Source organism: Malania oleifera, chromosome 6, assembly GCF_029873635.1.
Source record: "Malania oleifera isolate guangnan ecotype guangnan chromosome 6, ASM2987363v1, whole genome shotgun sequence".
Taxonomy (NCBI): domain Eukaryota; kingdom Viridiplantae; phylum Streptophyta; class Magnoliopsida; order Santalales; family Ximeniaceae; genus Malania; species Malania oleifera.
In genome coordinates, this window is record NC_080422.1 from 47349130 (window position 1) to 47421218 (window position 72089).

At 36.0% G+C, this 72089-nt stretch overlaps 2 protein-coding genes across 7 annotated transcripts in view; one reads left to right on the forward strand and one right to left on the reverse strand.

Moving 5' to 3' along the window:
• LOC131158077 (upstream activation factor subunit spp27-like) overlaps positions 1 to 7742 on the forward strand; it is a 23418-nt gene extending 15676 nt beyond the window's left edge. The window contains exon 2 of the mRNA XM_058112644.1: positions 7206 to 7742. Coding sequence (XP_057968627.1) covers positions 7206 to 7328 — 123 coding nt within the window. The 3' untranslated portion in view covers positions 7329 to 7742. The remainder of the gene's footprint in view (positions 1 to 7205) is intronic.
• A 7262-nt stretch (positions 7743 to 15004) lies between these two features.
• LOC131158078 (glycine-rich protein A3) lies at positions 15005 to 24411 on the reverse strand. Of its 6 annotated transcripts, none has more exons than XM_058112647.1 (3): positions 24285 to 24411; positions 16278 to 16641; positions 15005 to 15494 (listed from the first exon to the last, which is right to left on the reverse strand). In XM_058112647.1, the coding sequence occupies exons 2-3, from the start codon at positions 16609 to 16611 to the stop codon at positions 15274 to 15276; spliced, it is 555 nt and encodes a 184-aa protein (XP_057968630.1). In that variant the 5' UTR covers positions 16612 to 16641; positions 24285 to 24411; the 3' UTR covers positions 15005 to 15273. The 6 variants fall into 6 exon arrangements, with proteins under 6 accessions (XP_057968630.1, XP_057968629.1, XP_057968628.1 ...); XM_058112646.1 differs by having other exon boundaries at positions 16278 to 16644; XM_058112645.1 differs by having other exon boundaries at positions 16278 to 16644; positions 24209 to 24371.
• Positions 24412 to 72089: the final 47678 nt, after the last annotated feature.

Genomic DNA, 72089 nt, shown 5'->3' on the forward strand with positions numbered 1-72089 from the left:
CACTTATTTATGTTGCTAGTTTTCTGTTTCTGTTGTGGTAAAGAAAATAATATTTTTTCATATTCAGTTGTTGTGGCCATAGTATTAACAATGGCCCATTAGCATTACATAACGTGATGGACAACTTTAGAAGTTTATATTGTGGCTAGGATTTTTATTTTAATTTGGGAAAAATTGTAGTTATTTTAGAAGTTTTGTTAATTTATGGTTATCTTGTGCATTTTAAGTATTTTGGAATTATTTTGTAATTTCTGTTTTTACTTGGGGTTATTTTGTAATTTCATGTTTTACTTGTAATGTTAGATGTACAAGTACTTTGTAATGTATGAAACAGTCAGTTATCATTTTGAATCCAGATTTCCTGAACTGTTCCCCCCCCTCTCCCTATCTCTCTCATCCTGGATTCTCCCTTCCTTTCTCCTCCCTTCTTCCTCTTCCTCTCTTTTTCTTGCTTCTCTGGTCTGTTTCTCTTGTCTACTCTTTTATTCTCAGTGCTTTTCTGCTGGTCTCTTTCCTTCTCCCTTATTCTTCCTTACCATCTTCTTTTCTCCCTGTTTCCTCCCTTAATTCTCGCTTATTCTGATTTTCTGTTCCTGTCCTACGTCAATTTGGTATCAGAGCAGGTTCACCCACAATCTTCCTCTGTCCTACGCCTGTAACTGTCTTATATCATCTTCCTGGAAGAATCTTCAAAAATTTGATCCCCATCCATCAAAATAACTGCAATTCCAAAACCAGAGAATGATCCAAGTTCTAATTTCTTCCCACTTAGCTTCAAACTAGATAAATCCAAGCAATTTGAAGCACTGTTTATTTGCAAATTTTTCAAAAATTTCAGTCATGCCCCTCGAATCAAACCTTAAGGTCCAGCCAACATTTCACAACACCACCCACACCATCGAAGATAGGACCCCAAAACACCACCTCTTGAAGTTTCATCACCGTCTGTTACTGAAAAAGCCACACACACCTGCCAAACTTCTTCTGGATCCCCTTTCAAGATCTCATATTTCTGAATTTTCTCAATACTCCAACACCATTTTACTGAAACAACCACCCCTCGATGTACAACCAGCCAGAAGTACATAGCTGGAGGAGCCTTGCTGGTGATGCATGTGTGAAACAGAATCAGGACTCTGCAACCTCCAGACTCATGAGAAATTGCTTCCAGCTGTGGTATTTTGATATTTATCACAAATAAGTTACTTTTCGTTTGTGGTATTTTGATTTTGATATGAAGAAATCCAACTTTGATTATGTGATACATATTTCTGGAGGATAAATTCAGTGTGCTAGCATCAATTTTTAACTTCATTAGTGGAGTCTCATTGGAATATCAACGAGAAATTCAGAAATACTGCAGAACTTGAAATTTGAATTGAGGCCATTTGGAGGAAAATTCAGCACTGTCAGGAACTAAAGTCAGGTTTAATTTTTGAATTCCTTTTTGGAATTTATGCAAAATACTCAGAATTATTGTTGAGAAATAGGACAACCTAGAATTAGCAGACCAGCAAATTCTTGACCACATTTGAATTCGGGAAATGTTACATGGGCTTCTATGCTTGTCCTGAGGATATTGCTTGTTTCAATGGAAACTCTTCCAAGAGAGAATTCATAGATGGCTGTTTTATTTTGATATTTATTTTAATAGACCCCAGAAACAAGAAGGATGGGACTTGCACCTTATAAGATTGTGGATATTTGGCTGAGTGGTGGAATAAAATACAAGACTACCGGAGACAACGAGGTAGAACTCAAAGCTTCCTTTGGTTTATCATGAAAAGTTTGTTAATATCATAAGTCTTCCCCAACTGTGATGATGAGACATCTTCCATGTCAAGAGGAGAGAGTTTTATTTTGGACAACACGAGCTTGCAATCTCAAAACAACATATCAAGGATGAAACATAAGTTGTTATGGACTACACATATGGTCATAGAAGAGAGAAAATTGCAAGTGAACTAGAAATCTCTAAACAGCCTATCAACGATGCAATAGAATTTTTGTTGTTATGGACTAGACATGATTAGAAAGAGGAGGAAGTTTCAAGTGACCTTGAAGTTATGGTTGTTATGGATTATCAATGTGGAAATGAAAGCTCCATTGATTGTGTAGATGGTGGACCTCATGATGCTATCATTAAAGGGCAAGTAAATGCAATGGAGCAAAATATTGAAGTTATAGAGAGTCCAAGGAGTGGGTAGCAAAATTGGATGTTAAAATTGAGAATTCAATTCAATATGAGAGCTTTTTTAGATGATAAAACTATTGAATCTTGTGATAAGTGTGACAGATAGGCCTTAAGCATAGAATCATTGTCCAAAGCAATGTTTTGAAAGGTGAAGGCGTAAGGTGAGGTGTTTTAACCCTTAAAAGGCGAGGCGTAAGCCTTGAGGCGTTGGGGCATTAGCCTTTATTAGATTTTATTTTTAAGATTAAAAAAATGTAAATAAATTATATATATTTTAAAAATAAAGAAAAATTAAGAAAATTACAAATATAATGTAAGAAAGAAAAATTATATATACTTTGCGAGCTACTTGTTGGCCATTCAAAAATTGCTAACTTGAATACATGACATAAATCGTGATAAGAGATAGCTATACTATTACGAAGTTCAAACTATTTTCATGATTTAAGATACAACTCTTTGTTATTTTGGAAAGTTTAAGGTTCAAAAGTTCTAGAAATGAATTCATATTATGAGATTCCTTCTATACAAACATGTAGTTAAAATTTTTTAATAAATTTTTACATGAGAATCACACACCCAAAATGCGTAAGCCTCAACTAAAAAGGCGCAAAAGGCGTGCCTTTTTATAAAAATGTGTTAGCCTCAGCATATAATGCGTTAGCCTTTTTGGAATTTGGTATTTTAGATTGAGCCTCGAGGCATTTTATGCATGTTGTGCCTTGAGGCGAGTCTCGATTAAGCTTTTTAAAACACTGGTCCATAGTGTGATAATTCTCCACCTATTGACTTTATTGGGACTGAGAACCTTGAGGAGAATTACAATAATTTGTTGTTGATATTTGCATTTTAGTTGAAAATAGAAAATGTGAAATTACAAGATGAACGGCTCCTGTATACATATGCTGCACTCTTGTTGGGGCATTGCAAAACTCGAGGTTGAGTTTTCTCTAACAAGGGGAGTTTGATGTAGAACCACCAATAGAGAAATTTAAATGTTTTTGGTTTTTTATTTTGTTCTGGAAAAAATTCTGGTTATTTTAGAAATTTGGTTAATTTAGGTTATTTTGTGTATTTTAAGTACTCTGCAATGTATGTCATTTTGAATCCAGATTTCCTGAACTGTTTTCCTTCTCTCCCTTGTCCAGGATTCCCTCTTCTCCTCTCCTTCTTCACCCTCTTCTTCTTTCTTCTCCTCCTGCTCTTCTCTGTTCTGCTGTCTTCTAATTGCTTTCTAATCTGTTGCTGCCTCTCTTTACTTTTCCCATGTTCTTTTTTTCTTCTTTTTCTTCTCATCTCCTCTCTCATTCTCTATCTTCTTTTTCTCTCTATTTCTGATCTTCTGTGCTTGTCTAATGTCATAACGGCTATCTAACGGCTATCTAACAATATCAGTGCCTTCTGAACCCCTGATCTGTGTCACCTGATACAGTTTTACTAGATTGTTATTACAACATTGTGGTATGTTAGTTGTTATTCTCCACCACTGGCTGTTATGTGCCTTCAAACCAGTTGTGAATTGCCCTAACAATTTTTTTACACTAATTTTGTGCTTCTTAAAAACAATTGAAGCTTTTAAAGCTTGAAAATTTATCAACTATATTCATCATATTTACTATCAATCAGTGAATAAAAACCATATTTTAGAAATTCTTTATCATACAGGTTAGAAATAACATGCTGCATCTTCATCTTTAATTGCTAAAAGAATTCAGATCAGAACTTAAATTTGAAGCTATAGGTAGTCTTTAGTCTCTGTTGCAAACTGCTTATTTTTTGATTAAATGTTTATGCTTTTATGCTTATACTACGAAATATGAAATATAAATACGTTCCATTGTTAATGTTTCATTGTTTTATGATTTTTCAGTTTACATCTGAAATGACCATTACCATAACTGTAATGTGGATGGCCTCCATTTTTAAAAGCTATGGTTGTGGCAACTTTATGCCACCATACTTTAATATCTAGATTGAGCTGTGTAGATTAAATCATTTTATATACAATTTTAAACAAATTGACTTGTGAATTTAGAATATTATTAATTTAAGTTAAAAATATTCATAATATTTCAAAATTTTGAAAAAAAACATCTACCAAAAAAAATTTTATTACCATTTTTTCAACTTCGAAATATTATAGGATTGATTTTTGAGCACTTAAAATGAGTTTAAAAATATTATAATAAGTAAAAAGGTATAATCCAGCCACACCCCTTAAGTTCTCTAAATATGATGCTCCACACCCTTTGTTTTCAAAAACTACCAAAGAACCCCCTGAAGTTTTGTTTTATTGAACCTTCCATTAGTTGACTGTAATCAACCATTAAGTATATGTGAACAAAAAAATTTTAGTTATAATAAAATGATATTTTAAAATGACACTAGTTTAATAAATTAAATGTAAAAATTTGGTTAGCATAATATTTTAAAAACTAAGCGATTCGAAGACCTAATTGATTTTCAAATTAATGGGTCTATCTGGTCAAATCACTTTGAATCAATCAATTGACATCAGCATAACAAAAAAAATTCTATTTTTATTTCAAAAATTTTGAAAGAAATATATGAAAAAAATAAAATTTACTAATAAATCGTAAAAAATACCTAATACTTATAATGTTGCAAAATATTTGTTTGGTGTAATTTTCATAAAAAAATGAATATCTAAACACATAATAAAGCAAATAAAATATAATTCAATATTTTTAAATTCAAGTAACTTATCAAACATAGTGTTAAAAAAAGATAAATTTAAATTTTAACATTTATTCTTTATAAATTAAAACAGATAAATTAAGGAATGAATATATTCGTGGTAAGTTAGGCGTAACTCCTATAGAAGATAAGATAAGGGAGGGACGACTCAGATGGTATGGACACTTGCAACGTAGGCCACATAATGCACCTGTGAGGAAGAGTGACTTAGTTATTGTGGGGGACAGTAAAAGGGGTAGGGGTAGACCTAAAATAATTTGGGAGGAGATAATGAGAAAAGACTTAATATCTTTGAATCTATCAAAAGAAATGATCCATGATCACATAAATTGGCGGAAAAGGATTCATATGACCGGCCCCACTTAGTGAGACTAAGACTTGATTTTGTTGTTGTTGTTTTGTTGTATTCTTTATAAATTAAAACATAAAATTGGATGTTAGTTCTTAATTGCGTAAAATATGAATGTTAAATGGATAAAGAAAACTCTTTATATTAATTGGTTAACCTTTGTTCTAGATAACTCACTGAAATTTTTTGATTTTATTCAAATTTCTATGTTATTAAATATGGTATTCAACCATACCTAGAAGGCAAGTCACAATTAGACAGGGTGATTTTTTAAAACTATATTTTACTTGTTAAAGATATATTTTGCCATTTATTTTCATAAAATGCATATTGCAAATGTTTTGCAAAAATATAATTATTTAAGTATTTTTGTGAATGATTCTTATTATTTAATTTTCATAATTTTTTTAAAATAGTAATTTAATTATTGTCATGCTTATGTCAACTAATTGACCTAATATGGTCGTTGGGTATTCGATTCATTTATAAGTTTAATTTTCAAAACATATTGCAATCAATTGATCAATTTTTTCAACTTAATTTATTAAATTAATGTAGTTTTCTGAATTTTTCTTACCAAAATTGAATAAAAGGGTAAAATTGTCATTTCATTAAGAATAAATTTTAATTTTTTTTCACTAAACTTAACGGTTGACTAAGGTCAGCTAACGAAAGGTTCGTTTTGTTAATAGAATGAAATTTTAGGGGGTTTTGTGGTATTCAAAAAACTCCCCGGGGGGGGGGGGGTGTAATATTATGAAAAGTCAAGGGGTGTTGCTGGATTTTACCTAAAGTAAAATAATTATAACTAATTTATTTATTTTTATTATGATAACTTCTAATTTGTATTCTTTTGCCTTTTCATTATTTTAATCATATTCTTCAATTGTGTTTCAAGGACAGAAATGAACATGCATTTAGTTAGGTTTTTAATTTGTTTCAGTTTTGGCAATGTTTACCAATAGGTTGCTAGTTTTAAGTTTCTTGTTTTTTAATTTTTTGTTTCTGGTCTTTGTTTCCACAAATTTTTACAGTGATACCAAACAGTCCCTAAGCTGATCTTTTGACAATAAATGATAAATGTGAATAGTTCGGAGTAGTTATTGAAGTCTGGCCCTTTATGTTGTCACTTTGTGATAAGTTTATATTTGCATCAAGTACAATGCTATGATTATCGATATTTACTGTTTTTATTTATTATATATCAATCATTTACCCTACATGTGGGAGCTTGGAGTTTGGATAAAATGCAATACAACAAAATTGTACCGAGTTTCGTTTAAATTCACACAAATCCAAATTCAAAGCTTGAAATCCATGCTCCTCGCCACAACCTTACAGTTACTTGAGGATATGGATAGAAGTATTGGTATATGGGGGTTGAAGCAAAATTTGTGGCCTTTGTGGTTATGGCCATTCTGAGTTTTTATTTTTTAAAATGACTGCATTTTGAACACAGACCGACCTTCTGAGCCATGTGAAACATGAATTTAGGTAGTTGCATGAGAACCGCAAAAGAATGTATGTTGACATATGTTATTATAGTGCACAAACTAAATAGGTAGTAAGCTCAACTTGGGTATGTATCTAGAATCATGTGGGCACCTGAACAAGGCTTGATCAATTGTGGAAGTTTGTGTTGTGTGTGTGTGTGTGTGTGTGAGAGAGAGAGAGAGAGAGAGAGAGAGAGAGATTGTTTCTCTGCCACTACTCAGCTACTAAAGAAATTACCATGCAGCTATTTCTATGTTCAATTTTGTGGTTTTTGTGACTTGATCATTTTATTGAATTATGTATTCTGCTGAGCATACACCTGAGCTCATCAATGTTACATATGATCTAGTTTACTGTCCTGACTCGAATGCAATGATTGAGGAAACTATTGTTAGAATGATATGGGTTGATGTGTGTATATAATTTCATATTTTTCTTTGGTGCCGGCAGAGCCCCACAAATAAGAGGGTGATTCATTGTGATGAGAAACTGAAGACCATATTTGCTGGGAAAGAAGAAGTTAGCTTCCTGGAGATTGGGAAATTGCTGTCTGCCCATTTTGTAAAGACTTGACCGCCGATTAGATATCAACTTCCGGTCTTGAATCCTTTGGAATCTGTTATTTTGCTAGAATGTTTTTTTTGTTTTTGTTTTAGATTACTCTTTGGGTTGTGGTTGCAACTGAAGGAACCTATTTGGGCATCTTTGTAAAGGAGTAGGTAGTGGGGTAAACTGAGTTTATAGAAGTCTTGTTCTGATTTCAGTCTCAACTTTAAAAGTTGTGCTGGTGACCATTGGCAGATGATGGGATGGATTCACAATGTTGCACCACCTCTCTCCTTGACAGATTCTGTGACATTTTAAATTGTCTTAACACAGGTTGCGCGTAATATTTATGAAGGTGTCCTTGCATGGAAGGTTGCATGCAAGCCAATGCTGGATTTATTGTTATTATCACTGGAAAAATTATATAAGGTTTTTATGTTTTATTTTTGTGGTTGGACTACAAATTAAGGATGTCCCTTGAGATTTTACTTTGAAACTAGTATTTTTCAAATTTATTTTAAGTCACAGTGCGCGAGAAATGACTTGATAAAGTAGGGTCTATTTTAAGGTGATGAGACGTGCTAGGGTGTAGATAGAGAGTAATTAAGCTTTGAAGTTTGTGCTCATTAATTTAATCATTAATATTTGTAAATATTTTGGCCTTTCTTAAAGCCACTTATGAATACATTTTTGTCAAGGTAGTGGGTGGGGGGTTGGCGCTCAAGTTGCTATCAGTAGCCTGCATGGCCCTGCGCGGCCATGTGTCATGGGCTGACTATTTTCACACCTTTGTGAAGGTCCATGTGACGCTAACTAAAGCTCTCTTGTTTAACTAGTCAACCTATCGTTTACTAACATTCATCCAAGAAACATTTTCATTAACATTCATTCAAATAGCAGTAGAAGTAGTAATCAATTCATGAAAGCCGTGGTAAGCAAACAGTAAACATTGAAGCAAACGTAATTCATTAACATCTAGGCTAAACATGTTGACAATAGTTAATGAATTTTACAATGATTGATGGACACTCACTCTCCCTTAAAGAGGTTTTTATATAATTATCATCTTACCACTAGGAAACATCAAAGTGACTAAGAAGTCATATTGCCTTATTTGATATACAAAGACATTACTAGCAGAAAATAATCCAACACCAGTATTGACATGATGGAAACCCATCCCAAGCATACGAGACAAGAGGTCATAGGCAAGCATAATGCCTTGAACAAGCTTAGCTCGTGACACTCCCCCACTTATGCGGTTGACGTCTTCTTAGACTTAGGCGATAGGTATACTTCAAGTTTGTCCACAAACAGTTGAATATCTTTCACATAAATCCAGTTGATTTCTTTATCATCAAGGCATTTCCACTTCACTAGGAACATCTGTCGCTTCTTCCTTGAGAATATAAACTTTTTGTCTACAAGGATCTCTTTAACTTCAAATCTGTCAGGTTGCACCATCTTTAACTCTACTCTATTGGATTGACTTCTGCTCAGGTCATCGGTGTCGGCGTTGAACGACTTAAGGCAGCTAACATGAAATTGCAATCGTCTCCTTTGATTTGCCCACTTCTTCATCTGCTCATAAGCTTTTTCCATATAGGTTCGGCCAAACTCTGCATTCTGTCTCCATTCTTTGGTGAAGATGTACGCCCTAGGACTCTTTCGTCTGTACGACTCGCCCACTGTGTGAGGTAACAGCGGCCGCTGGCCTATAACAACCTCAAAAGGGCTCTTGTTGGTTATTGAACTCCTTTGGACATTGCCACAAAACAGGGACATTGTCACAAAACGGAGCCACATCAAGTAGTTGCACCCAATTCTGGTTGTCGTTAACAAAATGGCACAAGCACTCTTCTAGTAGCTCTCTAAATCACTTCATCTGTCCATCTTTTTATCGGTGAGAACTCTAAGAGATGTCAAGATGTGACCTGAATATCCTGAAAAATTCTGTAAAGAAGTTGTCAGTGAACATTAAGTCTGGGTCACAAATAATAACTTGAGGAACATCCTAATATTTCACAACAGTCACAAGGAACAATTGTGCCGTCTCCTTTGCCGAACAATACTTTGGTGTGGCTATGAACGTACCACACTTCCTTGGCTCCCCCTTGTCTTGTTGGCATTTGAGACAAATTTGGGTATAATCAACCACATCATCACGCATGTGTGGCCAATAATACATCTCCAGTAGTCCCGTCATTGGAGTCATTCTCCATGAATACCCCTCAACGAATATCCTGCAATATCTAGTAAGGCCAAGAAAGGAACGCAACTCCTTCACTGTTGTTGGGATCTTCCGTTCTTGAATCATCCTTACCTTTTCCATACCCCTTTGGATAATACCTTTTTCAACCACATGACCAAAGAATTTGTTACTCCATTGAGCGAATGAGCACTTCTCTTTTTTCACATCTAGACTATTTTTGTAATGCCTCAGAAAAAAAAAACTGTTGATATAATAAAAATATTCATAATAATACACCATCGTGACCTCTCTGATACCATACTTTTACTTTCCCATTTTTTTTTTATTTTCTTTCATTTTAATCATAACACATACGTACATGATAATATAAATATTACATCTACCCATTCACTGTCCGCGGAAGCAAAAATAGACCTACCCATAACTGTACATGCCAGAGTACTACCTCTCAGCCATTACTATACCGTCTCCTCATACATAACTATAATCCAAAACTCTAAACATTTATATACATAGATCCAGACTAACACTTACTCTGTCTGTAATATCTACACCTCGTCCCTGAGCTCCTAGGCATGGTTACCTAGCGATCCTGAAATGTTGAAATATTAACGGGGTGAGAGACCTCTCAGTAAAACAGAATAAATTAGTGTCAATGTGTGGCAATGAGTTTATATATATATACGTATAAATAATCTATTAATTAACTTAAATGAAATAGCAATTTAAGTTATACTTATACCTATACGATTTCATAGCATATATTCTTTTTCAGTTCATAACTCTACTCAAAAGCCCTATTCATATAAATTGAGAGTTACATGATCTGTACACATATAAATCATTTGCTGAGATTGAGACATTTCATACCGCCGTCCCTCAATCCAGGCATTCATACTCAGTTCACAAATCGACTTAATAGCCCTATAAATATAAAACAACAAGTTACATGATATATACACATATAATTTATTAGCTAAGATTGAGGTGTTTTGTACCGCCGTCCTCCAATCCAGCCATTCATAATCGGTTCACAATTCGGCTCATAAGCCCTATGCATAAATCCACAAGTTGCATAATCTACACACATAATATTCACTACATGATTAAGGCGTTTCGTGCCACCGTCCCTCAACCAGTTATTCATACATTCATTTATCATGATTGAGATGTTTCGACCGCCGTTCCTCAGTCAACTAATCATACATTCATTTATTATGATTGAGGCGTTTCGTACCGCCGCCCCTCCATCAGCTAATCATACATTCATTTATTATGATTGAGGTGTTTCGTACCGCCATCCCTTAATAAACTAATCATACATTCATTTATCATGATTAAGGCGTTTTGTACCGTCGTCCCTCAAACCAGCCATTCATACCTATACCTTAACAAACATCAATATGTTTAAAGCGTTTTTGTCGTGTGGTTTTATTCGCAAGTTTCGGTTATCCTAAGCGTAATTTGTGTATTATCATTATTAATAAATGTATGTTTCATGGTTTAAAATTATACGTTTCATATTTTATATTCTGTGTGATTTTACGTTTTACAATTTGCGTATAAGGTGAGGGTTTCTAAATGTATTCGTAAGTGGTAGTGGTACAGTGTCCAAACATTCACATGAATACAATATACTATCATACTCTAGTTTTGTATAAACTACTGCCAATCAATAGTTTTGTATAGAATAATATCATGATGTATCTCTGTCTTACAACTGCTCTGTGTTAAACACTATCAAATCATTATTCTATATCCAATCCTGTCATATCATTATGCTGTATTAAACAACTGTCAAAACATTATTCTATATTAAACATTATCATTCTATATATCTGTATAAAAAAACGGTCATATCATTATTCTGCCTTAAACACTGTCATATCATATCAAGCTACCATATCTACCACACTCCCTATGTTCCCTGAGTTCGATATAACACATACTTGCCCTGTATCATCATAAAAGGTCCTAACAGGCTTACTCATGTAGTAATACAATTATTCTCATGCCACAAAAAATAGATGATTATTTACATTACAACTTATGCACCATCATATTGTTATTATTTTGTATCAATCTCATGCCACACAATTTGAGTATTACTCCATCATACAAAAATTTTCCTGGGATAATTATATTTTTCTATTGAAAATAATGATTTAACAAACTCTAGGGTTTTACTCAATTTTAGAATACCTGTTTTCCAAAATTATACCTATAATAATATTAATCCAAAATTCCCGTATGCCTAACCATTTATAAAATCACGTATAACATTTCTGTACTTAAAATCTTTGTTTTAAATGGTTTAATCTCAGAAAATAAGCTAACTTAATTTATTCCCCTTACCTGTTTACTGAAGAAATGCCTGCAGGGATCCTAAAAGAGTGTCTGCTGCATTCACACAAAACCCTGTATCCAAATATCCTAACTCTAGAATAATAACCATTTAACATTTTCTAGGTTCGCACATTCCCAATAATTGATTAAACTTTAAAAACATCTTCCTTACCCTAATTTTGGAGTGGTGCCTAGGATCCCCAAACAGCAAATCTGTTCCAATTAAACTGTAGAGAAACGTCGCCAGGATCCTGAAATGGGGTTTGTTAGTCGATTCGCGCTGAATTTGGGGTAGAAATTGAAGAGAGAGAGAGAGAGAGAGAGAGAGAGAGAGAGAGAGAGAGAGAGAGAGAGAGAGTTTTATTGTTTTACAAATGAAATGAACTTATGGCTATTTATAGGTAGCTGTTCCTGGACAAAACCGTCGACGATTTGATAGTGCTGCAGTGCATACACTGACTTGTGCTTGGTAAATCAATTGATTGAATATTTGTATGGTTGTGGATTAAATAAAGGATTAAGTTTTTGTGTGATTGCTCAATCAACAAAAAGTAAGAATTCATTAAAAGAATTTAAAGTGGTTAAAAATTCATAAAAAGAATTAATTAAAAATTTTAATAACCCAATTCACCCCCTCTTGGAACTACACCTTGGTTTTCAAATTTCTTACAAGAATAATATTAATTTGTGAAACTGTGAGTCGTACTTGTGATTTATAAAATTTAATTTTCATATTAAAGTGGTATATAAGAAGACATATTAACATAATTGGATAATTATATACATAATTTTTATTTGAAACATTTTATAAAATAAGATAAGATGATTAAATTGTAAAATATGTAAACTAAATCAAAATTACTAAAATATAATTTATAAACACTTTTTTTAGTTCCGCCCAAACACTTTTCTAATAAGATGATTAATTGAATAAGTTATAAAAATCACTTCTTTTTAAAGTATGAGAAATGGGGGACAAGATTAAGAAAAACTTAAATGTACACAAATATATATATATATATATATATATATGTATATATTGAGAGAGAGAGAGAGAGAGAGAGAGAGAGAGAGAGAGAGAGAGAGAGAGAGAGAGAGGGACAAATGTTATGTTTGGGAGTATAGATTTCGGATTTTGGATTTGGATTTGGATGGATTTGAACAATTTTTAATACAATTTAAAATTACATTTTATCCAAATCTAATACAACTTCAAATCCAATGGTTTTCCAAACATAGGGAAGGTTAAGAGAAGAAAAATAAATGTGCAAAAAAAAAAAGAAAAGAAAAAGAAAACAAAAATGAAATTTGTTGATGTTAGTTTTGATGATTGACAAAAAGTGGTATTCAGCTAAACTCACACACAGACTGTCATACAGACTCACTTACAGACTTTGTAAAAAATGCACTCACAGACACATAAGCAAACTTTATTACAAACATGCATTGTAATTTTTGTTGTATACATCAGTATGCTGTTCGACCATATTGTTGTATTAATATGGTTTATAACTTTATATTATCTCATATATTACTTGAATCCTCCACATCAAGCTCAAATGTTTGAAATTAAAACTTGGAGAATCAAGTAAAGATAATCTAACAACTATAAGTTTATTTTTTTGACTAGGTATTCATAATTAGCTGCATCTTTAAAAATCTTCGAACTCAATCAAGTATTAACTATAAAACCTAAATAAAGCTCGTTGGATTCTAACCACTTGCCTATACATATTTGCTGAAGACTGACTGAATGCAAGATACAATATATGAGAGCATGGAACTCACGCACCTACTTTAAGCACTGCTATTTGATCAATTTGGTTGTTTTGTCACTATTGTAACTTTGATCATATGTTCTACCTAATAGGTTGAGTCCTTCAACAATGTTCTCTAGACTCATGGTTTTAAGTCTTATAACTTGTTTGAATTAGGTTTTTTTAAAAAAAAACCTTAGATGTTTACCATCTTCTTGTTACTTTCCTTTGGGTGTTATCCCAAATTAGGAGGTGCGTCCTAGAGTGCTTTGACACTAGATATTGGGTGTAATCCCAAATTGAGACTCTGTTTTCGAAGTGCAAAGGCACCATATATTGGCCAAGGGTAGTGTTGGAGCTGAGTTGGCTATATCGTTTTGTTGTCCCTAGTGCTACAATACAGTTGTTGATAGGAGTTGAACAATATAAGACTATTATCTTGGTTTTGTAATACTGCGAGTATTAGTAAAAAATTCAAACATATTTGTTTAGAGAGTGGACATAGGCTAAGGAGCGAACCACTATAAATTCTATGCGTTACTCCTCTCTCTTCTCAACTTCATATTTTGATTGTGCACTACATTCTAAATATCTTTAATCAATGAAATAAATGGCTGGATTGTGGGTCTATATTGCACTCATCATTGATCAATCAACTTAATGACTGAATCAAGATTGCAATCTTCATATTGTGCATTTCCATCTATCATATTATTCATTGAGTAGTATCTACATTGGTTTTGTTTTTAGTATTTGACTTATTTAATCAGCTTGATATTTTGACAACTCTAATTGTTGTTGTATTTAATTTATTGTTAATTAACTCAGTGATTCTAAAAGTATAATTATTTATTGAATATGGTATGTGATTCATTTATCAAGTAAGATTGGATATTGAACTTTCACTCTAAAAATTTTAGGTAATTAATATAACTAATTTCTTGAAAATTCATTATACCTGCAAAATATTTTCATCAAATTCTCATGAAAATGGGAATAACAGTGATGCTAAAACGCTACCCAGGTCATGAGTCCGATGCAACCTGTCTCCTCATACCAAAGCCTTAGTTGTGAAAAAGAAAATTCTATTTGTTAATGAAACATATTATAAATAAATCACAAGTGAAAAAAGTAACTCAGTTGTGACATATTTCTGTGATGATTTTCTTGTGAACAATGGCAAAAATCAAATTTATAACTGCAGCGAACCCATGCAGCAATGAATGTAAATTTAAAAAATTGTTCCCTCACTCTCCATTGAGCCTATTCATGAAACTACCTCAGAGCAGTCACGATCAGGCTGTTTCCAACAAGAACAACGCATTTCACTGGTGCATTGAAATGCGGCAGCTATGATCACATACGAGAAAGACTTGCAAAACCAGAAGTGCATAAAAGGATAAATGAATTTATATTTAACATCTTTTTGAACATGGTCAATACATTCATGCACACGATAACATCCCACTGCTATTATCCTATAAGATTGCCAGAGTTGTAACACGGAAATTGCATAAAAGATTAGCTAAATTGCCATAGTAACACTGAAATTGCATAAAAGATTATCTGAGAAAAGAAGACATTATAGTCCTCTCGACTGTCAGTATTGCGTGAAACTCGGTTCTAATCCATAAGAAATCAAGAAGCACAGATGGGATCACTTCCATTTCTTGAACCTCATGAACTTCCCACCATGCTTCCAGCGCTTGCCAAACTTCCCATGCTTAAACTTGCCATGCTTGAACTTCCCATGACCATGGCCATAGAATCCCCCAGGTGTAAGATGATGGGCGCCATGTGACAAGTGGTGAGCACCATAAGCCGCAGCTGCAGCAGCAGCACCCCCAGCTAAAATTGCTCCCATGTTAGGCCGATGCCCTATATATCATCAAAGAGAAGGAATCGGTATTAAGCATCAAAAAGAACAAAACAGAATATGTAACTCCACAAATGGCGTCATCAGTATCTTGCAGGGGCATAAATTCTACAGTTTTTTTTCTTTATTGATGTTGCGTACAAATGGTTGTGGCATCATAGACAGGTGCATGAGAACCAAACATCTTACAGGATCTTGCAGATAATTCACTTTTAGTAACTATTTATAATTTAAGGAAAAAGTGTAACAGTGATGTTAGGAAGAACCCAGCTCAGATGCCAAGAGAACCACTCCAATGGAATGTCCTCATCACAATAGGTCCCAGGTCTTGGGCATGACGACAGTAGACAAACACAAAAACCTTATCTTGGGCATTGTTGATATTTTCCTGCTAATTAGTATTTCTCAAGCATTTCTTACAATTAGCATCAACCACAATCCATTAAATATGAGAAAAATATTCAATGGAATTAGTAAGTTCCTGGGACATCCAAAAGGAATACAAGGTAAGTTACCTGCACAGGTCCCATTTGGCTTTTACTTTCATCAAATCTGGCTCTCATAATTATGACCATCAATTTGTTTAAAAAAATTGTTAAACAATATACCAAACAAAGAACATGAAGGCCAAAAGGCTAGGATTCCATAAAGAAAGAACATGAGGGCCAAAAGGCTAGGATTCCATTAAGATACTTTCCTGGGGTTATGAAATTGAAACTACATTCTAATTGCCCAAAAAAGAGAGTGAAGAGGAAAGGAAAAAAGCAAAATGATCACCAATATACCTGAACTATATGGAGGAGCTGATGGAGTAGGATAACTGGTTGGTGGATATCCACCAGGGGGAGGATACCCAGCTGGTGGATATCCCCCTGCAGGAGGATACCCAGCTGGTGGATATCCACCTGTGGGAGGATATCCACCAGGTGGATAACCCCCTGGCGGACCTGCTGGTGAGTAGCCCTGTGGAGGATAACCCTGTGGAGGATATCCTGATGGAGGGTATGCCCCAGGGGCTGGTGGATAGTGTCCATAGTGTCCAGCAGCATATCCAGCAAGATTTGAAAACAGACCTCTGTCGCTAGACTCTTCGTTATAGTTGTCCTTTCCTCCTCCCATTTTCCTCAGCTCAAATTGATGTTACAGGAACTACTGCAGGGGGAAACTCAATTCAACATTCTTCTATGAGGAAGGAATATGCAGTATCCAGGACAACAATAATTAAAACAAAATTAAAAAAAGAATTAATTTAAAAAGCAATGCAAGCATCATGTCTTTTTAATGTTCTATCTGCTTTCTTAAGAAAATGAGAGGAACAAATGACAAATGCATCTTCATTTTTTTTCCATCAACCATTTTTTCCTCTCCTCTAATTCCTCCTGGAAACTAAAATGCAAAAGAAACAATGCTTTAGTCATCAATGATTGCAGTACTTATGAAAAAAAATAATAACATTTTTGAACATAAATAAGTTTCTATTTTGGAAACACCACCATAGTATGGAATTAAACATACCAAGCTCTTTAAATATTTAAATAGGTTAAGATTTTTGATTCCCAATAATGGCAGAACTTCCCTGCCATGAATGGGGTCACAAGGGAAAATGGATTTAAATAATTGGTATGGAACATCGTCATTTTGACAAAAGTCGAGTTTTGGTTTCAGTATAATAACAGATCAGTTGAAGTTTGTTAGAGACAGTTTTGTTGCTGTTGGGAGTTGGGTGGTTATGATCTTCATCTTGCACCCAGAAATTGAGGAAGAACAATGTCAATAGGCAAAAAAAGTATAAATTGAATCTCACCTTATTCTCCCTCATGTCTAATGCTTCTTCTGCTTCTTTCACCTCTCTCTTTCCGCCCCTCCACCCCCCCCCCCCCCCCGGCCCCCCAATTATAAGCTTCAAGGCCTACTCAAATTACGATCTGCACTATTGCTATAGAATTGGGTTCTAACAATTTGGTATCAGAACAGTTCAGTCCGTCGGAAATTACATTCATCTGAGATGATTGAATTACAGTCATAGCTGAAGGCACATATTCAAAGTGTTGGAGGAACAGCTAAAGAAGCATGAATCACGCTTTCCAGTTACAAACAACAAAGCAGACCTTAAAATGTTTCAGGAGGAGACCAATAGACCGCTTGATGAGTAGGTAGAAATGGTCAGATGTGTTTAAATAGGGGCAATTGAATTCAGGGAAAAACAAAGCATGGGTGATTTAAAGCAGTGCAACAAGAATGGAAAAAGGAATGCTACCATATCCCAATGAACCTGATCTTGGAAAAGCGAGTAATCAATGGCGGATTGGATGAACAGGAAGGGCTTTTAAGCTTTTGAAAGCGGATTTTCCTTTAGCTGATGGAAATAACCAAGATGTTGGATTAAAAGATAAAGGTACTTTTTGATGATTCAAATATCTGATGAACAGAAAGTAGAATCAGCTTAATTCCCTGCATTTATTAGGGAAAGCTGAAGTTTGGTTTGATCGGTTTGAAGAGTGGTTAAGAATTCAACAAGCTGCAGCAAGAGTATCATGAGATATTTAAGGAACTGAAGTCTCTCCTGGCTTTTTATCTCAAAGATTGTTGAAAGGATATTATATCTCAAGTTTTTTGAGTGGCTTGAAATAAAAAATTAGATCTATGGTCAAAATGTTTAATCCCGCATCACTAACTAAAGCATTTGAGTTGGCCAGGCTTTGGGAATCAACTTTGGAGGTACTATCAGAAAAGAAAAATAAGTCCAGTTTCAAAGTTCCGGTTCATCCATTAGCCATCAAACTCTTACTTCTTTGCATGGAGACTTTGTTAACAAAATCCTTTAAGAATCCATGCAAGTCCAATAAAATAAAAACTAGTGCCGAGAGAAACTCAGTTTCATAGTTAACAGGGCCTGCAGTATGGTGTTAGGGGCTTATTGGATGTAAACATAGAGCGCTGTGTTATAAATTCAAAATTTCAAGGCTGACAATACATATGACAGGGCAAGAAGGTAACCTTTCTGGATTCCAGTCAAGCAGCTGAATCTATATTGATTAATGGTGAAGCTGCGGAGTTCTTCAGCAAAGGAACTTATGTTATTCACGGACCCCTATGCTCAGTCAATATAACCAATGACAGGTACTATCTAACGCAACTATTAATGCACTATTGGACAAATTTAAGGATGTGTTTGAGCAGCCTCGGGGATTGGCACCACTAACAATGCATGATCACTAGATTGCTCTCATGCCTAAATTCGTTAAGGAAGTTGGTTAAGGAGATATTAATCTCTCAAATCATACAACCTAGTATATCCACTTTCCTTCTTGTAAAGATCAAGGAGAACCTTGTGGTTCTGCATATATTATTGGCAACTTAACAACCTCACAACAAAAAATAAGCTTCCTATTCCAGTGATAGATGAACTCCGAGATGAATTACACGGAGCTAAATTTCTTTATTAAAATACTGATTTAAGGTCAGGCTATATCATCCAATCAGGATGAAAGGAGATATGCCTAAGACAGTTTTTAAAACTCATCACGGTCATTATGAGTTCAACAAAATGCCATTTGGGTTAACAAATGCCCCAGCCACATTTCAGGTTCTCACTTCTTGCCCCCTATTTGTGGAAATTTACTTATGTTCTTTGACGAGATACTCATATACACAGCTGTAATTTAGGAATACATTTACAACAATTAAGGACTGCTTTAGAGGTTCTCAAAACCATCATAAATATGCTAAGAAATCAATTGGCCAAATGTAACACAGTAGTTGGGACATATTGTAAAACAAGATGATGTACAATCAGACAAGACTAAGATGGACTGTATCAGTATGTTGACATGGCCTAGACCAGCCAAGTCTTTAAGATGATTCCTTGGACTTACTGGTTATTAAAGAAAATAGTACTATTGACTTTTTTTGTTCTTATTTTTCGGAAAAGAAAGGAAAGAGAGAATACATTAGCTCCAAGGGGTACAAGAAAAAGAGTCCAACTAAGAACCAAAACAACAGAATTAACAGAACCTACTAAACCTCCGAACACCAGAAATAACATCTTATGTCCACTATGTTGATCAACAGCATCAGGCATGGTAAAAGAGTTCTAAAAACTAGTTTAATTTTTGGATCTCCAGACATTCCCAAACAGCCAAGATAAGTTCTGCAGTAGGGCTAGAACCCAAACTGAGCAGCCTCTTAGTCCCCCTCTTCAGAGCAGCATTTTTTTTTTAATAGAAAAAGAAAATCATTAGATAGGGAAAGAATGTACAATCAGGAGAAAAGACATCTCCTTAACGAAATCTGAGAACCCCCAGAGAAAAAAAAAAGGGGTGTAAAGGGCAGCAAAAGAAAATCAGCATGCCCTAAGAAGAGAATGCCAATCACACTGAATTTCTGAAAAAAACATCCCCTTGAAGTTTCCATCACCCACACACCATAAAGAAGCAAGAAAATGAACCTTTTTCCCACACCAGCAAATATGGTATCTTCTTTCCTGAAAATATATGCTAGTTATGTTCCTTCCACAAACCCCAAAACACTGCAAATAGTCAATCTAAAGAACGAGCTCTTTCCCACTTAGACAAATGATCCAAGGTTTAAGCCTGTTCCAAGAAGCCAACCACATGATAAACACGTGTCGACAAATGCATCTTTTGAACCAGGCTGAAGTGGTTCAAGGAACAGCAGGGCATTTCTCCCTAATGAGCTCCCAAGCAGTAGAGAGATATAAGGATCTGAAGAATCAGAACACCAAACAATTTTGTCCTGTGATGAGGACACAGGAGCGAAACTCAGAGCCTCTGGTATTTAAGAAACAGGAAATCAAATCCATCTTGACCAGAACCATGTCCCATCTAGACTTTAGCTTCCACAGGAAGCATGAAGTCACTATGAATATTCGAGCAAAATTTGTCAGTTAGAGGCCCTAAAGGATGCCAATTATTATTATTATTATTATTTTTAAAAAAAAGGAAAGATAAGTGTTACAACCATCTTCTATTATGCGTTTGAAGGCAAAATATACTTAACTCCCATGATTCTGTTCCAAGAGCAAGTGCCGTTTGGGGGAGGTTTAATAGACCAGCTGCTTTGATAGACCTGCAGCCATTTGACCCATAAAAAGGAAGAGGAAGAGCAAATTAGCTAAAGAAGATTGACCTCAAAGGCATCTCTCATCTGACTAAGCCTTTTTAGGCCCAAGACACCCTCATAGTGAGGCTTGCAGATCGTGGCCCAGCCAATACTATAGCTTGCTGTATTTGAATCAACTCCTGTATACAGGAAAGCTGTAAGCTTTTGTTCCAAGGATTTAAGGATGAAGAGGCCAAGCAGCTGCGAATGCTTAGTAGAGCAGTGCTCATAAGCTGAAGCCTCCTAGCATAAGAGAAGTGTTTAGTGGCCCAACTGTTAATTTCGCCAGAGATCATCTCAACCAGCAAGGGAAAAATTATTTTTAATGAGCTTTTAAGAAACGAGAGGGCAAGCCTAGAGGTTTAAGAGGAAGGACTCCCTTAGGCAGGCCCAAAATTTTAGGAATTTCCAACCTAACATCATCAGGAACCTAGCAACAAATATAGTTGATTTCAGAGTACTGGTTTGAAGACCAGAGAACAGATGGAAGAGGTCAAGAGAGTACTCAATATTTCTTGCAAAAGCAGTAATTCCATGAGAAAAGATTAAAAGATCGTCTACAAAACATAAGTTTGTCATGCACTTACCATGATACCTCAATAAGGGAAGATTTCAATGGGGACCCAAAGCTGAACAAGCTTTTGAACAACTTAACTACTGTACCAATATAATACCTGCCTTTCCAGTTTTTTTTTTTTTGCAGCTATCTGTTGCAGAAACAGATACAAGTCAAAAGGGAATTGTTGCAGCTCTCATGCAATAAGGTAGGCCTTGCCTTGCTACGTAGAGCACTAGAACCTAAGGATTTGGGAGTATTGAGTTATACGGAATATTTTTAGCAGTAATTATGGTTGTTACTAAATGGCAATTTTACTTGATTGGTCATCATTTTATTATAAAGACAGGTCAGACAACAAATTCTAAAGCACGTTCTTGAACAAAAGGTGAGCTCAATGCCACAACAGAAATGGATTACCACATTAACGGGGGTTTTGATTACTCTATTGAGTACAAGAGGGTGCCAAAAATCATGTAGTTGATGCCTCAAGAAGATTGGAAGATGAGGGTATTAGTCCAGCCATTACTGTTGTCCAGCCTACTTTGATGATGAAGATAGCAGATAGCTATTAGGGAGACATAAATGTGCAGGGTAAAATTGCAGCACATGATAAATTCCTCTGCAGTCGCCAAGTTATCTTACAATCATTCAAAGGCAAACCCTTTGGGGAAAACTAGTAGTTTATGCCAAAAAACTCATTTGAGGCTTTCATTTCATCTACTTTGGGTAGGAATTCAGGCAATTTAGGCATCAACAGAAGAATTTCAAAAGCTTTTATATTGGTGTCATATGCAGGATGCAGTTAACAAGTATGTTCAGTATTGTTGAAGCCTTCACCCCTGTGTTAGCACAGACTAACATTTCCCTTAACTTAATTTAGGGTTCAAAGTCAGGGTAAGCAGATCATAATGGACAGATTCACTAAATATGACCATTTTATTGCTCCAGTGCCTTTCATTGCCCACACTGTCACTACGGCGTTTCAGACGAGTATAAACTACATGACCTTCCTACTACCACAGTTTCTAAAAAGGGTAAAGTATTCCTTGGTAATTTAGCATGGGTTATTCAAAGTATTGGGTACATGGTTGAATACAAGTTCAGCCTATCAACTATAATCTGATGGCCAGATTGACAGATTGAATCAATGTTTGGAAATATTTGCGATGTACTAACAATCAAAATCCCAAAGAATGGAATAAAAGGCTTCCTATGCCTAAATGGTGTTATACCAGCAATTTCTACACAGCTACTAAGATCGCCCCATTTAAGACACTATGACTATCCACCTCAATTTCATCTGGGTCCTCTGTGGGCTATTGTAGACACTGCATTAATGAATTTCTTTCATTAATGACAATGCAGGTCTTAGCAATTGCTCCACAACTTACAAGATGCTCATTATGGGATGAAGTTTGCAGATGAAGACAGAACAGAAAGCCATTTCAATGTGAGTGATTTTGTATACCTTATATTACAACCTTACCAGCAGTCATCGGTTTCTGTATGTTGTCATATGAAGCTTTCAGAAAGCACCATGGACCTTCCCATTTACTGGAGAGACTTGGATCAGTAGCCTATTGCTTGGCACTACCACCTGAGTCTCAAATTCACCCATTTTGTATGTCTCAGGAGGGGAATACTCAGATTCATAGCCCATGTTCTCCCCCTCTTGATTCTGCAGGTAAGTTTAAGATAGAGAAGGATGACTTGCCATGGTTCTATAGTAGCCTCTCTAGTTTTTGTAGAATGTCAGGTTTGGATCCAACCAATTTCCTCATCTCTATCCTCGCAGACAAGGTATTTGCTACAGAGGGTGTAATGTCATGAAAGCGGAAACAAGAGAAAATGGATTAAATAATTGGTAGGGAAAGCCATCATTTTGCATAAGTCATTTGTTTTCAAGGTAATAACAGAGCAGTTGTAGTTAGAGAAAGTTATGTTGCTGCTATTAGTTAGGCAGTTATGATCTTGATCTTGTACATACAAATTGAGGAAGAAGGATGTAGCTCGTAGCTAGGAATAAAAAGTATGAATTGAATCTCATCTTGTTCTGTCTTCTTGCCCACATGTCCTTCTCCTTTCCTTGCTGCAATTTTTTCTAAGATCTACCCAAATTATGATCTGAACTCTCCTTAAGAGTATTGGGTCATTAAAAAACCTAATCGCTCTCTTCCCTCCCTCCCTCCCTCCTCTCTCTCTCTCTCTCTCTCTCTCTCTCTCTCTCTCTCTCTCTCTCTCTCATAACTAACAAGTAAAGCAACAATTATTGTCTAATATACACCTTCCGTGCCCGTCTGAACCAGACAAATCTATTTTTTTTAATGAAAGCTGAACCAAACAAATCTTGAGATTAATCTACAGGAAATTCGAATAAAAAATAAAGATGAAGCCCACAGTAGCCAGAGGACAACGCCCAACAGGACCAACAACGGCTAATCGCTTTCTGGGCAAAGATTAATGCAGAAAAATACGCCAGAAACAATGAATAGAATAAGAAGAGCTCTAGCAATTTCAACTCACAAAGAGACCCAGTATGCGCCTTCCAAATTAACTCATTCATTTACATGGATGATAAATATCACATAACAGCATCAGGTTTTGGAGAAGTTAGAACCAAACAATCCAAAAAATCCTAGTATACAACCTCCAAATTCATTAGTACACAGACAATCTCGAGTTTGGCAATAAAATTAAAGTTAAAAAAAAGAAACAGAAATTAAGCAAAGTTCATTCGAATAGCAATCTATCACAACCATGATCCATGGCCACAAAAAATCTACAATTTAAGGGGAGAAAAAAAACAGAATAAGAAAGGAAAAAAAATGGGATTGATCGATCAGTGCATCATTACCATCATCATCCTCAACACAAGAAACAACAAAAGAAACTGGGTCTACAACCCATCAATCAAATTCATAGAAGAAAAATTTAAGGAAAAAAGCAAGAGAGAATTTTTTAGCATCTTATGAAACAAACGCAATTGATCATCGCGTAGAAAAACAGCAGGCAAGGTTCGACAAAAGGAGGCTTTACAAAATCAAGAATCTTCTGAAGATAGACGCCCGGTGATGGAAGGAAGGAGGGGCAGAGAAGAACAGAGAGAGCTCACCCAATTCCAAATTTAATAGCTTCAACAGAAATTTTGAAGTCCCCGTGGATCTCTTAGCAATTATATATATATATATTATAGACAACGCGTACATGAATATAAAACGGATAAGTTAAACATCATTGACATTTGCTTTTTTCAGAAAAAAAAAAAAAAAAAAAACTAAAAATTGACTTCTTGCTTAACTTGGAAGTTATTTAACTCATATTATCTTAAATATCATTTTAGAATTACCTTCTAATTACATTGTGCTCAGGTTTAAAATTACTATTTCAAATAATATAAAATTATAGAGTTGGGCATGGAGTTTCTACATGACCTGCATGAAGCGGCTAAGGGAAGGAAGCAACTTATAGACTCATGGCACACGAATCTAAGTGACGCGAACCCCAATGGTGCAAATCCAAATGATGAGATTCCCAATGGTGTGGATCAACATGCGTAGACTAATAGCAGCTCATCTAATGAGCACTACTCATGAGACCTTAAATATCGTGCCCATTTAATGAGGACAACTCAAGAGGCAACAAAGGAGTGAGCACGACTCACCAATAATGACTCATCTAATGAACACCGCTTATAAGGCCCTGAAAGCTTACACACTTGATGAGCACTACTTATGAGATAATAAAGGAGTGAGCACAACTCACCCATAATAGCTCATCTAATGAGCACAACTCATGGGTATAATGGAGTGGGCACGACTCACCCATAATGATTCATCTGATAAGTATAGCTCATGAGGCCCTAAAAACTTGTTCACTTGATGAACATGACTTATAAGACATAGAAGAGTGAGTATAACTCACCCGTTATGGTTTATCTGATGAGTATAGCTCATGAGGCCTTAAAGATCTACCTACTTGATGAGCACAACTCATAGGGCACAAAGAAGTGAGCACGGTTCACCCGTAATGCCCCATCTAACGAGCGCTGCTCGGATAAGGCCAGATTGGTCATAATACGCTTTTTAGAGCATACTTGTTGGCTTGGTTTGAGCCGAGTAATGTAGAAGTTGACTCTAAGTGAGTCTGAAAGTAAGTGCATCGACTCAGATCGAGTTAATTGAGCTAAATCACTCAAGGTCCGTTTCAAATTAAAACTCTCGAATAAAATAAATTTATTTCAAATATTTGAGAGTGTTGGGGGCAATTGATACACCCAAAATTGATAGGAATGCTCATAGGGTTGAAGAGTTATAAGACCAACATTTGATGTCTCATGTAACTGCCCTTAAGTTACCTATAACCTTCATAAGCTTAATGGTATGGTTACAAGAGAGTTACTATTGATGTCTTGCATAACCTTCCTTAAGTTACTCGTAACCCCCTAAACATAATGGCACACTCATAATGCCAAGCTGAAGGAGGGTTTGCCTCCATCACTATAAAAAGAGATCTTAGGATGAGGTAAGCATCTCATTCTCTTTTACTGTTGCAACTTAAATCTCTCATTTCCTAACTTAGGCATTAGAGTGATCCCCTAGGGTACACCTTGAGTCTTCCAAGTCATTCTTATTTGATTCCTTTCAGGCGATTTAGGTCGAAGGATGGTTTAACAAAAGTCATACAATTTTTGGTAGCAACGGGCTATCAAGACACCTCAGAACCATGATAACAACATTAGGAATTCTTTTAAGGTAATATGTATTAGTAGTTGCTATCTAAAAATTTATATTTTAAAATTAAAAATAATTATATAATTAAGTATAAAATTCAATATAATCTTTGCATGGAATAATTAAAATTTTTTATATGGTTACGAAATGACATTACTAATTTTTTGCATATTATATTAAATATATATATATGTTAATAATAATAATTTTTATTCATTAATATTGAATAATTAAATATTATTAGTTTTTGCAAAAAATATTAATTCAAATTTTCATAGAAATTACAAAAATTAGTAGTTCAAATATTATTGGCTATCAAAAGTAAAATTACTAAATTATTGGTAGGTTTAAAATATTGATAAGATTATTAATGGATGATTTTAAAATATTAATTATTATATTTTTATTTTATAAAATAATTAAATTGCTGTTATCAATTGTAAAAATTATTAATTCAATTATTATTAACGGTTAAAGAAATCATGGTTCAATAAGTACTAGTAGTTGCAAAAGTTAAATTACAATATAACAAAGTCATCCAACATTCAAACAAATAAATTTCTTTAAATCCTTTATTTAAAGGTTGTCATCCTTTTAGTCCTATTAATATTACCATGAGTATCACATTTTTATTTTTCTTTTCCTTTATTGCATTACTCCTTTTCCCATCTTTAACCGCAAAATCTTGACTCTATGTTCAAAGTCAGCACTAAAACACAATCCTATAATATACATAATTTTTCTATTTAGATTGGAGCTGATAAAATTTGTAATTTTTCATATAGTTTTGATTTTTTTTAATACATGCAACTTTTATGAATTAGATCATAGTTAGTTGCAAAATGGTTGAACCGATTATAGTAGTGCACTAATTGAAAGAGTGTCAAAGATCTTTTGAAGACCTAATTAGAGCATGTAGTGAGACCTTATGTTGTAGTTTTCAAATCACACTAAGCCATTTGAACTACACATACACGAATTTGCTAGACTATGTTATAGGCAATGTGCTTGTCCAATAAGGTAACCCTATTTGCATATGAGGGGAAGCTTGATAACACTAAGAGAAGATTTCGACAAAGGGATGCATGCGTAGCATTGGAGGAAGTAGGCAAGCACACACCAAGCAAGGCACCTTTTTGAGCTACCTTCCATGAGGGTATAAGTGTCTCAAAAGTTAAATCTCAAGTGTGGTTATTGGTGTTTTTGAAACCTTACGGAATGTTCGTGTCTTTTTTTCAAACATCAAAATTTGTCCGTATCCTTTTCCCTAAAGTTTATCTAAATATATTGTTGACCATATGGGTCATATCTCATTTTGATCATGACAAATACTTTGGATTTAATATTTGCCAAGTTTGTGTGTAAGATCAAATTAGAAAAATCATATGGCGACACACAGTGGCTTGAGAAAAAATGAAGACCCAAAGTGTTTTAATTGTTATAATTTATATTAAATTTATTGGGTTTGTAATAATCATTTCAAGGTCTGTAATAATCTGCATATCATGCATGGTAGGAACTTATAAGCTCAAGACCATAGATGGACCTTAGGTTTGGTTGACCGATGTCATATTTTTAGGGTTAGCTCAAAGACCTTAGAAAGTTCCTAAGTCCTTGCACTTACACATAAAATAGTACCCAAGATCACATATAATATCAGGGGATCAATTGGCTTAAAATAGGACTTAAAAGGCTAAATGAATAGAATTTGGGTGACTGAACCTCCATGTTCAAAAACATGTCGGGCGACTGAACTGTTGAAAGGTCAAAGTGTTGACTAGATTTCGGGCAACCAAATCGAAAAGGGCACCACTGTTCTTAGTCAATTAAACGTCCATTCCCACCTTTTTCACCAACTCGGCAGCCCGAACCCTCACGTTCAAAATTGCCTCGGGCTACTGAATTTGATACCGGGCGACCGAACCACGATCTTTTGGAAAATCGCCTAGGTTCAACAAACCATCCTCTTTCACAAGCACCTGAACTTCAAAAACGTACATTTTCTCATGTGTCTATTCGAGCGACCGAATCTTGGGTCAGGCACTTGAAACTCTCGGGTTGCTCATTTATTTACCGTGGTTATTTTAAGTTTAATAGGGTTAATTTTATTAAACCATTTTAAAACAAATTTAATAAAGCCCTACATACCCCTAACGATTATATTTTTGTCAATGCCTACATATACTAGTCCATTTGCACAATTAAAACAAGATTAGCACCTAGATTATCTTGAAAAAAAACCTCTGAAATTTGAGTGCTCATATTTCATATACCAAGCCAAATACACTCTTTCTTTGTTGTTGACTTTATGAGTCCAATCCTATTTTGATAATGACAAATCACTTGGTATTTGATCTGTGCATTGAGATGGTGAACAGGAACTATATTAAGCATACACGGAAGGATAACAAGTCATGGAAGCAATGAAGATTAAAGCATACATATCTTGGCACAATCCATGGAACTCAAAGAGTACAAGAATGAAGATGTAAGCAACAAGTTCAAGATTGTCATGGGAATGGGTACTTAGAGCTAATGTATTTACATTTTCATATGATTTAATTTGAGACTCAACATATACCCTAGAATGTCTTTAGGACTCATGCATTTCATAAACATCATTAGGGGACATTCATGGACTTAGATATATTTTCAAAACCCTAGAAAATATTTTTATAAAAAAGCCAAGAAAGAGAGCAAAATAAAATTTTCAAATTAAAAAGAAAAATCCAGGATTTGGTCAGTTCAGAAGACTGAACTCAGCTTTCAGTCGTCTGACGATTGCACTTCAGAAGACCGAATTCAGAGTTCAGTCATCTGAGGATTGCACTTTAGAAGACCGAAGATAAGTTCAGCCGTCTGAAAAATTTCTTCAAAAGACCGAAGATTAAGTTCAGTCGTCTGAAGAATTTATGGTGAAACATAGAACCTGACAGAAGCACCTCAAAAGACTGAACTCAGACTTCAGTCGTCTGAATCCGACACTTCAGTCGTTTGGGCCTTTAACCTCAGTCGTTTGACCCTGTGTCCAAGTTAATTTTTTGAAGCTTTAAGGAACTTTAGTCGTCTATGCCTTTGACCTTAGTCATCTGAACTTGCGGGAAAACATAAAAATCTAATTTTTAATAAGAGAACTTGTGAGATATTTTTTGATCCAATGGTTGAGATTGATTCTAAGGGTAAGACACCTATATATTGAACATCTAAACCCTAGTACGAAGCCAAGACTTTTAAAAGAAGAAGAGAACATCTTGTTGACATAGATTTGAGAGACTTGAACATATTGTTATACGATTTCATGCACTCCAACCTATATTCATGTCCCTTGGGCAAATCAACTCAGAATGCCAAAAGGGATCTCACTTATACATCTTGATTTCAACTTGGTATTGAGGTTTGGTAATTCGAGTTATTATTTTCAAGAGTTTCTCATCTCATCACTTGTTATTGAATATCATTAGAGAGATTGTTCTTGAGTGTTCATATACATATAAAGATTGTTTTTGATAAGATCATTACTTGAGAAAGGTTTTAGCTATTGGTTGAATAGTTTTTGATTCAAGAGTATATCTATTTTTCAAAGAACTTATCATTGCAAAATCTACTTTTGAATATTTGTTAAAAAGTTGATCGTGAGTGAGCATATATTAAATCATTTTAATAAGATTACCACTTGAGAAAAGCTTTTGTTATTGATTACATATTTTTCATTCAAGTGAGTTTTTCATTCAAAAACTTGATATTTTGAATACTTCAAAACCATTTGATTAAATATCCTTAGAAGCTTATAACTATATATATACTCTACTGAGGGATATTTTGTTTGGAAAACCTTATACTCAGTGTTTTAATCTTTGAAATACATACCGTATATATATTTGCATATTACAAAGATCGCATTGTGGTTGAATATTTGGAAGTAAACTTCTTGATTTTGATCGTTATAATATTCAAGATAAATCTTTTGATAAGATCACGGTTGATATTTGTGCATTAAAGAAGTTGAACTTGAATCATAATTTCTCCAAAACTTTTACTTATATCATCAATTTTGAGAGTTTTGATATAAAGGGTAATTATGTGTTGAAGAATATTCATTCATCTAATGATTGTATCGTTACATACATTCTGAGCTTCAAGTTTCATCATATAATTACGTGTTAGGAATTTCAATTGTACTCACTAGCTTTGTTAGAAGCAACTTTGAGTGTTTTATAGATTTGATTGTAATTACGGTTCAGGTTGTGAACTAGGTTTGGGGAGAGAGCTGTATCTCTTGTAAGCAGTAGAGTAGGAGGAAGCTGTGCCTCTTGTAAGCAGTGGAGTAGGAGGAAGTTGTGCCTCTTGTAAGTAGCGGAGTTGGACGAAGTTGTGCCTCTTATAAGCAATGGATGTAAGGGAAGTTCCAAATTTAAGGAGCATGGATTATAGTGGAATCCTTGAGTGGGTTGCTCAAGGCGAGGACGTAGGCCGGGTCAGCTGAACCTCATAAAATCGTGTTTGCATTCTCTCTTCCCTTATCCTTTTATTTTCTCCATTGCATTTGAATATCTTGCTTGCTTGTATTTATGTTGAATAACCTCACATGAATTTGATAAGTAATTTGTTAAATTTAGAAAGAGAGACTAAGAGGTAAAGAAGTTTTAAAGAATTTTAAAATACCCAATTCACCCCCCTCTTGGGATTACACCTAAATCAACATTTGTGATTCCCTTGACAAACCTAGTTTCCAAAAGAGTGTTAGTGTGTGATTTAGATGAGCCACTCTTGCTCAAAACTCTCTTTGATATATATTGATTATTTGATTTTATTGGAGAGTTTTTGCTAAAGTTTTCCCCCGGTTTAACTAATATTCTTTGTGTGGTAAAACTTGTAGCTAGTGGGTTTTTGCATCCCTATTGCAAGACTCACTTGCTTGTGTTTTTTGATTGTGCAAATATTTTCACAAGCATTCTTTTCAAACATCTCTTGAGCTACATTTTGAGAAAATCAATTAAGACATTTTTGTACACCTTTATTACAACTCTTTGAAACACTTGCTGTGATTGATTAACATTAACTGTTAGTTTCAAATATGGATTGTTTGCACACTCTTTTAGGTTATTGCACATTGACATTTGTAAGAGTGTAGTTGAACACATTGCACAAAACTTATAGTTGCTATATTGTATTGGTGTGCATTGATTATCTTGTGCGTAGTGGTACATATCTGCTTGTCTAAGAAACATTTGCTTATATGTAAATTTTTATATTTGTTGTATTCTAGGCGTGGGCCTGAGAAGGGAGACTAGCCCTATTGAATAGTCTCAGATTGGCTTAGACCAGGTTAGGAAAGATAGGTGCACCATCCTAGTAAGGTGCGGTTGTAGGTTGAGGTCAGCCCTGTTAATTGTCTTAGTTGTAAATGGTGCCACTCCACCCGTTAAGTGAGCATTAGTCGAATTCTCAGGCTTGTGAGCAAAGGTGGGGACGTAGGTAGTATTGGCCGAACCCCGATAACATATCATGTGTGCACTATTTATATTTTCGCAATTTATATTTCCGCACGTGTATGTTATATTGTGAATGCTGAACATGATTTAATTTCCACACATTATATTTATCTACGCATTTGGAACTGCATAGACAAATCTTAGGTTTGTGTAATACTGGTTGTTGGATTAGTTGAACTTAGGATAAAATTTTAAATACCCAATTCACCCCCCTCTTGGGAATACACCAAAGTCAACGTATATTATTCAAGGCAACTATAATCACCTGCAACACATGTAATATCTTTACTAGTTATCGTAAAAGTATTAATTATTGTTATTGATATTTTGATTATCATTATGACAACTCGAAAAATTTCACCGCTCTGATACCACCTGTAATAAATATTTTCACACAGCAGAAGACCTCAAATACTAATTACGAGAGTATTAATCCACCTCATATTTTCCAGTAGCACAATTAATATCCCTAAAATATTGGACTCATCAAAACATAATTTATTTAATATCTATTCTAAATAGAACATGTTATCCCACCCACGCTTCCACTACGCTACTCTGACTTCGGCTAATCTTCTCATGGCATCTGAAAAATGTTATATAATCATTGGGTGAGACACTTCTTAGTAAGACCAAATAAATTATTATCAGTGTGACTAACATGAGTTTTAGTGTAAAAAAAATATAACTGTTAATTTAACTTTAGAGAATATTGCATTTATAACTATAACTCACACCCATAATTGAAAACTACACATTTACCTGCAAAACATAAGTCTGGCTCAACAAACAGTCTCATTTATTGAAATTTTGATTGTAACGCCCGAACCCCAAAATCCAGGTCTGGTGCGTTATACCTGATATTATCCTGTTAAATCATAAATCATTAACATACATACGTAGCAGAAAACATAAACAAAATCTCCATACAACATAGACCATAATACCAACATTCCATAATACCGTAATATACCAGAGTTTACTATATCCTAACTAGAAATCCATAAAAACCAACCATCATAATCTCTATATATTCATACATCTCCAAAACATTCAGTATGTTCACAACCATTCTGTTCTCAATAAACCTAAAAAACGTAATAACATAAAACATAAACATTTCCATTCCCAAAATATTATCAACATATAACCTATTTCTATAGTCCTAAAAAACACTAATAATACCCTCAAACTCCTCATGCCCGATCTCGAGGATGTTCTGAAAAAGAAACATTCATATTCGGGTGAGACACATCTCAGTAAGGGAAGAAATATACATATTAAAACAGTGTGTGGCTAACATGAGGTATATAGATATCATTTTAATAACTTTTGCAAATCATTAACATAACTTTGAAATCGTTTTCTGAACCTAAACAAGCACATGCAAAGTTTTAACCCATGAGATTACTTAAGGATAGGGGTGATTACCCGCCCATATAGGTAGCACCCCTCTGCTCTAATACATAGGTAACCCTAAGGTCACAACTAAAGCATACTAGGGCACTTACCTTACTCAGTAAGCCCTCAAGTGTTAGATTAATCTTGTACTCACGCATTCAACAATAGTTTACCGGCAAAGGCCCTAAGGATAGGGAAATCTACCCGCCCATACAAATAGGTTCCCTCTGCCCTAGTACGTTATGCAGCTATTGCCACATCTGAAGCTACTAGTGCACTCGCCTTTCTCAGAGCCCTCAGGTGAAGAGTTCGCCTTGCCCAATCATAGCATGTTCTACGTACATACATACTTCTAATATCGTAATATATCATTCTTTTCCTGTCATTATACATTCATGCACATTCATTCATGTTCATAACTTAACTTTGCATTTCGTTTCACTTTAAGTGACTCTTTCCCATTCGTATTGTTCACGTTTCACGTTTCACATTTCATTTCATTGTATTGTCATTCCTTTGTCATTTCGTTGCATAATATTTTCATTTCATTCCTTCGTACTACAGCTGGTCTTTAGCCATCATTAGTTAGTCTATGTAGAAACGTGCTAGATCTGCTAACACAATTCCTTTTAGCTGTCATTAGTTAGTCTACACAGAAGTGTGCTAGATCTGCTAACATGGATGTCTTTCAGCTGTCTTACATTTACATGGTTGCATTTAACATACACAAACAACATTGTCCATATCATATTTTATTCATAAGCTTTACTTACTTAACTTGGATCTCATATATCTAACATATATTTGCATAGAATCTCATGCCACACAGCTTTAGCAGTAAAATTCATATACATTTCTCACAAAATAAGCCAAAGCATAGTTAACATTGATATATTGAAAATACATTTCATTTCTTAATTAATTTCTTATAAAATTCCTTTCCACTTCCATTAATTCATTTTCACATATACATAACTATATAAACATTCTTAGGGTCAGAAAACATAAATTTCATGGCTGGCATTTTAAACCCACATATAAACATATATACAAAAATAACGCATAATTCATTTTATTTCATGAAAAACCTGATTTAATATATAAGTTTCCCCCTTACCTGACTTTCAAATAGCGCTAGCAGGATCCCCAAACCGATACTCGCAGCGTTCACTTGGATCCTGAATCCAAAAATGCTAACTTAAATACAATAAATTCCAATTAACTTAAATCTTAAGGAAAATACTTATTTACTATTTCCTAGGCTCCAACTAACAATAAGAAAAACCCAAAATAAATCACTTACCCTGATTTTGGGATGTTTACCAAACCTCATAACCCAATGATTAGCTCCTACAACCTTGAAGAGAATGATCCCATGAAACCCCTAGCTGTTTCGGATCGTCAAATTGGGTCAAAATCGGCCCAAAATCAAAGAGAGAAGGTTGGGGGATCGTTTTCTAGAGAGAGAAGGAGAATTGGCCGAGTTTTCATGTTGAAAAATGAAAGAATTTCAATTTATAGGCAGGGCTTCGTCGACGAGACACATCGATTTGTCGACGAGGCATTGTAGAGTCTTTGTCGACGAAAAGATACCTTCGTCGACGAAATTTAGAGTTTCAAATACACTCTCTCGGGATTCCTTCGTCGACGAGAAGCAAACTTCGTCGACGATCTTAGAAGTACACTCGTCGACGAATACAGGACATTCGTCGATGAGGCCTGCTTTTCCTTCTAATTTCTTTCCTTTTTTCTTCATTATCCATTAATCCTTTTTATTTATCATATTTTCTACTTATTTAAATTCCCGGGTCATTACATTGATTATCATTGTGATGACCTGAAAAATTTCACTACTCTAATACCACCTATAATAAATATTTTCATACAACAGAAGACCTCAAATACGAATTACTAGAGTGCTATTCTACCTCATCATGACAATAATATTTTCCAGTAGCACATTTAATATCCCTAGAATTTTAGACTCATCAAAACACAATTTATTTAATATATATTCTAAATAGAACCTTTTATCCCACGCATGCTTCCGCTATACTACTTTGACTTTGGCTAATCTTCTCATGGCATCTGAAAAATGTTATATAATCATGGGGTGAGACACCTCTCAGTAAGATAGAATAAATTATTATCAGTGTGTGACTAACATGAGTTTTAGTGTAAAGAAAATATAACTGTTAGTTTAACTTTAGAGAATACTGCATTTATAACTGTAACTCACACCTATAATTGCAAACTACACATTTACGTGCAAAACATAACTTTGGCTCAACAAACAGTCTCATTTACATGAATTTACATAATAGATAGTAAAACGATCTCTTCTTTTCCTACCAACATTTTACTTCACATAATAAACAATATAACAACCTCCTCATTTCCTACCAATGTTATATTGAAAATTACATGCTAAACAATATAACGATCTCCTTATTTCCTGCCAACGTTATATTGCAACATACAAGATAGACAATATAATGAACTGCTCATTTCTTGCCAAGGTTATATTGTAACATACAAGATAGACAATATAATGACCTCCTCATTTCCTGCCAACATTATATTGCAACCCTTTTCAACACTTCTAGAAAACCATTATATCACCATGATTTTCACAATCTCTACATTATTCACATTATCTCGAGTACCCAGTATAAAATCCATGCTCAGTAAATAACCACATCTCTGAATACAATCATAATTCAGTATAAAAATCCATACTCAATATAAAATCACATTCCTGTATAAAATCACAACTTCACTGTATAATATCATAAAAGAGATTCCAACCAATTTAATTATGCAATTATACAAATTATTCTTATGCCACATAATTTATTCAATAATTATAATCTCATAAAGTACCCAAGAAATTTTCACAAACATATATTCAGTAAATTTAAATGAAAACGTGGGTATGATCAATTTCACCTATTTAATTTAATTCCATTATATCCCAAAAATCCGATATAATCAAATCCATGCGTTTTAATTTAATCCTAAAAATATTCCTAAAAACCCAATCTGATCAAATCCTTGTAGTTAAACTTAATCCCAAAAATATTCCCAAAAAACCCAATCTAATCGAATCCGTGTAGTTTAATTTAATCCCAATAGTATTCCCAAAATCATATACTCAAATTTAATTGGTTAAACTTTTAACAATAAAACCCTCACATAATTTATTCCCCTTACCTTAGCCCAGGAGTGGTGCTTACGACACCCTAACAACGAAATCTCTTTGATTAAAGTGTTGAGGAGTAGAGCTGGGACCCGGATATGATGTTCGTGTTTCAATTCGATCGAAAAATGTTAAGAAATTGAAAAGAGAGAGAGAGAGAGAGAGCAAACGTAAAGGGCGGGGGTTTAGGAAATCTTCTTAAGGAAGTTTCCTACTTTAATTTGTATATATATATATATATATATATATATATTATAATACTATTATAATATTATATTATATTATATTATATTATATTAATATTGTAGAGAATCGAAAAAAAGAAATGGTAAGAAAAATAGAAGAAAAGAGGAAAATGGTTTGGTGAGGAGAAAACCGTCAACAGTTGACTCGGTAGAGCTAATTTTAAAGGAAAGTCCCACAAGCTTCCTTTATTAAAATAAAAAATAAAATCTCTTTCACTCTCTCTCTAAACCCTACAGCCCTAACCCCTTTTCTCTTCATTTTGGCTCCAATTATAGCCCGTTTTGACAATCCGAAGTTATCACGAGGTTTGTGGGGCGATTCTATGCAAATTAACTGAAGCGGATTGTTGAGTTGGAGTTCCGGGACACCACTCCAAATCCAAGGTAAGTAAGGTATTTTAGGGTTTAATTGTTAATTTGGAGTTTATGGGGCCTGGAAAATGCTAAATGAGAAATATTCTGGGGGTTGAGTTAATTAATTTGGGGAAAATGTAATTTTAGTTTTTGAGCTTCGAATGCCATGGGGCGTGGATTTATGGTTGTCAACAGGCTTTTCAGTAAGTCAGGTAAGGGGATAGATTAAGTCAAGTATTTTCAGAAAATTAATTATTGAATATACAATATTTGATTCAGAAATTTATATATATGATTTATTATAGTTTTTGGGAATACTGATGTTGAATTGAGGAAACCTTGGAAATAGATTTAATATTATTTTATCAGCAAAATATGTTTTCCCAAGCTAGTTAATATAGTACAGAGTAGTACTCACTTGTGTGTGGCATGAGTATAAATTTTATAGTAAATAATGGTATGTCAGAATATTTTATGAATTCATAGTACAAGCATGATTTAACGACAGTTTTTAGAAAAACTATAAAAAGTACATAAATTATATTTTCAGTATAGTATGATATTTAGTCAGCGCAGATGTCGTGATTATTCAACCGGCCTAGATGCCGTGATTATTCAGCCAGCCTAGATGCCATGATTATTTAGTCAACCCAAATTCCGTGATTATTTAGCCGGCCTAAATGCCATGATTATTCAGCTGGCTCAGATGTTATATATATAACAGTTTATTCAGAAATTATGTTATGGCAGATTTTAAGCAGAAATATGAAATGAGATATGTTTCAGTTATATATTATATGAAATGTACTATTTGATATCAGAATCCCAGGTGGATTAAGTATGTTATGAGCACGGTATCATAGCGAGCTAGCCAAATTAGACAGTGTACCCATGTGTGCCGACCCGAGAAGTGTTGCAGAGAGTAGGATGGGCGGACCAGGTTGGTGATAGCCGATAGTGCAACCACACTATTCAGAAAGTGTTGGGTCGGAGTCCGATTAGCCTTGAAGTGTTGCGGAGAGTAGGATACTCCCTGTGTGCCAACCCAAGAAGTGTTGTGGAGAGTAGGTTAGGTAGACTAGGTTGGGTGTGCAATCGTGTGTAGTTATGTCATGTTTGACTAACCTAGTAGGCCAGCTAAAGTTAAGTTCAGCCCACTGACCACACAACCCAAATCATGTGGGGTTAATTCATGATATACAGTTATCCATCTAGGACATAATTTCAATAATATACAAATATAGCAGATGTTATATATATATATAAATAGAGAGAGAGAGAGAGAGAGAGAGAGAGAGAGAGAGAGAGAGAGAGAGAGAGAGAGAGAGAGAGAGAGAGAGAGATTTAATATGATACAGAATGTTATGTTGATTTATGATTTATTTAGATTAATATAGAATAGTTTTACCTGACTTGTCAAAATGCAGTTAAATTATGTACATATTTTTCTTACTTATCAGATACAATTTATCACGAACAATAGATGTTTATAACACAGTAATACTTATGTTGCCACACATTGATATTAGTTTATTTCCCTTACTGAGAGGTGTCTAATCCCAGCAATACAAACATTTCAAGAAACCTTGATAGACGAGCGGACCGAGCTTCGAGATAGAGGAGGTTGATAGTGCTATTCTCGCTGAATGGTAAGTAGTTTGGTTGAAATTAAAATGAATTTTTGTGAGTATGACCCCAGGGTATTTATGGTTCTTCTTGGGATGTACATGTGTATTTTAGTTATAGTAAAACTCTGGTATTGTATATAAGGGTGAATAAATCATGGTTTCCGCTGCGTAGTTGTCATGTATGTATGGACAGGTATATCCTAGGTTTCCTTTGGTGTTCGGGTTGATTTAGTATATGTTTTATTATTATTATTATTATTATTATTATTATTATTATTATTAAGGGTGAATAAATCATGGTTTTCACTGCGTAGTTGTCATGTATGTATGGACAGGTATATCCCAGGTTTCCTTTGGTGTCCGAGTGATTATTATTATTATTATTATTATTATTATTATTATTATTATTATTATTATTATTATTGTTAGAAAATGTGCATTCCCAAGAGAGGGGAGGGGGGGTGAATCGGAATTTAAAACTTTTTCTCTTAGGTTAATCTATTCAACAACAGTATATACACAACCTAGGATCTTGTCTGTGTAATTTCCGAATGCGTAGATAACAGTGATGTGGAAATTAAATCACACGCATCATTCACACAATAACATATACGTGCGGTAAATATAAAGTGCGCAAGTGTAAATGAACACACGATATGTTATCAGGGTTCGGCCAACTGTGCCTTTGTCCTCGCCTCTAGCTCGCAAGCTAGAGGATTCCACTAATAGCTCACTTAAGGGTGGAGCGGCATCGTTTATAATCAGGTCAAATTAACACAGGGCTGACCTCAACCTTAACCTAGTTAATTAGCGGGGCTGACCTCAACCTACACGCCTTAACAGGACGACGCACCTAACTTTCCTAACTAGGTCTAAGCCAATCCGGGACTATTCCAAGGCTAGTCTCCCTTTTAAGGCCCGTGCCTGGATATACAACAGATGTGTATATAATCAGATGGTACAATGATTGTGCTTTCGTGTAAAGAAGATATGTACCCAAATGTGCGCAATAACATACACCACAATATGATTCAATATGTAAGCTCAATGTGGTCTAGATGGTTCAACTCTCAAAAGTATTTTCTATATGTGTAATGCATACGTGAGAGTGACAAACAAGCAGTCTTTGTATCACAAGATATTCAGTAAATAAGTTCACACAAAGATGTCAAGTCTCCAGTATTTCAATCAGTAAGATATCTTAAGCATGTAAGTATAAAATGATGTATATGCTTGGTTTCCAAAAGATGTGTAATCTTTGTATTTAGCAAATAATGTATGAGTGAAAGAATATTGCAACAAAGATCATTATCACACAAACAAATATCTCTTCAAATATTTTACAAGATAAAAGCGCAATAGATATTTGGAAGTGTTTGAAAAGTTTTTGTAACCAAAACAAATACAATCTTCTCAAGATCTTGTAATGAAGGTGCAAGCTTAGAAGATCTAACAAAGTCTTCTTAGGATAGACTTATCAACAAAGTTCCCTAAGAATCCTTAAGTTTTGCTCTCAAATAAAATCGTGTCAAACAAATAAAACAAGGAGAGCAAACCTTTCCAAATACACACTCAATCCACTTACAAATGATGTAGGCACTAATAGAATGTAAGCATGAGTGAAAGAGGCTAAAAAATGAGTAGTATAGGATTTTAGGTTTTCAGAGAGATTCCTCTAATCAAAGTAGTTAATCCTCCCTATTTTTCTCAAATGATCTCATATATGTAGGCATAGGAGAAAATATGACCGTTGGGGACCTACTGGGTATTATTAGAAAAGTTTAATGATGTTTAAAGCATTTTAACCATGTTTAAAAATTATTAAGTGCGGTAAAAAATCAAGGCAACCTGAGAGGTCCGGTCGACCAGATCAGTTTCGGTTGACCAGGACTCATATGATTCGGTCGACCAGGGAAATATTGAATTAAGGGCTTAGTTGACCAGGAGAGGGCGATTTCTCAATTTTCTGAGGTTCGGTTGACCAGGCCATTTTGAACGGGCTGGTTCGGTCGACCAGACCACTGGGATTTCTCCCGAGGACCCTCCGGTCGACCAGGTAGTTGGAGAACAAAAGTGTTCGATCGATTAGATGGTCAAAATGTTGACTAGGGAGGGTTTCGGTCGACCAGGCCTTTTTGAACTACCTGGTTCGATCAACCAAGGCCTTGGTCAACAGTTGACTTAGGCCTGGTTCGGTCAACCAGGGCAGAATGAACTGCCTAGTTTGGTCGATCGAAAGTGCACCAAGTGTGCATTTCGGTCCCGTTTCGAATCATACAATCCCTATTCAAGTGTCTAACAAACATATGTGCAAATGTGTGTCCTAGGGTCACTTGGGGTCCAATTTGAAGACACCGAAAAAGTCTGGTGGCGGTCGACCGAAGGTCAACTAAAGGCAAAAACCCTAAGGTCTTTTCTCATTCATGGTTTGTTTGAACTTACGTAATAAATCATACATGTGATGTGTGTGAGCTTATTACAAACCAAATAACCCTTATATATTACAACACAAAATAATTGGGTCTTCAATCTTTGCTTACTTTGTGCACATCTTGATCTTAACAGTCTTAGTTCCTACACAAAACCTCAAATACTCATTAGATACAATGAGTATTTGTCATAATCAAAACCGGGGGGTGACCAAGAGGTCACAATTATAGTATGAGCGCGGAAGTTGGTACTATTAGGATTAGGGATAGTATTAGTACTATACTAGGATATAGGATAGGAGGAGATGAGGAGGAGGACGAGACGGGCGAGGAAGAGAGACGAGGAGAGGAAGACTAGGAGGGCGAGGAGGAGAGGAGGGAGGAGGAGGACGAGAGTATGTGGAAGGGTCTGGTGGGGGTCGATGAGGGAGGTGTGACGAGGAGAGGAGGGGAGTAGAGGAGGAGGAGGAGGAGCTATGAGTTAGTATTATTATTATTATATGGGGTATGTATTATACTGGTTATTTCCGAATATTATTATTACTGTATTTTCATGATATTATCTTATTATATGATATTAGTACGATTAGTAGTATTATTAGTATATTAGGTAGTATTATTATTTATTATTATTATATTTTATATTATTACTATTAGTAGAGGGTTAGTATATTATTGTATTATTATTATTATTATTACTATTATTATTACTATTATTATTTATTATTACTATTATTATTTATTATTACTATTATTATGATTATTATTATTATTATTATTATTATTATTATTATTATTATTATTATTATTATTATTATGTGGAAAAAAATATAGAAAATTTTTTGGGGCATTACAATTGTGATATCAAAGGTTAGGTTGTTAGGTTCTGTGGACTTCTGTGTACAGCGGAAATAATATTAGAGTATAGAAATAAATTTTGGAGAGAATAGTAAATGGGGTAGATTAGGATTTTAGTAAGTCAATGCTGGGAAGTTAAGAGGAGAATTTAGGGTTTTGTTATGCAGTTTGGAAGTAGGATTTTCATAGTGGTTTCTGTGTCTTTCTTGGGGTGACGATTTTAGGAAGGCCATGGTAAACTATTATTGAGTTGTGTTTCTAAATTGTTGGACTGAATCTTAAATTGAGAATAAGGATGTTAGATTAAAATGATGATATGATATTTTAGTTAGATAAATATATTAATTATGTTATGAAGATAGGTTATCGGTGCAAAACTGCAAGTGCACAGTATCGTAGTTTTATAATATAATGATGTGTAGAGTATTGTCCTCAGGGATTGATGTCTTAATTTTACCAAGTACCGAAATTATACTAACCTTGATTTTATTTAGAAAGATTAATAATTTTAGACTGTGAAATTGAAATAAGGCTACTTTAAATAAATTATTCAAGAGAAAATAAAACTGGTTGCCGCGTATGAAATTAATGAGGGCGAAAACTTCTAGGAAACCGATTTCACCTAGTTTCGCACTATGCTTTACTCATCTAGCTAATTCAACTTCGTTTTCTCTATTTGTTAGCAAATCTCTAATTTTTTCCAAAAGCCTCTTTCAATAGCCAATCAGAACCTATTCTTATTTATTATTTAACATAAGAGTATGCAAATTAATAATGCAAGAACGCAATAAGACCGATGACTTTATTTAACACTACGTAAGTTCATATAAGTCTTTCGATATCTATATTCACCTACGTTGAATTTTCCAATATCTATCCTATAATTCCCTCTTTCGGTAGCAAATCACAAGACCAACATCATCTAATTAATGGCTAGTTAATTAAAAGCATTAAGCGCAGAATAAATCAAACAAACATTAAGGAAAACTACTTCAGATTAGCATTGCTGAGAAAACATAGTTTAAAACTAGCTACATCGTTTTCCTAGGATACAAAAATTAGCTCATTCTGAAAATTAAATCCAACATAAAAAATTTCACCATGCATGTTTTTATTTAGAGAGTAGAAGATAAAACGACACCCACAACACTGCCATCGTGCACCACAAACACCCCAAACATTGCCATTGTTCGCCGCTTTCCGGTTCCTAAAAAGAATTTATTTTTTTGTGTAGCCATTTTCCTTTGTCGCTGTTTGTGTTGACCTTTTTCCCCTCAGCCTCCCAAAAAGGATCCAAGACAAGTCCCCTGCTATTGCTTCTTGTATGTGGCCTCCAAAAAAAAAAAAGAGTAGTTAAAACAAAAACTCCAGTGTGTGTGAGAATTCACCACCAAAAGAATCCTTCTGTCTGTGTGCCCCACCTTCAGTCCTAGCAAAAAACCCTTATGTGTGCGGTGCGGCCTCCTCTATGTAAAACGCGAAACCCTCCAGTGTTTTCTATATTTTCCTTGTCTGCGGCCCCCACCAAGAAAACCTAATTGGCCTCCCTTTTCTTTGACTTTTCAAAATCCTCCTTTTTCTTCCCTTTCTTTTCTCTTTTCTTTGTGTTTCTTTGTGTTTTCTCCCCCTCCTATCTGTATGCATCTCACCTAGCGCCCCACCAAGAGGACCCGACTGCATGGTCGGGTCACATCATCTTTTATATATTTTTATATTTTTTTTTCAAAAGCACACGGTCTACCGTTCACTTTCAAGCCCAATTTTGACCCACTTACAGCCCGTAAATCTCAAATATCAAAACATAAAAATTGTACAAAATTTCCTTGGATTTCCACAGCATTTTGAATTATCTCGATCAGAGGGCGGACGAGAAAATTACGTCTAGATTATGAAGTAATGCCGCAATAATTCATAAAAATAGCATATGGTAACTTCATGTCCGATTTCGACCTTGATGCAACCAGTATTTCTCAAAATGTAAAACACGAAAGTTATAGAGGGTTCTCTTATCTTTCTATGGCATCTTGAATCATTTAAATTGAAGGTTGGATGAGAGAATTATACATAGATTACAAAATAGTATCGAAAACAACCTTTCTTTACGTGCTTGGCTCGGCTTCCAAAAATTATCTTGCAATAATAAAATATGAGTGTTCAAAGATTTTCAACAAAAGTAGGCTAATTTATCTTAAAATTATAGGGTGAGTTTGATGATTAAAAGAATAGAAAAAATCGGGCATTTTAATTAAAATTATGATCTTGAATGCATAATTACGTAACTGTGGCGCGTAATCAATAGAGCCCTCAGATTATGTTTATTTTTGTTTCAGGATGGACCCTGAGAGTAGCAGTGCTCACACCAGTGGTGATGATGGTGCACGACCATCTAGTATGGGCGGCGGTGATTCAGACGTAGTTTGCGCAGTATAACTTAGCAGGTTATGGCTGAAATTGCATGGAACTCTAGGGAGCAGAGAGGCCCATCAGCAGACTAGGGCAGTACTATAGAGCGGTTCACCAAAATGAAGCCTCCGAATTTTTCAAGGAGTACATATGACGGCCCAATTTTCATACAATTTTTTTTTATAATAAATAAATTAATTAAATATTCACACGTCATCCATAACATTCACAAATCGACCATGTCAACAACCCTACTACCATTCATACGACTCGATCTGTATTGGGTACTGGGTAAAAAGTCATCTTATTTATAAAATCTAACAGCGGAAGACAGTATATACGTATCAATCATAATATAATACCTAGAGTATCCATATACACATATACACAATACTATCTTATACCCAAAAACTATACAACCCTAGGGAATCACACTTCCCTAGTCCAAACTTACCTTGTATATCAGGGTTCCAGCTCCCTACTATCATGGAGCTCTATCACCTGGTCGGTTTCTATTCCTTGAAAAATTTAGATAAATTGGGTGAGACACATCTCAGTAAAAAGGAATAAATTATTTACAGTGTGTGGCCATATGAGTTTAGTTATAACACGCTTTACTTTTCAAAATAACATTTCATCTGAGAAAATACACTAACAAATATATTCTCAGTCATATAGATATACAACACAAGCTTTTATAAGCTTTGAAACCATTTCTCAAATTCGATTATTTCCAACAAAATTTACCCGCGAAGTTCCTGAGAATAGGGAAGATTACCCGCCTATACAGGTAACTTCCCTCTGCCCTAACATGTTATGCAGCCAGATATGGCCACATCTGATATCTATCAGAGCACTCACCTTACTCAGTAAACCCTCAGGCGGAGAGTTTCACCTCGCCTCAATTATTTATATTATTAACTCACACAGTTCATTTCTCATATTTAACATTCTTTATTTTTCAATTTCCATTCTTTCTTTCATTTCTCATTTTAGCCAATTTTTATCATTCTTTTACTTTCCGGATCACGAGTATCCTTGGTATCAAATACCAATATCGCGTCTGTATCTCATGGCCACCTTAAGGATCTTTTTATACACGCCATGCTTCCCCCCATGGTCAAGGTTGTGTAGCCCGAAGGCTACATCTAACCGCGGTTGGCTGACCCGGTTAGATCAAAGTATCATATCACATATCGCGTCTGTAGTATGACTAGCTGACGTATAACCCTGATCCGGACTCAAGGGGCCCAACAATCCTACAAAATAGCACAGTCGATTGTCATGCCACACGCTCCAAGAATCCGTGTGGTTGCACTAACACCACTAGCAACTGTACCGTGCTCAATATCATAACCATCCAACAGGGTTTACTACCACATACCCGCAATCATTATGCGGTATTGACATTTCATCAATCATATTCCAGTATATCACAATTCAGTTCAATAGAAATATTCTCATCATTTTCTGTGCACATTTCATCATCTCGTAATAACATATATCATATTTCACATATTTTTTACATTTTTCCAAAATACTCATATCAATAATTTGTACAAACTTATTTCTCATGCAAATAATTTCCACTCACAAATAAATACCACATTTCATTATTTTCCAATATCAGTAATTCACAAAATCTCATTTTTCGGCCAAAACATTTCTATTCATATATAAATACCATATTTTATTATTTTTCACTAATCACATCAATAATTCTCATTTCAATATTTTCTCAAAAATTACTCATCGTTATATTTTACACTCCAAAATATCACAATTTAAAATTACTCAAATGCCACACAATTTATCTGATATTTATATCATAATAATTTTCAGATAAAATGTCATACACTCATTTTCACATATTAATTCAAACAGCAATTTTAAAAATACTGCTATAATTTATTCCCCTTACCTGGCTTACTGAGAGTCTTGTTAACACCTAGATCCTACGCCCTTGGCGCCTGAAATTTAACTCCTACAACTTACATTTTTCCTAGATTAATTAACCTATTTTCCCAAAATAATACCCATCTAACCTTCCCTAGGCTCCATATACCTCAAATTAACATTTAAACTAATATTTGACACCCCCACTTAATTTGTTGAATTTGCCCGTGGGTTCCAAAATTACACCAGTGGCACTCACCCGGGTCCTAAATTTCAGAAATCCTACTTCAACTCCAGATTCTCAACATTTTAGCATTTCTAAATTAATCCTAATTAATTAAAATAAGCCCCTTAATAATCCCTATACCCCAAATTTGGGTTTTGCCCACGACGACCCCATAAGAATTCCGTTCCTCTAAACTTGTAGAGAATCATCCATAAATTCTCGTGGTGGTGTCCGTTCGTCAATCAGACTTATAATTTGCAAGAAATTAAAGAAAAAAGGGAAATTGACTTACCCCAGGAGATACGTCTACGCCGCTCCTACCACCGATCCGCTTCGGTAGAAATGACAACAGCGGAGAATGGAGTCCAGCGGTATCTTCTGATTTTCGATCGAGCGAAAATCTTTCATGAAATTGAGGAGAGAGGGAGAGAGAATGAGAGGAGAGAGAGAGTGTCTGCGTGCAAGCAGAAGAAAAGAAAAGAAAAGAAAAGAAAAGAAGAAGAAGATCCTGAAGCTTCTAACCTTCAAGATAATAATAATAATAATAATAATAATAATAATAATAATAATATATTTAATTAACATTAATAATATATATATCTTATTAATAAAAATAAAAATAAATTTTAATTATTTTTTTCTTCTTTTTTTAAAATTCGATTAATTAATTAATTAATTAATTTTAATTTTATTTTATTTTTTTGGGAATCACCCCACTAATTTTGTAAAGCTATTTTTGGGGTTATTACATTCTCCCCACCTTATAAAAATTTCGTCCTCGAAATTTACTTATTCATCAGCTTTCCATCCTTCGAGAGAAAACACTCCAATTTTATTAATTACTCTCATTTATGGCGGAGGAATACTGTGGTTACAATGAGGGTTCTGAGAGATTACAACTTTTCAAAAATTCTCCCAAAGCCATTCATATTTCAAAATTAAAAACCCTATCTAACCTACGTTACACTATACAAATAAAAATATACAATATCATTCCTTTCACTTGACTAGCTCAACTCTAAACTCCACTGAATAAGTGTGGATATCTCTGGTGCATTTGATCCTCCAATTCCCAGGAAGCTTCCTCAACTGCATGATTGCGCCACAAAACTTTCACCAGTGGAATCTTCTTCGTGTGTAGCTCCTGTTCCTTCCAGTCAAGAATCTGCACTAACATTTCCTCACAAGCTAAAGTATCACCTAACTTCAATGCTTCATATCTGATCACATGGGAGGGGTCTAGGACGTATTTCCTCAGCATAGAAATATGGAATACATCATGGATCCTAGATAGGATCGGTGGCAATGCCAAACGATAGGCAATTGGACCCACTCTCTCAAGAATCTGGAATGGTCCAATATACATACGGCTCAGCTTACCCTTTCTCCCAAACCTCATAACCCCCTTCATCGATGCCACCTTCAGGAACACATGATCTCCTGCGTCAAACTCCAATTCTCGCCGACAAGTATCAGCATAACTCTTTTGCTGGCTCTGCGCTGTGCTGATTTTGTCTCTGATGAGTCTGACTTTATCCTGAGTCTGTTGTATCAACTCTGGCCCCAATACCTGTCTCTTTCCAACCTCTTCCTAGTATAATGGGGATCGGCACCTCCTGCCATACAACACCTCATACGGTGCCATCCCAATGCTGGTCTGGTAGCTGTTGTTATACGCAAACCCAACCAGTGGAAAATACTGCATCCAACGACCTTCAAAGTCCAATACACATGCTCACAGCATATCCTCTAGAATCTGTATCGTCCTCTCTGTCTGCCCATCTGTCTAAGGATAAAAAGTTGTGTTAAACGACAGTTGAGAACCCATGGTCCCTTCCAGACTCTTCCAAAAATGAGATGTGAACCATGGGTCTCTATCTAAAACTATGGACACCGGGACGTCGTGGAGCCTAACTATCTCCTGGATGTATAACTCAGCCAATTTGTCCATGGAGTAGCTAACTATGATTGACAAAAAGTTGGGAGTCTTCGTTAGTTGATCCACCACTACCCAAATAGCGTCTTGTCCATGCAACGTCGGTGGTAATCTTGTGACAAAATCCATCGCTATATGCTCCCACTTCCGCTCAGGAATGTGGAGTGGCTGCAATGATCCCGCCGGTCTTTGGTGCTTAGCCTTCACTTGCTGGCACGTCAAACGCTGATCCACATACTGGGCTATCTCCCTCTTTATGTTGCTCCACTAGAAGGACTCTTGAAGATCCCTGTACATTTTAGTACTACTTGGATGTACAGTATACAGGTACCGATGTGCTTCTCCAGAATGACCTTCTTGATCTTAGGATCGAAAGGAACGCATAACCTGGTATGAAACCACAAGGCTCCATCATCTGAAATGCTGAACTCTGTTTCCTGACCATCCTGTACCTTTCCCATAAGCTCTACCAGTTCTATGTTACTTCTCTGGGCTGCTTTAATCCTCTCCTATAGAGTCGGCTGCAAAACCAAGTCAGCAATGAACGCCTGGTGATCGCTCTCTACCAGCTCCACACTGAGCCTCTTTAGATCCATCTGGATCGGATGCTGAATCTCCACTGCAGATACAGATGAATCCATTGATTTCCGACTCAAAGCATCAGTGACCACATTAGCCTTTCTTGGATGGTAGCTAATAGTGCAGTCGTAATCCTTTATTAGCTTCAACCATCTCCTCTGCCTCATATTCAATTCCTTCTGCGTGAAGAAATACTTTAAGCTCTTATAGTCAGTAAATTTCTTACGCCTACCACCATATAGATAGTGCCTCCAAATCTTCAATGTGTAAACAACCGCTGCCAACTCCAAATCATGGGTAGGGTAGTTCTTCTCATATTCTTTCAACTGTGTAAGGCATAGGCTATCACTCTCCCTCACTGCAACAACACACATCCAAGCCCTTTATGGGACGCATCACTGTAAATTACGAACCCCTCTTCTCCTTAAGGACTCGTCAACACAGGCGCAGTGATGAGTCGCTGCTTCAATTCTCGGAAGCTCTGTTCACATTCATTAGACCACTCAAACTTCACTCCTTTCCTAGTCAATCTGGTCAATGGGCCTGACTATCTAGAGAAGCCCTCAACAAACCTGCGGTAGTACCTAGCTAATCCCAGGAAACTCCTAATCTCGTGCACATTCTTTGGTCATACCCAGTATACTTCTGCCTCAATCTTACTTAGATCAATAGAAATACCACCCCTGGATATAACGTGTCCAAGGAAGGTAACCTATTCCAACCAGAATTCGCACTTCTTGAGCTTCACATATAGTTTCTTCTCTCACAATACCTGAAGCACTATACTCAGATGCTCCTCATGCTCCTCTGTGCTCTTCGAATACACCGGTATATCATCAATAAACACTACCACAAACTAATCCAAATACTGGTGGAAGACCCTGTTCATGAGATCCATAAACACTACAAGAGCATTCGCCAAACCAAACGACATAACTAGAAATTCATAATAGCCATATCGTGTTCTAAATGCCATTTTCGGAACATCTTCCGCCCTGACTTTCACTTGATGATACCCGGAGCGTAAATCTATCTTTGAAAAGATCTGTGTCCCCTGTAACTGGTCAAACAAATCATTGATATGTGGGAGCGAGTATTTATTCTTGATAGTCACTTTGTTTATTTCTCGATAGTCGATGCACAACCTCATCGAGCCATCCTTCTTTCTTACAAATAAAACTGGTGCTCCCTAGGGCGACAGACTGGGCCGAACAAATCCCTTATCTAATAGCTCCTACAACTGCTCTTTCAATTCTTTCAGCTCTACTGGTGCCATTCTATATGGCGCCTTCGAAATCGGCATTGTCCCCGGAACCAGATCAATAACAAACTTTACCTCATGATTAGGAGGTAGTCCCAGCAAATCCTCGGGAAATACATCAAGAAAATCCCTCACCACTAGGATATCCTCCACCCTCAACTCCCCTTATGATATTGCCTTCACACAAGCTAAATATCCCTGACAACCTTCTAATAGCAATCCACGTGCCTGAATAGTGGATAGTAACTGAGGTGGGGTGCGCACATGTGATCCCACGAATTTGTACTCCTGTCCTTCTGGAGGTCTTAATACTACATCCCTCTAATGGCAATCTGAAATTAGGAATAGCTTCCCAAGAGGGGGGGGGGTGAATTGGTTTTAAAAAAAATTTCTTTAGAATTAGTTCTTTTAAGTTGCAAATTTTAGAAACAATCACAATCAATCACAACAAGATCAAACTCTAACAATATATATATGAAAAATTGTTGCACTCAGTTTAAGCCCTGTGTTATAATTATTTTTCTTCCCAATGTTCAATTTTTAAATAAACTTTTAGATTAATAGGTCAAGGATAATCAACCAACGTAGTCCCTTTCGGTTTCTGCAATCAATGTTGATTTAACCAAAACGAATTACCTTCCGGTCTATTTAACTACCAAACATTCAAAATTGAAATTTAAAACATCCACGCAGATTATATCCTTGAAAAATAAAGAGTAGAATAAAGAAAAAAGAACACAAGGATTTTTACGAGGTTCGACTTCTATACAGCCTACGTCCTCGCCCTTGGCCAAACCGCCAAAGGATTCACTATTACCGTTCCTTTATCAGTCGGAACAAAAACGATTACAAGCACTCCTTGGGTAAGGCTAGAGCCCGCGTTCTCCAAAAAATCTCCCTTTATTTGGTCCAATGATTCAATACTCAAATCGTCAACAAGCCCTGTTACAATGATAGAAAAACAACACGTACAAAAACTTGCTTCTCAAAGAGCTGATTAGTACAAGTTTAAAACACTAATGTATTTCAGTAAATTCAGAATATCAATTTTCAGAATGAAGCTCTTAGAAATTTATCACCGAGGATATCTTTCAATGAAAGAATCAGCAACTCAATAATCAAACATAGTGAGATTCAGCAAGATCTTCTTAATTTCGAGCAAGAATGGGAGCAATATGAGGCACTTTCAGAATTTCAGAGTGAGAGAGAGTATGACAGTAGATTGTGAGCTCTTAATAATCTTGGTGTGTAATTCAATGAGTCTTGGGGGTATTTATAGATGTATAAAACCTCTTTGCTTGTTCCCTAATGGATACTCAGACTTGTTTCCATAAAATAAACTTATTTGAGTTTCCAAATTTTTGAATTTAAAAAATTATATCCATTGGAAAACAGAAAATTGCCGCAAGGCAGATGACTATGAAGTCCAGATAGTCGTCTGTCCATTTAATATAACGGTAAGAATCATAAGTAGAAAGGTGGCAATCGTCTGTCCCTTGAGTGGCAATTGTCTGTCATCATAATATAAGGTGACAGTCGTCTAGTGAAACTTTCACAGACTTCTCACCTTTCAATGACAGTCGTCTGTGGGAGCTTTGACAATCGTCTGTTAGGCTTCTGTGTTTCAACTTTAAGCCTTTAATTTAGTCAGTCGTCCGCCTATAACCACATAGTCGTTTGTCAACTGAACAAATTTCTTTCTTAGTCACTTTTTGATTTCTCTCTCATTTTTACTTGGAATATAAATTTGTTTTAACTTTGAAAACATGTTCCAAGTTATTTTCTTATGGTCTCTAAGTCTCTTTGTTTAATGAGTTTCAAAATGAAAACTTCATACTTGAATAAACTTAAAGTACTTACAGAGACTTGTCCTAATTTCTAAAAAATTCTCCTTTGTTATGAACTTTCATTGTTGCTAATCTTTGATCTCGTAGAATATTATGAACTTCGAGCTTCTCATGTTGTTCTTCTTTAATCATCATGCTCTTATGGTCTTCAAACTTTGATCCATGTTATTAGTTATTGATTCATGCTACATGAGTACCTTCAATATGAATTCCTGAGAAAACACAACACTCAACTAAAGCATGTTAAATCCTACTTGTTTGTGAGCATGAAAATGGAGTATCAAACCTAGTAAGGCCAACACAATCAATGCAGGTATAGTGGACAGCTAGCCATTCCATTCCCAAGATTACCTCAAACCCATGCATATTAAGAACCACCAGATTAGCTGGCAAAGACCTCCCCTGAATACCCACCGGATAGTCTTTAAGTACCTTTCTACACATCCCCACAACCCCAGTCGGCGTACCAACAACCAAACTAATATCTAACTGCTGAGGCTCAAACCCACACAATTTAACATATTCCGGGGCAATAAACGAATGCGTCGCCCCATAATCAAACAAAACAGTAGCTTTAGATGACAGTATTGAAACCATACCTATCACCACATGTCCTGCTGCCTCAGCATTTCCTGGCATCAGTGCGTACACTTGTGCCGGAGTAGTATTCCTCTGCTGTCCACCTCGAGGTGCCTGATAGCCTCCTCTGTATGGTCAAGGAGCAGCCGCTACCATTGGTGGTGCCTGGCAGTTTCTCGCGATATGTTCAGGCTAGTGGCACTAATAGCTGACCACCTCTGTAATAACCCAAAAAAAAAAATTTAATTAAAAAAAAATAAGAGTAATTATTAATTAATTAATTTATTAATTAAACAGTATTAAATTAATTAAATAAAAAAATAATAGAAAATTTAAAGATAAATTATTATGAATTAATTAATTAATTAAGTATTATTAAATATGAGGTATTAAATAAATAATATATATATGTATTAATGGTTAAAGTATATATATAATATAATATTATTGTGATATATGTAAAGTGAGTAAAGGAAGGAAGAGAAGAAAAGAAAAAGAAAAAAAAGGAAAAAGAAAAAAAGAAGAAGAAGAAGATAAGGAGGCAGAGGCGCAGAAGCTTCCTGCGTTTTTTTTTTTTTTTTTTCTCTTTGCAATTCTCTCCTTCTCTGTCTCACTCTCTGTCGTCTCCGTCTCCGTCTCTCTCTCTCTCTCCTCAATTTTGTCAGCTTAACGAGCACCGATCGGGAAACGGAAGGTGCCGTTGGGTTCCCAACTCCGCCACTGACATTTCTGCTGGACCGAATTTATCGCGGGAGCGGCATAGGTACCATTCCTGGGGAAATGTATATTTCCCATAATTTCTCAATTTCTTGTTAAATGTGTCGTTGAATCGATGATCAGGTACCAACACAGGGTCCTAGTTGTCGTCATCGTCATTTTGGGGTAGGTAATTTTTCAATTGGGATTTTTTAGGCCCTACTCCAAAGAGAAAGTGAGATTTAAAAATTTTGGTAATTTGGCTAAATTAAAGGGTATATTTATTTATTTAGAATTTATGGCCCTAGGAAATATTTAAGTAGTATTTTATTTAGGATTAATTTAATGAAACTAGGGTTTTTGATTTAGGGTCCGAGTGAGCGCTGTAGGTATTTTTCGAAGTCCGTGTTGGCGTAGTTCAAGAAACTAGGTAAGGGGAAAAATATATATTAAATCAGAATTTTTATAAATTTAATGAAAAATAAATTGTGTTATAGGTACGTGTTAATTTTTTGGTATGGGTTTAAAATGTCGACCATTTAAATTATGTTTTTCTGAATTTATGATGGTTTATTAGATATGTATATGTGAAATTGAACTGATGAAAGTGAAATATTTTTTTTAGAATAATTATGTAAGAAATTAAAAGTATTTTTCTAGTATATGAATGTTAATTGTGGTTGACTTATTTTCAGGCAATGTATGAATTTTACTTCTAAATTGTGTGGCATGAGTAAATAGGAATGCTGTGTGGAAATATGTTATATGTATTAGATGCATGATATACAGGGAATGAACTGAGTATGAAAATGTTAAATGAAATATGCTACTTGTGTGTGTTAATGCAATCATGTAAACAACTAAAATATGCTGAGTAAAACAGCTGAAAGTGGCTGGGTAAATGTATGATAGCTGAAATATGCTGGGTAAAACAGCTGAAAGTGGCTGGGTAAATGTGTAACAGCTGAAATATGCTGGGTAAAATAACTGAAAGTGGTTAGGTAAATGTATGACAGCTAAAATATGCTGGGTAAAACAGTTGAAATATGTTGGGTAAAATAGTTGAAAGTGGTTGGGTAAATGTGTAACAGCTGAAAAATGCTTAGTAAAATAGCTGAAAGATGCTAGGTATGAAATGAAAAGAGAAATGAATGAAATGGAAATGAAATGTGAAATGTGAACAATGTAAAATGGGAAAGAGTCACTTAAAGTGAAATGCAATGCAATGTTAAGCCATGAATATGAACAGATGTGTATGATTGAATAATTATAGAAATAATAATGTATTATGATATTAGAAGTATGTATGTACGTAGAACATGTTACGATTGGGTGAGGCGTACCTTTTGCTTGAGGGTTTGCCGAGTAAGGCGAGTGCAGCAGTAGCTATAGATGTGGCAGTAGCCGCATAACGTACTAGGGTAGAGGGAACCTACTTGTATGGGCGGGTAGATTTTCCTATCCTTAGGGCCTTTGCCGGTAAACTTTTGTATGAACTGTGTGAGTACGAGATCAATTTATCACTTGAGGGCTTACTGAGTAAGGTGAGTGCCCTGGTATGCTTTAGCTGCAACCTTTGGGTTGCCTAAATATCAGAGCAGAGGGGTGCTACTTGTATGGGCGGGTAATCACCCCTATCCTCGGGTAATCTCATGGGTTAAACATTTGCATGTGTTTGATTAGGTTCAGAGAATGATTTCAGAAATTATGTTAAGATTTGCAAATTTTAAATATTATGTTGATTATAAACTCATGTTGGCCACATACTGTTTTAATATATGGTTTCTTCCCTTACTGAGATGTGTCTCACCCAAATATAAATTTATCTTTTTCAGGATTTCCTCGAGATCGAGCTTTGAGAGCTCGAGATTTTTGTAGCATTATTGAGAAATAAAAAAATAAAAGGGTATATTTCTATGTTAATTTTGGGATGTATAAAATTTATGTTCTATGTTTTGAGTCTTCTAGATATTATGAATGGTTGTGAAATACACTGGTATTGTGACTACTAAATATTTTTGGGAGATATGCGTATATATGGGAATACAGGTGGATGCATGATTTATTATGGTGTGTAGATGAATGTAGAAAACTATGGTACTATATAATTGGAGATTATATGTATGTTTTTCGCTGCGTATATGCTGATTATGGATTATCAGGGATTTTATCAGGTATAACGCGTTGAACCCATGTTTAAGGGTTCAGGGCGTTACAACCTCCCTCGCTCGGCACTCTCCTGAGTGCCTCCTTAAACATTTGGGACAAGAAGGGAGCATCTGTCTGCTATGTACTGCTCCCTCTCCTCCTCCCTATCGTCGTCCTCCCCTAGTATTATATCTCCTCCACGACCTTCGACTGGGCATTGCCTGAAAATCAGAAGGTGCGGGCCTCTTCCTCTGGCTCTAGGCTGCTGCACCTCTCTGTATGTTGCTCTCAATCACCGCAGCTCTGTCCACTATCTCCGAGAAGATCTGAGCTCGGAAGCCTACCACCTGCTCATACAGATTCTGCCTCAGGACCTCCTCAAACTTCCTCTTCTCATCTGGCACCATATACGGGGCGAACCAGGACAGCTCAACAAATCTCGCTGCATACTGCTGCACCGTCATAGACCCCTGTGTCAAATACAGAAGCTCTGGCGCCTTTGTGCTCTTGACCGTAGCAGGAAAGTACCGCTCGAGGAAAATCTCCTTAAAGCGACTCCACGTCATAGCTACAGGGTCAGGCCTCTGCTTCTCCAGTACTCTCACTTACCTCCACCAGCGCTTTGCCTCCCCGGTCAATTTAAATGTGGCAAATAACACCCTCTGCTCGTTTGTACATGAGAGGATTGTTAGTATGTCTTCTATGTCCTGAACCTAGTTCTCTGCCACTAGTGGGTCCGCTCCTTCAGCAAAAGATGGGGGTCGCATATGCGTGAACTGCTCAGCTCCTCTCCCCCGAGCTCCTATCCATCTTTGCCATCACCTGCTGAGTGACGCTATGCAATACCGCGTCAGGGTATGCACCACCCATACTGGAAGGTCCTACTCCATCACCTCCTGCATTTGTGTTACTGTTCCTTGGATCCATCCTACAAAGGAAACAAGACCCAGTGGTAGTATCCATGGTTTTCTTGAAATTGTCATCCCAAGAAAAACACATAAACAACCTCGATACTCCTGTCTCTAGGCTGTAAGATAGAATCCTAAATTCTCACATCATCCTCTAACAACCAGTAACTCACGTTTCAATCTACCCATCTCCTATCTCCATCAAAATCGACTCCTATACTCTGGTATTGCATTCCGCTAGTCTACTAAAGTCTACAGAACCTAGCAACCTAGGCTCTGATACCAAACTGTGACGCCTCAATTTTCATACAAATTTTTTTATAATAAATAAATTAATTAAATATTCACATGTCATCCATAACATTCACAAATCGGCCACGTCAACAACCCTACTACCATTCGTACGATCCGGCCCGCATTGGGTACCGGATAAAAAGTCATCTTATTTATAGAACCTAACAACGGAAGATAGTATATACATATCAGTCATAATACAATACCCAGAGTATCCATATACACATATACACAATACTATCTCATACCCAAAAACAATACAACCCTAGGGAATCACACTTCCCTAGTCCAAACTTACCTTGTATATCAGGGTTCCAACTCCCTACTATCATAGAGCTTTATCACCCGGTTCGTCTCTGTTCCCTGAAAAATTTAGATAAATTGGGTGAGACACATCTCAGTAGGAAGGAATAAATTATTTACAGTGTGTAGCCATATGAGTTCAGTTATAACATGCTTTACTTTTTAAAATAACCTTTTATTTGAGAAAATACACTAGCAAATATATTCTCATAGTCATATAGATATAGAACACAAGCTTTTATAAGCTTTGAAACCATTTCTCAAATTCAATTATTTCTAACAAAATTTACCCGTGAATTTTCTGAGAATAGGGAAGATTACCCACCCATACAGGTAGCTTCCCTCTGCCCTAACACGTTATGTAGCCAAATATGGCCACATCTGATACCTATCAGGGCACTCACCTTACTCAATAAGCCCTCAGGTGGAGAGTTTCACTTCGTCTCAATTATTTATATTATTAACTCATATAGTTCATTTATCATATTTAACATTCTTTATTTCTCAATTTCCATTCTTTCTTTCATTTCTCATTTTAGCCAATTTTTATCATTCTTTCACTTTCCATTTTCATTTTACTTTCCGGCTCATGAGTATCCTTGGTATCAAATACCAACATCACGTCTGTAACTCATGGCCACGCTTAGGATCTTTTTATACATGCCATGCTTCCTCCAATGGTCAAGGTTGTGCGGCCCGAAGGCTACATCTAACCGCGGTTGGCCGACCCGATTAGATCAAAGTATCATATCACATATCACGTCTGTAGTACGATTGACCGGCCTATAACCCTGATCCGGACTCAGGGGGCCGAACAACCCTACAAAATGGCATAGTCGACTGTCAGGCCACATGCTCCAAGAGTCAGTGTGGTTGCACTAACACCACTAGCAACTGTACCGTGCTCAATATCATAACCATCCAACAGGGTTTACTATCACATACCCACAATCATTATGTGGTATTGACATTTCATCAATCATATTCTGGTATATCACAATTCAGTTCAATATAAATATTCTCACCATTTTCTGTGCACATTTCATCATCTCATAATAACATATATCATATGTCACATATTTTTCACATTTTTCCAAAATACTCATATCAATAATTTGTACAAACTCATTTCACATGCAAATAATTTCCACTCACAAATAAATATCACATTTCATTATTTTCCAATATCAGTAATTTACAAAATCTTATTTTTCAAGAAAAACATTTCTACTCACATATAAATACCATATTTTATTATTTTTCACTAATCACATCAATAATTCTCATTTCAATATTTTCTCAAAAATTACTCATCGTTATATTTTATACTCCAAAATATCACAATTTAAAATTACTCAAAAGCCACACAATTTATTTGATATTTATATCATAATAATTTTCATACAAAATATCATATGCTTATTTTCACATATTAATTCAAATAGTATTTCTAAAAACACTACTATAATTTATTCCCCTTACCTAACTTACTGAGAGTCTCGTTAACACCTAGGTCCTATGCCCTTGGTGCCCGAAATTTAACTCCTGTAATTTACATTTTCCCTAAATTAATTAACCTATTTTCCCAAATTAATACCCATATAACCTTCCCTAGGCTCCAAATAACTCAAATTAACATTTAAACTAATATTTGACACCCCCACTTAATTTTCTGAATTTGCCTGCGGATCCCAAAATTACACCCACAACACTCACTTGGGTCCTAAATTTTAGAAATCCTACTTCAACTCTAGATGCTCAGCAGTTTAGCATTTCTAAATTAATCCTAATTAATTAAAAATGAGCCCCTTAATAACCCTCGTACCCCAAATTTGAGGTTTTGCCCACGACGACCCCACAAGAATTCTGTCCCGCTAGACTTGTAGAGAATCATCCCTAGATTCTTGTGGTGGTGTCCGTTTGTCAATCAAGCTTATAATTTGCAAGAAATTAAAGAAAAATAAAAAATTGACTTACCCTAGGAGATACGTCTACGCTGCTCCTACCACCAATCCGCTCCGATAGAAATGACGGCAGCGGATAATGGAGTCCAGTGGTATCTTCCGATTTTCAATCGAGCAAAAATCTGCCCCGAAATTGAGGAGAGAGGGAGAGAGAATAAGAGGAGAGAGAGAGAGAGAGTGTTTACGTGCAGGCAGAAGAAAAGAAAAGAAAAGAAAAGTAGAAGAAGAAGAGGAAGAAGAAGAAGAAGAAGAAGAAGAAGATCTTGGAGCTTATAAGCTTCAGGATAAAATGTAATAATAATAATAATAATAGAAGAAGAAGAAGAAGAAGATCTTGAAGCTTATAAGCTTCAGGATAAAATGTAATAATAATAATAATAATAATAATAATAATAATAATAATAATAATAATAAAGAAGAAGAAGAAGAAGATCCTGAAGCTTATAAGTTTCAGGATAAAATGTAATAATAATAATAATAATAATAATAATAATAATATATTTAATTAATATTAATAATATATTTTATTAATAAAAAAATTTTAATTATTTTTTTTTATTTTTTTTCTCTTTTTTTTTTTAAATTTGATTAATAAATTAATTAATTTTAATTTTAATTTTAATTTTTTTTTTTGGAATCACCCCACCAATCTTTTATAGCTATTTTTGGGGTTATTACAGTACATACCTGATTGCGGTAAAGAATTGGGTGTAGGAAATGGAAAAGATATAGATTATATTACGTTGCATCAATGAGCAGAGAGTATTATATGCCACCTATAGACTGATAGGGGAGGCTGAACGTCGGTGGTCTGCTGTGAGACTTTTGGAGGAGTAGAGACCGGTACCTGTAACTATAACTTGGAGTTAGTTTAAAGAGATGTTCTTCAATTGATATTTTCTTGCCACCACTAGAGAAGCAAAAGTGGAGGAATTTTTGAACTTGACTCAGGGGCATCAAACAGTCCAACAGTACGTAGCAAAATTTTTTGAATTGTCCCACTTTGCCTCGTACATTGTTCTTGATGAGGTAAAGAAGGCAAGAAAATTTGAGAGAGGTCTAAGGCAAGAAATTTATGAACAGGTGGTAGTTTTGAAGGTGCAGGATTTTGCCAAGTTGGTGGATAGAGTCGCTTTGGCAGAGGCGAGCAGGCAGAGGGGTACTGAGGTGCAGGGCCAGAGGAAGAGACCCATACCTCTTGGATCTCAGGCGGGTTCTAGCCAAGGCCCATGGAGGAGAGGTGGATACCACGGGGGATAGAGGCAGGAGATGGGGAGCCATGAGATGCAGGGTGAGCAAACTTATCCTGGTTGTCCTAGTTGTGGTATGAGACACACAGAGTGTTGAGCGAGGAGAAATGTCTTTTATTAGTGTGGCAAACCAAACACTTGGCATGAGACTGCCATGCATAGCAGAGTAATGCTCCCGCTCCTAGACCATTCCGAGGAAATGTCTAAGCGCCCCAAAGAGGCCAACAGAGGAACACAGCTCCAGCGAGGGTTTATGCGCTGACACCAGGAGCTATTAAGGCAACTGGCGATGTGGTGACAGGTACATTTAATACACTTTCAATTAAAGCTACTGTTTTGTTTGATTCAAGGCCCACGCACTCGTTCGTGTCTATATAGTACATTAAATTATGTGGGGTAGAAACTTAGCTGTTAGACACTGAGTTATCAGTAGCTACACCGATAGGATTAGTAGTGGGGTGTCGAAGGATGCTTAGAGGCTATCCAATTGATATTCAAGGGAGAGTATTACCAGCTGATTTAGTAGTGTTAGACCTACATGGGTTTGATATGATTTTGGGAATGGACAGGTTAGCTGCTAATTATGTTAGGATCGTCCATTATCAGAGAGAAGTGAGAGTGATGCCTCATGAGGAGCAGGAGTTTAAATGTGTGGGGTTGCGCGTGCACTCCTCACCGCAGTTAGTGTCAGCCATTCAAGCAAGGAGGCTACTCCTAGATGGATGTCAGGGATATATTACCTGCATAAAGGAAGTATGTGATGCCCCGATTTTTCATACCATTTAAAAAAAATAAAATAAAACATATTAGTCACATATCGGTCACATCAACACCTCCGATACCATTTATACATAACCCAACCCGAAGTGGGTATCGGGCACACAATCATTCTCATATACACAACCTAACAGCGGAAGTCAAATATATACACATACTACAGTGAATACACATACCAAAGTACTAATTCATCCATAAATACATATCTAATACATTCACAAAAAGAAACACAAAATGCTTTAGGGGAATACTCCATCTCTAGCTCAAAACACTCACCTTGTCTACGCAGGGTATCAACTCCCGTATATCTCGGAGCTCTATCACATGGTCTATCTCGGTTTCCTAAAATATTTAAATGATTGGGTGAGACACATCTCAATAAGAAGGAATAAATTATCTATAGTGTGTGTCAATATGAGTTTCATAATATGATAACATATATTCATTTCAATGATAATATCTTCTGAGAAAAATATACCAATTCCAGATTTATAATCATATAGATATACAATACAAGCTTTTAAAAGCTTTAATTCCATTACCACATTCATTCGCATGCAACCCATGTTTACCAGTGAAGTTCCTGAGAATAAGGAAGATTACCCGCCCATACAAGTAGCTTCGCTTTGCCCTAATATCGTTTGTATTCTTACCCGATTAACTCAGGATTGGCTACAACTGATACATATCAGGGCACTCACCTTACTCAGTAAGCCCTTAGACAAAGAATTTACTTTAATTTAATTAATTATGTTATTAACTCATGCTCTTTCATTTCCCAACTACAACTCACTATCTAGCCCATGAGTATCCTTAGCAATCAGTACATCCGCATTTGTAGCTCATGACTGTCCTAAGGATATTTCACCATGCCATGCTTCACCCCATGGTCTAGGTTAGTCTCCATACTCAACGCCATGCTTCCCCCCATGGTCAGGGTTGTGCGGCCCGAAGGCTGGACCTAACAGCAGTTGGTCTACCCAGTTAGATCCAAATAAACATACCGTATACCTGTCTGTAGTATGAATGACCTACCATATACCCTGATCCGGACTCAGTGGGGGTAATACAACCCTTCACACTACCTTATTCGAACTATCATGCCACACACTCCACGAGTCTGTGTAGTTGCACGTAATCACCACTAGTAACTGTATCGTGCTTAATACCACAATCCATCCATCAAGGTTTTCATTTCCACATCTCATCATTCATATTTCTTAATCACATTCTAGTATTCACAATTGTAGTATTCACATTACAATTATTCACATTTCCAGTATTCTCATTTCAAATATTCACATTTCACATTCATATTGCAGTATTCATGTTGCAATATTCTCATTTTCATATACACATTCCAGTAATCACATCTCAAGATTTACATTGTAGATTTTACATTGCAATATTTTCATTTCCTGCATTCACAACTCATTTCATCATTTCAATGAGATTTCATCAATTCAATACTTATTTTATCTCATAATAATATATGCATATCTCATTTCACATTATTCAACATTTCTCAATAAAACATTTCCACATTTCATATTTCATCATTTCTTAGAAGATACTTTTCAATATATATCACTTTTCATTATTTTCCACATTTCAGTATTTCATATTACAATACACATTTCATAATCTCATAATTCTCAATGTAAATCATTTAACCCAGTTTTAAATATATTTCACTATAAATTTTATGCCACACAATTTTCATCTGATATTCATATCATAATAATTTCAGGTAAAATATCATATTTCCATTTCTCATATTTCTCAACCAATAATTTTCAGAGAAGAATGCTATAACTTATTCCCCTTACCTGGCTTACTGAGAGGTCCACTAACACTTTAAATTATATGCTCCACGGCGTGCACAACCCAAAAGCCTGAAATTCACATTTCCCCCAAATTATTCAACTCAACTCCTAGAATAATTTCCTTTTAACACTTCCTAGGTTTTGCGTACTCCAAATTAATATTAAAACTCTAAAAAACTCAACTTACCCTAATTTTGGGATGGTGCCTCGGAACCCAAAATTGAAAATCTGCTCCACCTAAGTTGTAGAGAATCTTTCCACAAACCTCGTGGTAGTTTCAGATCGTAAAATCGAGCTTTAACGAGGCCAAAAACGAAGAGAGAGGGTGAGAGAAGAAAGAGAGAGAGAGAGAGAAGAAAAAAAAAATTGTTTTCTCAAATGAAGCTCGTGGGATCCTCTTTATAGCTCTAACTGCGGAAAAAACCATCGACAGTTTTCTGTGCCTCCCACAAAATCGTCGACGGTTTTCTGTGCATCCCACAAAATCGTCGACGGTTTGGGCTTTAACCCATCACTTTTTACTGTCTTACCAGTTACTAGCCTATGGTGAAAAGAAAATTGTCGAAGGTTTTCTACAGCCCTTCCGAAACTGTAGACAGTTTGGCTTCCCAAACCGAATTTTTTTTCTTACAAATTTATTTATTTTTTTATTTTCTAGGTCTCTACATTCTCCCCTCCTTATAAAATTTCATCCTTGAAATTTGCCATCTCTTATATTTCTCATTCTCAAGAAGAAACACCACCATTTTATTAACTACCCTCACTTATGGTAGAGGAATACCGTGGTTACATTTATGATCCTAGGAGATTACAATAATACAAACAAAACTCTCCCAAAACTGTTCTTATCAAAATAAAAAATCTACCTATACAAATGAAAATACATACCTTAACCCTAGTTCCCAATGAACAGATGTGGGTATCTTTGGCACATAAGCTCCTCTAATTCCCAAGAAGATTCCTTTACCGCATGATTGCACCAAAAGACTTTTTCTAGTGGTATTCTTTTCGTATGCACCTCCTGCTCTTTTTGATCCAAAATCTGCACTGGCACTTCTTCATAAGACAAGGCATCACTAAGCTTTAGTACCTCATATCTGATCACATGGGAGGGATCTGAGACGTATTTCCTCAACATAGAAATGTAAAATATGTCATGAATTCTAGATAAAATTGATGGTAACACCAACCTGTAGGCAACTGGACCAACTCTTTCAAAAATCTCGAATGGTCCAATATACTTAGGGCTTAGTTCACCCTTCCTCTCAAACCTCATAACTCCTTTTAGCGGTGTCACTTTTAGAAACATGTGGTCCCCAGTGTCAAACTCTAACTCTCGTCGGTGAGTCTTTGCATAACTCTTTTGCAAATTTTATGCTATTTTGATCCTATCTCTGATAAGTCTGACTTTATTTTGAGTCTGCTGTATCAGCTTTGACCCCAATATCTGTCTTTCCCCAATGTCACCCCAATATAATGGGGATCGGCATCTCTCTTTTCATACCGCTCCACCAAAAATACTCCTGAAGATTCCTATACATTTTAGTACTACCAGGATGTACCGTATACAGGGATCGGTGCGCTTCTTTGAGAATTACTTTCTTAATCTCAGGGTTAGTAGGTATACACAGCCTGGAATGAAACCTCAAGGCTCCATCATCTGAGATACTGAAATTTGCCTCCTGACCATCTTGTACTTTCTCTATAAGCTCTACCAACTCTGTATCACTCCTCTGAGCAGTTTTAATTCTTTCCTCTAGAGTCGGTTGCAACACCAAATTGGCAATAAATGCCTGATGCTCACCCTCTACGAGTTCTATCCCAAGTCTCACCAAATCCATCTAAACCGGATATTGTATCACCATTGTAGATACTAACGCACCCACTGATTTATAGCTTAAGGCATCAGCCACCACATTAGCCTTTCCCGAGTGGTAACTGATGGTGTATTCGTAATCTTTTATCAACTCCAAATATCTTCTGTACCTCATATTCAATCCTTTATGCGTGAAAAAGTACTTTAAACTCTTATGATCAATGAAAATTGCACACCTACCCCCATAAAGATAATGTCTCCACAAATTTTTAGCGCGTATACCACCGCTACTAACTCTAGATCATGGGTAGGGTAATTCTTCTCATATTTTTTCAACTTTCGAGAGGCATATGCTGTCACTCTCCCCTGTTGCATCAGAATACAACCGAACCCTTTATGCGATGCATCACTATAAATCACAAAACCCTTTTTGCCTGAAAGTATCGCAATACTAGTGTAGTGATAAGCCGTAACTTCAACTCTTGGAAGCTCTGCTCACATTCATTAGACCACTGAAACTTTACCCCTTTCGTAGTCAACATCGTCAATGGACACGACAATTTAGAGAAACCATAAACAAATCTGTGGTAATAGCCAGCCAATCCGAAGAAACTTCTAATTTCCTACACATTCTTAGGTCGTACTGTAACAACCTCCTATATTTTCCATTATTAATCTAACAATCAACCTAAGCAGCGAGAAGCTAAAATCATATAATCACAACTGTGTGCAAATATAATACAATAACGTACAATACTAGAGTGCTAACATACTCCCATAGTATAAATACACAGTTGTATGCCCCAAAATATACCTCATCTGAGACTAAAACTATACAAGGAAAACCTTCCCCAAAATACTCACTCTAACAATAGGCAGCACTGAAACCCCTCTATTTGCGAGCCTGATCTACTTGCCTTGCTGGATCTCCTGAAAAATATAAGTTAAATGGGATGAGGTGACGCTCAGTGACTCACTCGAAAAATGAGCAGCTCGGAAGCTATCCCAAGTATAGGAGTTCTGTCGTGTAATATTAAGCCCAAGGGCTAGATCGTCTCCTCAGGGAATGCATTTTAATCTCAAAATTTACATTCGTCCAATCGAAAATAAAAATGTACTGAACTCAATTCAGATTCGGGATTTTCAAGTTTGTTTCAATTTTACTTTTAACAAATTAAATAACACCCGAATTAAAACTCTAAACCTAGCATGCACTGAAATTGAGAGCAAAAACGGAAACTCTAATCTACTCATGGAAACACTGAAACACATGTTAATGAAATATGGCAACCTAGAACATGGAATCAAAGATGCGCAATGAAAACTCAATTAAACACTCACACGCGCAATAAAAACCAAATCTTTAACATGGACCAAAAATTACGAATCAACATCACAATTTAAGATACGCAAAAAATAATGGAACACAATAAAAATGAGAACTTTGGTAAGAATAACCCTAAACTAATCGAGCTTCAATAAAAAATTAAACTTTAAAAGGGTAACTAATTTAATTTCTAAGATAAAGACAAATAGATAAAGAAATAAACATTGTAGCAAAAATGAAGACCTAACTAAACATTCCCATAAAAATTCTTACTTTAATAAAGATCCCAAAAGTAATCAAGTCTAAAAGAAACTTTAACAATTTAAAAATACTATCCAAGCAAATAACAATAATAATAATAATAATAATAATAATAATAATAATAATAATAATAATAAAACAAAAGAAAAACTGAAAGAAAATAAAAGAGAAGAAAAGAAATTAAATAAAAAGATTTTCTAGAGAAAGAGAGAGAGAGAGAGAGGCGGCCATGGCAGGGGTAGGTGGTGCAGCCTCGGGTTGCTGTGGTGGGGCTTGGAGCTGCTTTTCCCTGGACTAGCATGCTGGTGTTGTTGGGTTTAGGGAGTCTGGCTCGGCTGCTACCTTGGTGTGGCTGGAGGTTGCTTCGGCTAGAGCTGCTGCAGAATGGCCATGGGGGAGCAAGGCAGAAACTTTAGGTGCTCCACGACAACAATGGAAGCCTGTGGTCTGAGTTGCAGAGGGACGACCTCTTCGTTGCTGCTGGAGTTTCTATGCTGGGCTGGAGGTAGTGGTTTGCTTGGGTCTGGTGGAGAGGCTGGTCTCGTGTGTGGAGAGCAAAGGAAAGGGCAGAGTAGAGGGAGAGTAAGAGAGGGCAAGAGAAACAAAGAAAGGGAGAGAGTTGAGAGAGGGCTGAGACGAGGGGAAGAACAGAGAAAGAAGGAAGGGAAAGAGAGCAAGGGAGATAAGGAGAGGCAGAACTAAGGAGGAATAGGGGAAGAAGGAAAGGGAAACAAAGAGAGAGCCAAGGGAAAAAAAAACCAGAAGAAATACAGAGAGAGTTCAGGGAGAGAGCGAGAGAGAAGAGAAAGGGAGCAAAGGGAAAGAGAGGGGCCTCAGGGGGCACCGGGGAGCAGAGGATGGAAAGGGATAAATAAATAGAAGAGGGCTTTTGCCCTAGGATTAGTGTGAGAGACTTGACCCGGTTTGACTCGACCTAATTGGAGCTGAGCCGGCAACTTGACCCAACCTGAATTGTTATATTTTTTTTCATTTTTTTTCATTCTCTGTTCATCACAAATCTAACTCTTTTGGAGCCCGTTTCTCACAAAACTCAAAACACAAAATTTGTAGATAATGCTTTCCTCTTTCTCTAGAAATTTGAATCGTCTTGATTGGAGTCTAGATGGAAAAGTCATGCATGAAATATGAATAGGTGTCGGTTTTGGTTTTGGAGATTTTTCCTGCAACAAAAAATTACCAAAACTTCATAAATAGTGCAATAAAGTTCAAGAATGATGATTTTGGCACTTTATTAAAATATTGGACAATTTTGGACATTTAATTAAAAATATCCATAAAGACCAGGTTAAAACGTCCAATTATGCAGTTTCGGCGCGTAATCACTCAGTAAGAAGAAACATGCTATTACTAGGGTGTAGCAAGTGAGTCATATACTTGGAAAATCTAATCTGAAATAATATACCATATATAATAAATTGAGAAAACATGTATGCCTGTTATCATATAAAACATGCTTCTGTAGTTTAACACAATCTAATTATTCAGAATGTTCTATTCATAATACTGATAATACTTATAACTGTTGTCTGTAAATCAGATCATAATATGTATAAATAATTACTGTGAAAATTCCCTGGATGGATAACTGAAGTCATGAATTAACCCCTCATGATAGGGTTGTGCAGCCCGAAGGTGGGACCTAACCTGGCTGGCCGACCATGGTAATTCAACTAAACTCCGACAGTCAGATCGGCCCCCTCAACCCATATCTGATGGGGAGCCTGTCCATAACATAGGCACGATCGACTTCTGAATACCACCTATTATTTGAATAGGGGGTTGCACTCTGAACTGAATATAGCTACGGTACCATACTCTACTGCTGAATATGGTCCATTAGGATCTGATACTATATACATAACTGATATTTCTAAAATACTATTTTTACCACAATTTTGCAATAGCTGAAATAACCATAACATTATATATTCTGAGTTGAATAAAATGTAAAAACTGGATATTTGAAATGTCTGCATAACTGAATAACTGAATTTCCTTATCAACTGTATAAACTGAACGTTATGATTTTGAAATAGGTATATCTTCATATTCTGAAAAATACTATAAATTTCATGTTTCTGTACGTATACTGAAAATCATTGTATTCTAAAAATTATGGAAACTGTGTACCGGGAATAATAAACTCATGCCACGCAATTAAACATTAATATTGTCAGGATGTAAAACTACATAAATAATCTGAATAATAATTTGCTGAAAAACATATAATTTATACGGAATCAAAGCAGATTGCCTAGCATAGCATATTTCCCTTACCTGATTCTGGCTAAAAACTCCCTACTGTATCGGGTCCTACACCCGCAAAACTTCCTACTCAACACCGTGAAAATCATATATCCCAGAATAAAATATTACTATTTCTACGTCTACTACATTTCCTACAACTGCTGGAAAGCCAAATTTCAGTAAAAATGTCTTTCCATGAATCGGGGATGAAATCCAACTTCGTCCCACCGACGATCCGCTCCGGCAGACTTAGGTAGAACTTCCCCAGGAGCATCGTGGTGGCCTCAAATCGTCAATGCGGTGACTACCGGGGCCGAAATCGAAGAGAGAGAAGGGAGAGACCGTAGAGAGAGAAGAGAGAGAGTTTCTATGAATTTTTCTGCGTAAAAATCCGAGGTTAACACTATTTATACTGTGGGCTTCATCGACGAGCCACGTCATCTCGTCGACGAGGCCAAGAAGAAGGTTCGTCGATGAACACCATCTTCTCATCAATGAAATTCAGAGCTTAGGAACAACCTCTCGGTATCTTCTCATCGATGAAACATGCCCTGCTCGATGAGACCCTCTCGTACCCTCGTTGATGAATCCCCTATGTTTGTCGACGAGGCCATGGGTAAATTCCTTGGGTTATTACATCCAAAGTGTAACGTCATCAACGAATGCGAAGCATTCATCGACGAAGTCAGCTGCCTTCTTTTGTTACTGTTTCCATTTCCCTTCCTCTTTATTATTTAAGTACCACTATTCTTCAAGTCGTTACATTCTCCCCTCCTTATAAAATTTCTTCCTCGAAATTTTCTATTCATATAACTCATCATCCTTTAAAGGCAAAATGGTCTACTTATTTTATTACCCACCCTCACTTATGGCGGAAGAATACCGTGGTTACATGGGTAGTGTTGGGAGATTACAACTATAAAAGAAAATTCCTCAAAAACTAAAATATTACCTATCCTATTCACTACATTACAATTCCACTGTGCTAAACAAAATAAAATTACTATTACCTTGATTATACATCACTGCTGTATTCATTAAACAAGTGGGGATATTTTTGTCTGATCTCATCTTCAAGCTCCCACGGGGTTTCTTCTACCACGTGATTCATCCATAAGACTATCACTAACGGTATCCTTTTGCTGCGCAATACCTGTTCTTTTCTATCTAGGATCTGCATTGAAGCTTCTTCGTATGCTAGATCACCACTGAGTTCCAATTCTGCATAGCTAATGATATGGGAAGGATTTGGGACATATTTCCTTAACATAGAGACATGAAACGCATCGTGAATCCTGAATAAAGATGGTGGTAAAGCTAGCCAATAAGCCACTGACCGAATCCTCTCGAGTATCTCAAATGGGCTAATGAACCTAGGGCTCAACTTACCATTCTTCTTAAACCTCATGATCCCCTTCAATGGTGCTATTTTTAGAAACACATGATTACCCACTTCAAATATATCCTCAAGTACCTGAATCGTTCTCTCTGTCTGACCATCTGTCTGAGGATGGAAAGCGGTGCTGATTGTTAGCTGAGTCCCCAATGCCACCTACAAGCTCCTTCAAAATCGTGATGTAAAATGTGGATCACGGTCTGAAACTATGGATACCGGCACTCCATGAGGTTGAACAATCTCCTGTATGTAAATCTCTGCTAGTTTGTTCATAAGGTAGCCAACTCTAATGGGCAGAAAATGAGCTGTCTTTGTCAGCCTATCAACAATCACCAAAATGACATTCTGACCATGCGGCACTGACGGTAGTCCAGTAACAAAATCCATGGATACGTGGTCTCATTTCCACTCAGGAATAAAAAGTGGCTGCAACTGACCAGCCGACCTCTTGTGTTTAGCCTTAACCTGCTGGCATGTCAAGCACTATTGCACAAATTTTGCTATTTTCCTCTTCATGCCACTCCACTAGAAATACTCCCGCAGATCCCTATACATTTTCGTACTACTAGGATGAACAATGTACAAGGATACGTGTGTTTCTTCTAGAATCGTAATCCTGATGTTGTCATCCACAGCACACACAGTTTGGTGCGAAATCTCAAAGCCCCATCGTCAGAAATGCTGAATTCCTCTCTCTGACCATCTTGTTTTTTGACTATTACTTCTGCTAATTCTAGATCATTCCCCTGAGCATCTTTAATCCTTTTATAAAGTGTAGACTGTACAACCAGACTGGCAATAAGCGCCTGAGGATCATCTTCCACTAGCTCCACGCCAAGCCTTTCCAAGTCCATATGAATTGGGTGCTAGACTGCTGTTGCTAGCTGTGTTGCATCTTCTGATTTACAGCTCAAGGCATTAGCCACCACATTTGCTTTACCTGGGTGGTAACTGATGGTATAGTCATAATCCTTGATGAGTTCTAATCATCTCCTTTGCCGCATATTCAATTCTTTCTGCGTAAAGAAATACTTTAGGCTCTTATGATCAGAAAATATTTCACATCTCTCACCATATAAGTAATGTATCCAGATCTTCAGCGCGTGAACAACTGCAGCCAATTCTAGATCGTGAGTAGGGTAGTTCTTTTCATATTCTTTCAAATGCTTGGACGTATACACTACCACCCTACCATGCTGCATCAGTACACAACCGAGCCCTCTCAAAGATGCATCACTGTAAATCACATACCCATCACCTCCTAATGGGATCGTCAAAACTGGTGCAGTGACGAGCCGCTGCTTTAATTCCTGAAAACTCTGCTCGTATTCTTCATCCCACCCAAACTTGGCATTGTTCCTCGTCAAACGCGTGAGAGGTCCTGATAAGGCTGAAAACCCCTCAACAAAACGACGGTAATAGCCTTCTAGTCCCAAGAAACTTCTGACTTCTTGTACGCTCTTATGCCTAGCCCAATTTACCACCACGTCAATCTTACTAGAATCCACTGAAATACAGTCTCTTGAGATCACGTGACCCAAAAATGAAACTTTCTCAAGCTAAAATTTGCACTTGCTAAACTTGGTATAGAGCTTTTCCTCCCTAAGCGTCTGCAGTACCTATCTCAAATGCACCTCATGATCCTCAAAATTCCTTGAGTAAACTAGTATATCATCAATAAAAACCACCACAAACTGGTCTAAATACTGGTAGAAAACTCTATTCATCAAGTCCATGAACATAGCCGAGGCATTCGTCAAACCGAATGGCATAACGAGGAATTCATAGTACCCGTACCTGGTCCTGAAGGCTGTCTTTGCAACGTCTTCTGCTTTTACTCTCACTTGATGATACCCTGATCTGAGGTCGATCTTGGAATACACCCATGCACCCCGGAGCTGATCAAACAAATCATCTATACGGGGTAGAGGATATTTATTCTTAATATTAACCTTATTGATTTCTCTGTAATCAATACACGTCCTCAAAGACCCGTATTTCTTATTTACAAACAACACTGGAGCTCCCCATGGAAATATACTGGGTTGTATAAATCCCCTATTCAGCCAGTCTTGCAACTAATTCTTCAATTCTCCTAATTCAGCTGGAGCCATACGATAAGGAACCTTAGAAATTGATGCCATCCCTGGAGGTAAATCTATGGGAAAATCCACCTCGCGTTCGGGAGGCAACCCTGGTAGCTCCTCTGGAAAAACATCTGGAAATTCCCATACAACTAGGGTATTGTCGAGCTTTGATTCATTCTTTGATGCTTCCTTTACAAAAGCCACAAGCCCTTGATTTCCGTCTCGGAGTAGTCTGCTCGCTTGTATAGCTAATACTATCTGCAATGGAGCACGTACACGAGAGCCAACAAACCTGAATTCTTGCTCACCAGGGGGTCTAAAAATTACTTCCTTCTAATAAAAATCAATACTGACGTGATTAACAGCCAACCAATCCATACCCAATATTACATCAAACCCACACATCTTAAACACAATCAGGTCTGCTGGTAGCACTCTCCCCTGAACTTCTATTAGATAACCTCTGAGCACCCTCTGACACCATATCATTGACCCTAACGGTGTAGTTACTGACAATTCCATATCTAATAATT

Coding starts and splice junctions, on each gene's coding strand:
- LOC131158078 (XM_058112647.1), bottom strand. CDS start 16,611: ATGGGAGGAGGAAAGGACAACTATAACGAAGAGTCTAGCGACAGAGGT. Junction 15,495..16,277: donor AGCTCCTCCATATAGTTCAG/GTATATTGGTGA, acceptor GATGATATATAG/GGCATCGGCCTAACATGGGA.